Genomic DNA, 67,562 nt, shown 5'->3' on the forward strand with positions numbered 1-67,562 from the left:
CACAGGTACACAACACACACACAGGTACACACAACACACACAGGTACACAACACACAGGTACACAACACACACACATGTACACAACACACACACACACAGGTACACAACACACACACACACACACAGGTACACAACACACACACAGGTACACACATACAGGTACACAACACACACACATCTGCACGGCCTGCTGACTTCATCACCCTCCCCTCGTTGTGTCCCTCAGCAAAGGTCAAAGGTGAGTGACCCTAACCCGACTGTGCGGCGTGGGAGTCGGCCTCGCTGGGACGGGAGAGGACGCGTCGTGCCCCGCCCACCCAGGACAGCCCAAGAAAGAAAAACAAGCGACCCTCTCTGGAAGTGGGAGAATAACAGGGCTGACCTCTGAACTGTACAACAACAACAACAACAACAAATTGAATAAAGAATCAGCAGTAAAATGTAAATATAGAAGGAAACTTGTAACTGTCTTTGTTATGTGGAGGACACACACACACACACACACACACACACACACATCGACATCACACCTAAACACTATGTTGAATTACTTATGAAAGTGAACCATCTGGAGATCCATAACGTGTTGAAGACCATTAAAATCATCTCATACAAATGAATAAAGCTTGAGTGGAAAAGTCCTGTTTGGGTCCAGAGTGACTTCATTAACTTCTGAATATGGAGAACTTCATCAGAACATCTGGGGAATCGATGCCACGACCCAGAGAAACGCTTTCCCAGCTCCGCTGTCACCATGGAAACGCCAAACTCCAAACACAGTTTAGTACATAGAACACCCCCCCCCCCTCCCCTTCCTCCCCCTCCCCCCCCCCCTTCTGCAGTCAGCAGAAACAAATAAACTGGAGACGTGTGTTCAGGTTTGAACTGATAGATGAATCATTTAACAAATAATAAACTGTGGACTCCTTCAGGTGGTCACGATGTCACAATAAAAACAATACTGTTGAAAGTAAGTCAAATTTATACTGAAGAGAGTAAAAAAAGTAAGCGCTCCATTCTTCAAACGGCGCTGCGCAGACGGGCGGTGCTACCCTCGCTTTTAGGCTGCAACGGTGACACAAAAACACATTCCACTCCACCTTTAAACCACGTGACACCTCATGGTGCGATGTGTGTGTGTGTGTGTGTGTCGTCTCTTCATTAACACGTCACCTCCACTCTTGAGGTGACACATTAAAACGTTCTAGAATGTTCTGTCCTGCATGAATTAGCATCTATTTACATGCTAATGAGCAGAGAGGAAGCTGCACTCAGTGCGTTTATCTATATATACACACATGTACAAGTATATATAAACACACACTCTCATTTATATATAATATATATATATATGTAAAAGTATATACACTCACCGGCCACTTTATTAGGTACACCTGTCCAACTGCTCGTTAACACTTAATTTCTAAGCAGCCAATCACATGGCGGCAACTCAGTGCATTTAGGCATGTAGACATTGTCAAGACAATCTCCTGCAGTTCAAACCGAGCATCAGTATGGGGAAGAAAGGTGATTTGAGTGACTTTGAACGTGGCATGATTGTTGGTGCCAGAAGGGCTGGTCTGAGTATTTCAGAAACTGCTAATCTACTGGGATTTTCACGCACAACCATCTCTAGGGTTTACAGAGAATGGTCCGAAAAAGAAAAAACATCCAGTGAGCGGCAGTTCTGTGGGCGGAAATGCCTTGTTGATGCCAGAGGTCAGAGGAGAATGGCCAGACTGGTTCGAGCTGATAGAAGGGCAACAGTGACTCAAATAACCACCCGTTACAACCAAGGTGGGCATAAGAGCATCTCTGAACGCACAGTACGTCCAACTTTGAGGCAGATGGGCTACAGCAGCAGAAGACCACACCGGGTGCCACTCCTTTCAGCTAAGAACAGGAAACTGAGGCTACAATTTGCACAAGCTCATCGAAATTGGACAATAGAAGATTGGAAAAACGTTGCCTGGTCTGATGAGTCTCGATTTCTGCTGCGACATTCGGATGGTAGGGTCAGAATTTGGCGTCTACAACATGAAAGCATGGATCCATCCTGCCTTGTATCAACGGTTCAGGCTGGTGGTGGTGGTGTCATGGTGTGGGGAATATTTTCTTGGCACTCTTTGGGCCCCTTGGTACCAATTGAGCATCGTTGCAACGCCACAGCCTACCTGAGTATTGTTGCTGACCATGTCCATCCCTTTATGACCACAATGTACCCAACTTCTGATGGCTACTTTCAGCAGGATAATGCGCCATGTCATAAAGCTGGAATCATCTCAGACTGGTTTCTTGAACATGACAATGAGTTGGCTGTACTCAAATGGCCTCCACAATCACCAGATCTCAATCCAATAGAGCATCTTTGGGATGTGGTGGAACGGGAGATTCGCATCATGGATGTGCAGCCGACAAATCTGCGGCAACTGTGTGATGCCATCATGTCAATATGGACCAAACTCCCTGAGGAATGCTTCCAGCACCTTGTTGAATCTATGCCACGAAGAATTGAGGCAGTTCTGAAGGCAAAAGGGGGTCCAACCCGTTACTAGCATGGGGTACCTAATAAAGTGGCCGGTGAGTGTATATATATAATATATATAATATATATATATATAACTGTCACGTGATACATTCCTGATATTTGCTTTACACTGAAGATGAAGTAGAGAAGACTGATGAAACGTTAGAGGGGAAGGAAGGAAACTAAAGAAGAAGTGAACCATCAATTCAAGAAAGAAAAAAGGAAATAGAAGAGGAAATAAAATGAAAGAAGGAAGGAAGTAATCAAGCAAACGGTAAAAAGGAAGTGGAATAACAATAAGAATGAAGAAAAAGGTGAGAAGGAAGGACAGGCGGCCTGAAAGGAGGTGGAGAAGGTGTAGTAGAAAAGTGGAGAGATGGGAGGAAGATTGGGGGAATTAATGAAAGGGAGGACAGGAAATATGTAAAAGGAAACAAAAAAAGTATAAAATGGACAAAGTAAAGAAGGAATTTTTTTTTTTTTAAATGAATAAACGAACGAAGAGAATGGAACAACAAACTGTTAGTGAAGAGATGTAGAAATATAAAAAGAGTAAAAGAAGGCAAGAAAATGATATAAATAAAAGGAAGGAAGCAGGAAGGAAAAAAGTAGAAGGGAAGGAAGGAAGGAAGGAAAGACGCTGTCAGCCACAATAAGGATGGAAGGAAGTGGAGAAGATTGAAAGTGTAAGAAAATGGGAGTTTATAAATCTCTATTCTTGCTTTGTTGGAACAAACAGCAGGACACCTGGAACACACACACTCACACACACACACACTCACACACATCTCTAATACAAACATATACGCATACCGTGTTTTTCAACTCTACCCCAGCTGCAGATACACACACAGTTCAACGTGTGTGTGTGTGTGTGTGTGTGTGTCTGCTACTGAGAGGAAGTGAAAGTGAGTCTGAATAGTGTCTGTGTGTCAGGGTGTGTTTGTGTGTTATATGAGCTGTTGTGAGGTTCACTTCTGTTGAGAAGATCTGCCACACACACACCCACACAGTCTCGTTCCCAGAAAGATCAAACAGGAAGTCAACACAAAAGCAGTTTTACATTTTACATTACAGTGAAATCTAACAACTCAACATTAAATGTTGGATCCTCTGCTGAATATTCAAACCTCCTCGTGTTCATTTTTACAACGTTTGTTCTAATCCACCAAGAGCTGATGGAACGAGGTGAAAAAGGAGCCGCGTGTGTGTCTGTGTGTGTCTGTGTGTGTGTGTGTGTGCTGCTCCCCCCGGTGGCCCACTGGTGGAATAGCAGCAGATGTGGCAGGAAGTCGGGCTGTGACTAACACAGAACGATTTATAATGTCTTTTATTTAATGTACAAAAACTAAACATAGAAGCGATGCGTGTAGAAGAGTTCAGTCCTTCAGTCCTTCCTCGCTTTGGGTTTCGGGGCTGAAACAGAAAAGGACGGAAGTGAATGAATATGTGAACAATGTTCCTTGTGTACGAGATGAAGGAGTAGAAAAGAGATTCAAACAATAAAAGAATAAAACGAACGGAAGATGAAAAAGATGAAAAACTAAATAGAAACTAGAAGAAAAGAAGAGTTCTGGTCACCATTTGGATTCTCCTGTTTGTAGAAAGTCTTCAGCATCTCCACAGCTTCTTCTGCCCTGTGACCTGGAACACACTGCACACACACACACACAGACACACACACACACACACACACAGACACACACACACACTTCCAAGTCAACACAAAAGCAGCTTTTAAAAGAACAAAAAAAACAACCTTGAGTGTGAGGGGGGACGAACACCTTGAACGTGGTGCCGGTCTCGGGTAAATGTGCAGACGAGACGTCCAGAACCGAGCCGCAGCCGCCGAACCGCTCGTTCCTGCAGCCGTACGCCACCACCGGAATGTCTGAGGGGGGGTCAAGGAACACACGCACGCACACACATCCATATTCACACACACACGGGGGGGGGGTACCCAGCACGTCCTGGGGGTGGGTGGGGGGGGTTAAGGATACGGAGCAGGCGCAGGGCCGCGGCGCACATGATGCACGGCTCCACCGTGACGTACAGCGCCGTTCGCTCGCACACACCGCTCACTTCCAGGTTGCCGCGGCGACACCAGTCCAGGAGCTGGTCCAGGGCCACCATCTCTGCGTGTCGGGTGGCCTAACACACACACACACACACACACACACACACGATGTGTGAACAAATTGCCTCAGGCACAGAAGCACAGGAGAAGAGTTCTCTTACGTTTTTGGTCTCGTTGACTTCATTGCGGCCTTTTCCCACGACTTGGTCGCCGTAGACCATCAGACACCCGACCGGCACCTCCCTGTTCTGCAGAGCGTCTCTGGCCTGCAGCGTCACACAAGTACAGCAGCTCAACACACATTTACCACATTATAAACCAGCAAATAAGAAAACAGCAAGCTCTTAAAAAGATATTAAATTAAAACATCATCTGGCTTCCTCTGACAGATATTAGAGTTAAACTTAGTTGAAATCTACGTCACATCATTCATCCCTCACCATGTCAAAGGCGCAGGACATCCACTTCTCAATGTCCTCCTCACTCGGATAAAAACTCTCCTCCAAACCCGCTTTACGGTCCTCCTCTGTTCCCATGGCAACTGCTACTTCTTAATCTACCTAACGAAGCTCACACTGTTGGTAAATGGTGACGGAGTTGAGCCTTTTGCTTCACTTTTCACTACAATATATTTCGTTGCAGTTCACCCGCCATGTAACTCAACTCGTTCTCGCGGGGGGGAAGATAATATTGGACGGACCAGTTCCGGACATGACGAAAGATCGACGGCCAATGCATCAAGCTCGCTACTGTTCACCGAGTAGATACCGGAAATGAAAGGAATTCAGACAATAAAACGATGTTGTTCTTTAATCTCTCTCTTCTTTTCGCGATGGTTTGGCTGTTCACATACATTTAGATTTTAGATTGTTCCTTTTATGTTTCTGTGAAAATGTTGCACTAGACAGAGAACTCAGGGTTCAAGGTCCGCACGTCTTCAACTGAAGCTCTTTATTGGTGTTTTATTTTGAAGTGATCAACCGAAAACTCTCCTTTGCACTCTGCCTTACTTTCACCGGCGTACTTTGGCACTTCGTTAGCATGGTAGCAAGAAGTTGCTAACTAGCCGAAGTTAACATGTCCGTCAACTAGTCAGCACAGTTATAGAAACGACGTGTTTTTACCCCGAGTTGTATTTAGTGAAACACTCATTCAGGATGTTTTCATCCGTCTGGAATTTTGTGAAACGTCACAAAAAGAAGTTTATTTTCACGGGAGCTGTAGTTGGAGGTAACTGTTAGCTTCCGACCGAGCTAGTAACTAGCATCATGCCTACAAATATATATTTTATATCTTACTGTTGCAACTCATGCGTTTTTAAATCTATATATTTCAGCAGCTTAGAATATATTGTTAATTCGGCATATATGTAATCCATCAAATGAGAATATTTCAGACCAAAGGGTGCAGACCACCAACAGTGTTCAAGTTAACCATTTTAATGTCAAAGAACTGACTTGACAGCAACAGTTATTTTTATTTTATTTTTCGTGTATTGCTTGTACATCGTACATGTGTGTGTGTGTGTGTGTGTGTGTGTGTGTGTGCCCTAAATAAGACAAGAACATGCAGTTCAGCTACTTGCCAACGCTTTACTCCTCCTTCATAATAAGAGCATGGTGCTTGTTGCTGACCCTCAGGCGTGTACTTCCTGGGTAAATATGCCCAGAAGAGGCTCAGTGAGTTCCAGGAGAAGGAGGCGGCCGAGTACCTCGCTCAGGCCCGGCGCCAGTTCCACTTCGAGAGCAACCAGAGGACCTGCAACATGACCGGTGAAGACGTCCCTCCGAACCCTTCTCACGAGGAACGAGCGGCTGAGCTCCACTCATGACACGTTTGTCCTGTGTGTGTGTGTGTGTGTGTGTGTGTGTGTTGCAGTGCTGTCCATGCTGCCGCCGCTAAAGGAAGCCATCGTCAATCAGCTGAACTCCGAGAGCCTCACCGCGCTGCTCAAGGCCAAGTGAGTAGAGCGCCGTCTTTGGAGCGTCCTCCGGAGGGGGCGAGGACGCTTTCGAGGAAGGTTGAACCCTAATGTGAAGGAAGTGCTTTAACATCGCATTAGGACGAAGGAAGGACCTCTCTCTTTGTTTAGTGGCATTGAAAGTAAAGGAAAGACAGAAATAAAAAGAATCGATGCTCTGAATGAGAGAAACATTTCCACCATTACGACCTGCATGGATACACACACAGCAGCAGGTGTCCTCAGATTTAACAGAGACGCGGAGTGAAATCAGCAGTGTGTTTACAGCTGCTGCTGGTCTTTCCATCGCCATGGAAACAGAGACATATTACAAGGATCGAAGCCTGTGAATGCACCAGTTTGTCGCCATGTTTTTTGTTGTTGTACCAAACATGTTGGTTTACAACATGTCTGCAACAGAAAGTTTACTGTAACGCTGCTTCTTCTTCTTCTTCTTCCTCCCTCACATCGTGTCTCACAGACCAGCCAACAAGCTGGAAATCTGGGAAGATTTAAAGATCATCAGTGAGTCCTGAGCCGTCACACACACACACACACACACACACACACACACACACACACACACTTGCATCTCACTAGTAGTAAATGATCCCACATAAAGAAACCCAGAGGACTTTCTTTGACACGTTTCTCCGCTGCAGGTTTCACCCGCACCATCGTGGCGGTGTACAGCACCTGCCTGCTGGTGGTGCTGCTGAGGGTGCAGTTGAACATCATCGGGGGTTACCTGTACCTGGACAACTCCGTGGGCAAGAACACAGCGGTGAGGAGCGTCCGTTGGAATGTAGAGTGCTGATGTTTTCCTCCACATGAAGCCTTGTGACGTCTGAATCACTTTGTAATTATTGTACATTCATTCATTCATTCATCCGTCAGACTCCTCTGGCTCCTCCGGACGTCCAGCAGCAGTACCTGTCCAGCATCCAACATCTGCTGGGAGACGGTAGGACGCACTCACGTGTCTCGTAATCCTGTTCATATCAGTGTGTATGATCTTCAGCTTCCTATGCCCCCCCCCCCCCCCCTGACAGGTCTGACGGCGCTGATGACCGCGGTGAAGAAAGCGGTGCAGAGCTCTCTGGGAGAGTGAGTCTCTGTTTGTCCGGTCATGATTAGTCCTCTCGATGCATCCTGTAATTGTTGGACCCCCCCTGTTTGTGTCCAGCGTCCCTCTGAAGCAGAGCCTGTCTCTGCTGGAGCTGGAGCAGCAGCTCAGCTGGATCCGGGCGGAGGTGGAGGCCGGCTCCATGTCCCGCTACATGCTGGCCGACGACGAGAACGCACTCGCCGACCAGGTCGCATCCCCCCCCCACACACACACACACACGCACATGCACACATTTTTAATTAAAAAGGTTTAACAGACCTCGTCTCATCTGTCCAGGCGTGCGGTTTGACGGAGGACGACACTGTGACCATCAGACTGCTGAACGAGACCCGAGACATGTTGGACAGGTAGTGTGTGTGTGTGTGTGTGTGTGTGTGTGTGAGGCTGGCTCTAATGTGTGTGTGTGTGTGTGTGTGTGTGTGTGTGTGTGTGTGTGTGGTTCTGAGGCTGGCTCTAATGTGTGTGTGTGTGTGTGTGTGTGTGTGTGTGTGTGTGTGTGTGGTTCTGAGGCTGGCTCTAATGTGTGTGTGTGTGTGTGGTTCTGAGGCTGGCTCTAATGTGTGTGTGTGTGACTTCAGTCCAGACTTCTCCACCGTCCTCAACGTCAGTCTCAACCGGGGCTTCTCGGGTCTCCTCGACAACTTGGCCGAGTTCTTCCGCCCTCCTCCCGGTGACTCCGCCCCCGGCTTTGCACCTGATAGGTCAGCTGATTCAGATTTTACATTTTATCTGATTCTGTTTAACATTTTTGGAATATAGTGTAAACACATTAGTTCTAATATTGTTTCCTGCTTAATTGTCCATCGTCAAACCCTGATGACGGATGCATTGTTGAAATAGTGTTTAAAGTCAGAGCGCCGGCCTCCGTGTTGACCTCTACGCGACCTTGTTTGTTTGCATCCAGTCTGTCTGCCGTCAGCCTGCCGGTGGCCAAGATCATCCCCATTGTCAACGGTCAGATCAACTACATCTGCAGCGAGACTCCCAGCCACTTCGTCCAGGTGAGAAAAACCAAGGAGGACGTGACTTCCATGAGTTCTTGATCTCCAGCATCCCATCGGCGTGATCCCACCTGCTTTGAACTGTTTGAACTCTGAGAGCAGAATGAATCCTGTGACTGTCCCTCTCAGGACCTGCTGACCAACGACCAGGTGAAGGAGTTCGCCGCCAACGTTTACGAGACGTTCAGCACCCCGCAGGACCTGCAGAAGTGATCCACCCAGCGAGAGGAGGAGGAGGAGAACAAGAGGAGGAGGAGGAATGGAAGCAGAAATGATGGAAGCCCTCCTCCCTCTCTGCGAGACACGTTTCTCCTCACTGCCCTGCAGGCGAGCGGCCATCATGGATTATTAACCCGGCGGGGGGAGAGGAGACCTGTGGCTAACCTCTCGAACAACTGCATCATGGGAAGTGGAGTCTTATTTAGGTGCTGCGTCAGATGATCGTGTTGAGGTGACGTGACGGTTTCTCCTGGTTCATCGAAGGCGGTTCGCTCTGCGGCTTCGTTTCCCCTGCGGTGGGTTCCGGGGTTTCGGTGGATGTGTTGAGGAGGTGGTGATTTCTTTGTGTTGTTAAAGTTTAACAGAAAATTTAATTTGACCATTTTTTATAACCACAGCGGCATGACATACTTAAAAACACAATTTAAAGAGAAAGACGCTGATCAGAATGTCGTAGTGGCATCGATTGTTCACCTCAGAGACGCAGTCAGAAACCAGCGTGGTGGAGAACCGGTCAGTTCCTCTTCTTCACCAGAAGGGGTCGCTGCTCTTCTGCTGTCTGACTTCAGGTGAAACGCTTCATTCCAAACAGGTCCTCCTCGGTTTAACTTCTTGACGTCCTCCAGTAACTGACAGTTACTGAAAATAATAAGACTGTTGTCCAAAGCCCAAGACGACTCTATCAAGCATGATTTACGCCATGAAGCCCTTCACCGCTTTACTTCATTCAAACACTGTCTCGCCCTGTATTTAGGTCCATTTTTCCTTCATTCATCTAGAACTGTTTCGACAGTTTTTACTCGTCTCCCTCGATGTGCGCTTTAGTCGATGAGTTCGGCTCTGGTGACACAACGGGAAGTTGATCCGCTCCGTGATGGTGGAGATGCGCTGAGTTTCCCTCTGGAGGACGGACATCAGAATGTAGATCTCTGTATAGTCATCCAGCTGTTTTGAAGCATTGTATCCTGAATGAAAGCTAAAATGTATGTTTTTTGTTTTTTTTAGAAATATAATGAAGATAATAAAGTATGATTTAAATATACTTTTTTGTTAGTTCAATCTGTTTTTTAAATATTTGATGAACTTCGTAGTTTGTTGTGTCAGCAGGAGGTCGGCTGGTGCTGGAAAGTAACCACTGGGCCGGTGAACTGCTGACTCATAACCAGTCAGCAGAGGAAATAAATGAGGCACCACAATACAAAACAAGCATGTTCCTCTCACGCAGCAGGTTGGGTTTTATACTCCTCGGTCGGGTGACCGATCGGGTCGAGCTGTTATCAGGAAGGAGGAGCGAACCGAGCGAACCGCTGACGGAAAAACTACCGGCAGCATGATCAGGACCCATCACAACTCTGTTTAAGTCATTTTAATCCAAACTCATTGTGTGTGTGTGTGTGTGTGTGTGTGTGTGTGTGTGTGTGTGTGTGTGTGTGACCAAGCACATAATGACATTCGCTGTGACTCAAGATGACATCATCGTCTCCACTAACGCGCTCACATGTTTACGGAGGAAAGATGAAGTGTCTTTTGTTGGTTTATCAGATGGTGAAGACAAAGAAAGGAGTCGCTCACGTATGTATTTATTAAAAGGTTTAAGCATCTGCAAATGTTCCATCCAAAGTGGGCCTCCAATGCGATGACAGGTTCTTGAGAGATTTCTTCTGGAAACAAACTATAATTAGATCATTAATAACAATTCATTATGAAACTTGTTGCACTGAACAGTTTATGGTGTAATTGGCCCTGTGAGATTTTTCCTCTTGTCTTAAAACAACAACTAAACAAGTCTGACTCCTGAATGAACATTCCCAGTATACGTTGTGGGGACCAGCATTTTTTTACTCTGAACGTTGGGTCCCCACAACGTCACCTTGAGGACTGACCCCACACACTTTAACCTTAACCTGGACTTCATTAACCTGTGACCCGGAAACACACACACACACACACACACAGCCACATGAGGAAAAAGCTCATGTGATAAGTGATGTATTAGTTTTCCTCAAGAGTTTCAACACGGAGCCACCGGTCAGCTGACCGAAAACGCTGCACACAATACGTGGTGACGTAATTATTTCTGGCGGCCTGGAAGCGTCTCTCGATCCGTCTCTGGTGGCTGAATGTGACCTTTGTGCCGGCTTTATTTGATGAGTCAGCCGCAGAAACTCAGGCTCAAATTAGAGGGAAGTCTTAGTTTGAACCTTTGTTCCTCCTCTGTGTCGTGTGCAGTCGTCTGCGTTGCGTTCCCGTCAGGTGTGCCCGCCTTCTTCATCTTCATTATCATCATCATCAGAGTGACTCGACAAGTTTGAGCTTCATGTTGTTGTTGTTTTTTTCAGGTTCGATCAAGTTCATGAGAAGTTGGTAAAATCCTATTTGTTTCATGTAGAAAGATTTATCACAAAGTTAATGGGACTGCTTGACAGCATTTAAGCTAAAACCCACTTTTAAATGTAAACACTAATCATTAACTCCTTATAATGTTAATTGTTTACTAAACATGCACTTCATAATATTGGTTTTATTAGTCGTCTACCTTTTTCACAAATACTTCTGCCACCTTTGTTTATAAGTAGAAGAACCTGCAGGTAAAAATATGTAATCAGGTAAATATTAAGCTGTGATGGTTGTGCTTGGAGCCGCGCTGGGAGACACAAGGTTGGCGGTTCGACTCCCGGCTGCTCCGTGTTCCATGGCGAGGTGTCCCTGAGCAAGTCACCTGACCCCTTATTGCTCCCCGGGCAAAAATGTAAAATAACAACATGGGTTCAAATGCAATGCAAGTCGCTTTGGATGAAAGCGTCAGCTGAATGACACGTGATCACTTCTTCCTCGTTGATAGCTTAGCATGCTCACTGGAGCTAACTGTAGCTATGTCACCTTTTTAATCAGGAAGCAAAACAAAAGGAGAAGGACCTCGTCGTTAAGGGAGACGACGTCACATCGTACCTTCACATACGTGTCAGCAGACAACAAAACCTGCAAATGTGTCCTCTGGATTGACTGCCTCGTGTCCCCGCTTCGATCGTTCCTCCAACACTTCATCTGTGCCGATCTAATGAATCTGTGCGTGTGAAACAGTGGCTGAAACCCAACCATCGGTGAGAAGTGAGAGTTCAGGTTCCCGGTTGCTGTATCGACAGATTGTCACTACGGTGGTGACTCACCAGTAAATCCTGGCGATGAATCACACACACTGAGATCACATTTTCCCCTTTTATCACTCCCTCCACCATCACTTTCCCTTCTTCCTTTCCCTCCTCACTCGTGTTTCTGAGTCCTTCCGTCTCGATTCTCTCGAAGCCGCTGAGCTTCGTCATCGGCCGTAATGGTAGTACGGGCAACCGTGTGTGTGTGTGTGTGTGTCTGCATTATTGATTCCCCCCTGAGCACCAGCAGGCGGTACTCTGTGCTCTGCAATCCGATTGGCTGAGGCGGCCTCAGGCCTCATTACCCGCCGATCCGGGGGCCTGTGCCGATTGGACGCCGCCGGGTCCCCTCGTTGGGAATTGATGATGATGCAGGATGAGGTCACGCTGCCGATCGGGAGGGCGGTGATGTCATCTCACCTGAGCCCCCCCCCCCCCCCCCCGATGGGTGTAAGTGACCCACAGATGGATGTGGAATAGAAAACGAGATGAGGCCAAATGACAGGATGAGGGATTCAGAGAAATAACCATAAAATGAGATTTCTAAAATTGACTGAAATTTAAGACAAAAATTGAAAATACGTGTTGCAAAAATGACACTTGAATGTAAAATAAGATAAAGTAAAAATAAAATATAAATTCAAGAAAATTCTATATATACAAACATAGGGAAAACGATGTCAGAGTGAGGAGACTGAAGATCTGCTGAACGTGGGCAGAAAGGAGCAAACAAACAAATGCAAATCCGTCGTCACGGTTACGGAGACGAGAGCTGTGGAATCAGGGAGCGGCTCCAGGAGCTTCCAGAGGTTTGAAGTCTGACTTCAACTCAAGGAAGAGGATTTATTGCTCTACGAATGAACGTCGGCCCCCGTATGGCCCATCAGGTGTGACATCATCAAATATAGAAGTGTAAGCACACGTGCTAATGTTAGCCGGCGCATCAGACACGTCATCCGTGACGACGAGTCTATTTACACGGCAACATGTCTGCATGATGTAATGTATTTTAAATGCCACTATGAGACAAATAAAGACCAGTAGTGCTTTAACGTCACAGACACTTAAAATAAGGTGTGTGTGTGTGTGTGTGTGTGTTGCAGCTGCCGAGGCCACACAACCCAGTTTACACACAATCTAAAAATAGCGTCCCAGAGCCTCGGAGGATGTGACGCGGCGCGCAGAGGCCTCTGCAGCCTGGGAACCCTGGGACGCGTCCCATTCCCATCGGCTGTGTTTCCTCTGTGACGGAAGGTAGGAACCGTCACAGAGACGATGAGTCCTGACATCTGAGGGTGAAAAGTGTTATAATGTGATCATGAAGGTCTCATATGGAAAAAGCCTTAAAGATCTTACTCCAGAGCTTTTACTCCTTTAACCATATAAAAATAGAATTCCTACTAAATCCTTAAAAAGCGAATGTTTTTTACACAAATACCTAAACCTTTCAAAGGTTTCATAGTTCTTTGTTTATCGTGTTTATTCTTGTGATATTTCCAATATCAGATCAAAACAAACAAATAATAAAAAGGGAACATTAACACGCCTCAGACGAAAGCCAAGGAGACAAAGGACTTGGACTCTTCAGAATGGAATGCGGCCCAGTGGAGGTTTTCCTCCCTCTCCCCTTCCCCCCCTCCCCCTCGCTCCCCCGCCCGTCTGCCTGTCTGCGTTCCAGGGGTGGAAGTCTGCAGAGTATGAAGGTCATTGTTGCCATGGTGACAGCCGTGTAAACATAAACACAGAGAGAGAGAGAGAGAGAGAGACTCCAGTCATAAAGAACGAGCACAGTCAGCTGGCCGGGGATCCTTGGGAATTAAAATGTTCTGCATATATATATATATACAGCTATATATATGTATATATATATATGTAATTTGTATGTTTGTTTTAATTAATGTGAAGGATTCATTCTGTCACCACTAGATGGGTGACAATCATGTCCTGGTGCGTTTGAAGCCCCCCCGTAGAGCCCCCCTGGTCACAGTCACATTATAGTCATGTGATAATATGAATATATATGTGTATATATATATATATATATATACATATGATAATCTAAATCTTGAGATCTGGTCTTGAAGCAGTAATAATACACTTAAACCACACTGACACAGAGATACAGAATCCTTTATTATTCGTCTGTTTTTATTTGTCTGTTTTGATCTCAGCACGATTCCTCTCGGTTGCTAAAGACATTTCCCAAAACAAACCACCTGATGTCAACATGAGTGGAAACATGAGAGCAATCCAACAGGTTCTCTCATATTCGACACAATGCTGACTCATACGTCAAAGAACCAACAACCACACGAAGCCATTTTGTTGCGTGAAGCTGCCCGGCTTCATTCTTCAAAGCCGCGTCAGAGCCGACTCGCAGGGAACTTCCTGTTTGATCTTCCCACTGAAACCGAGAGTTACCTGACGCCTACGAAGAAGTCCCCCAACTCCAGGAGGAGGAGGTTTTCATCCTCATTGACGATTATTTTCACATCATCGTCACTCGCAGGTCGCAGGTGTCGAGCTGCTGCGTCAGCGGGCTTCGACCCAAACTGCTGCGAGGTGTGAACCGAGCGTCAGTTCAGGCCTCCGGGCAGAAAATGTGGTTTTACAAGAAAGAGAAACAAAGGAATTCATCATAAACACAAAGACACAGGACACAAAGACACAGGACACAAAGACACAGGACACAAAGACTCAGAACTAAAGACTCACCCCAGAGACGCAAATAGATCACAAAGAGACAGTTAGAAGTCACTTCAAATGACGACATTTAAAGCCTTTAGATCTGAAGATGTATCAGATAACCAAGTATAGCCCAAGTCACTCATGTGACGATGCTGACTCATCACTTTGATGTTGTGAGTGATGATGATGATGATGATGATGATGAATCACTGACCTCCCCCCCCCCCCACTGAGATGCTGATCAATATCAACTCGTGATCTCTTCTGAGTGAAGTATTAAAGGACAAAGGTGAGTTCATGTTTGAAACAGAACAAGAAGAAAAATGAGGTACAAAAAGTACAAAACAGGGTGTGACTCATAAGTGAAAGTAAAAGGTACATGTTTGCACATGTATGTAACTGCTAAAAGTCACATGACTTTTTTAACTGACAAAGATGAACAGAAACAACCAAACACAATGAAACTATAAAAGACAAAATAAATCAAATAAAGTACAATAATATCTGACCCAATCAGAAATGGATATTTGTTTCAAATAATGGATTTTCTGAAGCACATCCGTGTAAACAAGGAGTCTCCAGAGGACCAATCACCTCGGATCCAAAGGGTACAACATTTAGAACGTGGTTACAACATTAGTGTGGTCACTAAAAAGACATCGTCCACATCCATCCTCCATCCATCATCCTCCATCCATCATCCTCCATCCATCCATCCATCCCTCCATCCCTCCATCCCTCCATCCATCATCCTCCATCCATCCCTCCATCCCTCATCCTCCATCCATCTTCCATCCTCCATCCATCATCCTCCATCCATCATCCATCCCTCCATCCATCATCCATCATCCATCCTCCATCCATCCCTCCATCCATCCTCCATCCATCCCTCCATCTCTCATCCATCCTACATCCCTCCACCCCTCCATCTCTCATTCATCCCTCCATCCCTCCTTCCTCCATCCATCCCTCCATCCGCCAAGTTTTACACTGCTCGCTTCTCAGCAGTGGCGTGATTCTGGAGGTGGAGGCAAGAGAGTAAAAGGAGGAGGGAGGGAGGGGGAAAGTAGAAAGGAGGAGGGAGGGAGGGGGGGAGTAGAAAGGAGGAGGGAGGGGGAGAGTAGAAAGGAGGAGGGAGGGGGAGAGTAAAAGGAGGGAGGGAGGGGGAAAGTAGAAAGGAGGAGGGAGGGGGAGAGTAGAAAGGAGGAGGGAGGGAGGGGATTTCCCAGATCCCCCGTGATGAAGAAGCTGAGGAGGAGGAAGAGGAAGAGCTTCCCGGAAAAAACGAACAAACCTGTAGGAAGAGAGGAGACAATAATAATAAATATAATAAATATAATGTTATTTCTTTAAAGATACTCAGTAGTACTCAATTACTGCGCAGTACAGTATAATCACTATGGATATGTAAATATAGATATAAGATGTATATTGATAGTAGTAACATTTTGTATTTGATAGTATAGAATCAAAGATATTTATATATTTGATTGAATATTATATTTAATTTATATAATAAATAATAATAATCTGTCTTTTGCAGCTCAATTAGACAAGAATGAGAATAAATTTCTCTCTTATAGCAGCCGGGGGTAAACAATAGCTCCTCTGTCCTCCCCCCCCTTCCTCCCCCCCCCCCCTCCTCCTCCTCCTCCTCTTTTATTCTGATCAGGAGCAGATTACGTCACCCTCTTCCTTTCCGGGAAATAATGCGTCTCATCCTCTTCGCGTCTTTACCGGGCAAACAGCAGGGAGCGGGGAAGAGACGCTGGGGGGGAAGCCTCCTCATCCCCCTCTTCCTCTTCAACACTTACCATCGTCTTCATCAGCACTTCCAGAACAGTTCAAAGACTCATTTGTAAAATGCAAAATATAGCAATAAGAATAACAAATCCTTTGTTTTTAATCCATAAATCTGGGCACCAAGAGGCAGATTATTATTAATCTGTTCCTGACAAAATGAACTAGATCCACAAACATTTAGAGATATTTGCTCTTGCATTTTTTACTCAATAATAAAATCTTTCATTTGGACACAGAGCTTAAATTGCACTCACTTTAAAACGGGAGTAAAATGTTTCCTTTTAAGGGTCAAAAAGTACTTGAATACACAGCGTGACAACGTGGTGACAACGTGGTGACAACGTGGTGACAACGTTGCGTAGCAACCGCCCTTCAGAAAATATTCTCATGTTTTGAGAAATGAACGTGTATGTGTGTGTTTGTGTGTGTGTGTGTGTGTGTGTGTGTGTGTGTGTGTGTGTGTGTGTGTAGGTGTGTGTGTGTGTGTGTAGGTGTATGTGTGTGTGTGTGTGTGTGTGTATATGTGTGTGTGTGTGTGTGTGTGTGTGTATATATGTGTGTGTGTGTGTGTGTATGTGTGTGTGTATATGTGTGTGTGTGTGTGTGTGTGTAGGTGTGTGTGTGTGTGTGTGTGTGTGTAGGTGTGTGTGTGTATATATATGTGTGTGTGTGTGTGTAGGTGTGTGTGTGTGTATGTGTGTGTGTATATGTGTGTGTGTGTAGGTGTGTGTGTGTGTGTGTGTGTGTGTGTGTGTAGATGTGTATATGTGTGTGTGTGTGTGTGTGTGTGTGTGTAGGTGTGTATATGTGTGTGTGTGTGTGTGTGTGTATGTGTGTGTGTATATGTGTGTGTGTGTGTGTGTGTAGGTGTGTGTGTGTGTGTGGGGGGGGGGGCTCTCATATTTTTCACTTTCTCTTCCAATGAGTCGATTCTCTTTATGAGAAACCTTCGATGCCTCAAAGTGAAACTTAGCTCTCGTCGTCCTGTCAGTAAACTGCTTCCATGTCGCCGCCTTTATTTGAGACTGAGGTTCAAAACTGATACGACACGATAAAGAACAATAACTCTAACATTTACATTAGTGTGATTATTAACAGACATTTGCTGTTTCTAGAATTGTGTTAAATATAAAAGAGGAAATACTATATTTAACTTTGTAAAGTTTATTCATCATTTGGTATTTATTTTTTACACTAAATAATAATAAAACAAATATCATATAATCTAGAACCACATCAACTCCCACTTTCATCATTTAATCTCTAATATTTATTTCAACGATTTCTATTTAATAAACGTCATGAATCAAATCTCACATAATAACTTACAAACAGGAGTCACACACACATTCACACAAACAGGAGTCACACACACATTCACACAAACAGACACACACTCAGAGCTCGGTATGAAAAGCCCTCAAACATAAAAATAGAGAACGTGATATTCAGGCGGCGGCTTCACGCTTCAATCATCAGGTATTAATAGTTAACCGGGTCAGCAGTGACGGGAGCATCAATGTGGACACACACTGACCTCTTAAAGGGTTCTGCACCCACCTGTCTGCCACCAGGGGGGGGGGGAGGCAGGGGGGGGGGGTCTATTTTACAGCCTATTAGAGGTGGAAAAGTTGGTGAATCGAAAACAAAACGTTTAAAGCTAATCAGTGACTAAAAGAATCAGCAAATCACATTAGTGCAGTTTCACTCTGAGACTTTGTTGCTCCTTTCAACTGTGACAAGAACCCAGACGGAACCCAAACGGAACCCAGACGGAACCCAGACGGAACCACAGCTGATAAGTTCTTCTCAGGCAGCAGCAGGTGAAGCGTCTTTGAAGGGCTCCACTAGGATGGAGGTGGATCATTTACAGTTTCATGGCTTTCGTGGCCGAGCAGCTCGTCCAATGGGAAGGCTTCCCTGGAAACATGCATGAACACACACACACACACACACACACACACAGGAGAGGTGCAGGTTACAGTCACATCCTGTTGTACAATCCTTTTTGAAGCACTCATGAAACCCACAAACGGACGCCTCATTTTCAGGTTTCACAACTCACAAAATCCTCCTCGAGCTTCTGAAGAAAAACTGGATCTGGTGAAAGCGAAAAGTTTGACTGGAAGTTTTGTAGATTCCAGGAAACGAGTGATGGAGCGAGGTCCTCACAGCTGATCACCTCCCAAAGGTGAGACAGGTGTTTTTGTCCGATGAAAGACTCCTATTGGCTGTTTGTGGGAGGAACCAATGAGGCCGACTTCCTGTTGATAGTTATGAATAAAACACAACAACAAACCAGATAAACGTTTAATTCAGTTACTGTTCATAACAAACCACTAGTACTAGAAGTAGTAGTACTGCTGAATACTGGCTTCCTTTTACAGTACTAGTGGTAATAAAGGTGTATTTTTAAGGTGGAAATCCTCCATCGTCTCAGAGGACGAGTCAATGAGATCAAAGGATTAAACGCTAAGACGCAGACGAGGAGACAAGACATTTGTACCACGACTGTCTGTCTGTCTGTCCCATGTCTGTCTGTCTGCCCCATGTCTCTGTCTGTCTGTCCCATGCCTCTGTCCCATGTCTGTCTGTCTGTCCCATGTCTGTCTGTCTGTCTGTCCCATGTCTCTGTCCCCTCCCTTTGTACCCGACCTGATGATGTGTAACCACACAATAAATAACTCAGCTTGAAGAACATAATTCCCTCGTTAGTGAGCAATGTCTGGAATGTAAATCCATGTCAGTGTCAAAGCAGGGAGGGAGAGAGGGGGGGGGGGTCGAGGGGGGGGTCACAACGAGGTTATATTCTTATTCTAGCAGTTTAATTAGTTTTATTCAGCTTTTTAAACGTGGTTCGTATCTACAAAGAGGACATTTTATTCACCTGAGCTTTGAAAGTGAGGGTTTGTGGGGGGGGGGGGGGGGAGGAAAGAGAGGAGGTGAGGAATAAATCAGATAAAGGGAAAGAAAGATGAAGGGAGGCAGGAAGAGGAGGAACGGGACCAAAAACAAGGAGGGAGAAAAAAGGACAAAAGGAAACAAGTGATCTGCAGAAGAGGGGACAGGAGGAAGAGGAAACGACTGAGGAGATAGGAAGGAAGCTTTCGGAGAGGAGGAGGAAGAGGAAGAGGAGGAGGAAGAGGAGGAAGAGGAGGAGGAGGAGGAAGGGGGGGCTGCCTTGTTAAGGCTGAGCAGCTCGGGGTTGCTCGATTGCATCATCGCAGGATAAGCCTTCTATAAATAGGGTGACGTCAACCCTCTGCTCTCGCTCCACCTCGCCCCCTCCCTCCCCGCTCACCCTGCCCCCCTCCCTCCCCGCGTCGTACAGCATTCCTGATTGCGTCACCACGCCCCGCCCCCCCGCAGCCGCCCCGCCCCCGTCCGGCCGCTTTATAAGCGGAGTGACGCAACGCACCGGACAGAAGCGCAACTTTACGCAGCGAGACTCCAGAGAGGCCGATTCCTCCAGAACCACACCGACTCACACAGGTAGGACGGCCGGGCCCGGGGAGCGGGGGGAGGTGGGGGAGGGAGGGGGCTGGTTGGTCGGTTCCGTCCGGAGGAGCCCCGGGAGGGACAGAGGACACGTCCCGCTGTCCCGGGACACCGCGCGCAAACTTCTGAAGTTGTTCAGCTGTTCAGTAGTTTGTGATCACGAAGCTTTTCTCATTCAGTTAGCTGCTTCTTCATCTTCATCTTCTTCTTCTTCTGCTTCTTCATCTTCATCTTCTTCTTCTTCTGCTTCTTCATCTTCTTCTTCTTCTGCTTCTTCTTCTTCTGCTTCTTCTGTGCGAATTAAAGTATAATAACACACGTTATAATAAGGCTCCTCCGGGTGGTTGTTAAGTTAAAATGAAACCAAATGTAATGACGAAACTTATAAAACTTAGAACTTGAGCCAAATAATGTGAATAAAATAGAAATGTTTATTTATAAATGAATGTTCTCTATGACAGTGTGTTTTGTTCATCTTACACAAACTTTTTATGCCGTTTATGCCCCAAAAAGCCAAATATTCTGGTCGTCGTGGTTCTCCATCAAATGCTTTGAGTTGTTATGTCACATCAGAAGAAAGACTTTTGTTTTCATGATATTCTTGTTGAGCAATATTTAAGAGCTGCATCATTATAACTCGTGTTAATTAAAAGTGTCCTCAACACCTTATTACTGCGTTATATTGTACATTTTATTTCGTTATTTCATCACATATCGAGGTTATTGTGACTCTTCATCACACATCATTGACTCTCCCTCCTGTTCCCTCCCCAGAATGATGCTGCAGCACCCGGGTCCCTCGCTGGCCGACATCAGCTGCTCCGCCCTGGTCCCCTGCCTCTCGCCGCCCGCCACGCTCACCCTGGACGACTTCACCTCCTTCGGCCCCCTGGTGAAGGAGGAGCTGCGTCTGGCCATCCAGACCAAGCGCCTGATCCACGGCCTCCGGGGGGAGACCAGCTCCGACGGGGCCAGCTCCAGCTCCGACCGCGCCTCCGAGGGCCGGGCCGGGGGGGGCGGCGCCAAGAGAGAGGTGAGGAGAGGGGGAGACAGTGGGGGGCGGGGGGAGACGGGGACATGTGGAGGGCTTTGAGACACTGACGTTTTTTTGTCCCCCGGGTTTTTCAGGTCACGCCTCAGGAGCTGGAGAGGAGGAAGAGGCGGAGAGAAAGGAACAAGGTCGCCGCCGCCAAGTGCCGCAACAAGAAGAAGGAGAAGACAGAGACTCTGCAGCAGGTATTCTTCTTCTCCTTCAGCTGGAAAACACATCTAATAGGAGATTAAAACATACCTCAAGTTCAGGGTCAGAGATGCTTCTCCTGCGCTCTTTAAGGACCACCATCATTAATCTCCATCCCTCCTGCAGGAGTCAGAGAAGCTGGAGAGCGTCAACACGGAGCTGAAGGCTCAGATTGAGGAGCTGAAGCAGCAGAAGCAGCAGCTGGTCTACATGCTCAACCTGCACCGGCCGACCTGCATCGTCCGAGCCCAGAACGGCCAGACGCCGGAGGACGAGAGGAACCTCTTCCTCCAGCACATCAAGGAGAGCGCCCTGCAGCTCCACACCATCACCTCCTCCGCCGCCCCCGCCTACTCCTCCTCGTCCACCGCCGCCACCGCCTACTCCTCGTCCACCTCCTCCGTCTCCACGCTGTCGCCTCTCGACGGAGGACTTCTGACCCTCGACCACTTGCACTGCCCCGGCCACCTATGAGCCCGGGCTGGAGGAGCCTCAGCACCGCGAGGAGGACGCCACTCTCCTCGCTCTCAAAGACTGTCCACGAAGCTGCTAGAGAGACGGGGGGGGGGGGGGTAGGAGGGGGGGGGGCTTCCCGCTCCCTGAAGGGCCCGACGGGAAGAGTTTGGTTTGAACATTACGAGGCGTCTTTGCCAAGGACCCGTCGCACTAAAGAAAACATTTACTGCTACTCGGAATCGACGGGAGGACGTTTTGTGCCGTTTTAAAGGGAAAGACGGACGTGTGAGTGTGGACAGACGTCGTCGTCCGTGCTCATTGTTGCTGTATGAAGCTTTGTGTATTTATTTAGTAACTACTGTGCGGCGTGCTGTTGCCGTGTCGACCCCGTCTGCTCGTCCTTTACACGGCGACGAGTGACTCGGGACCTGAGCGTCATGTCCAGGTTTCAGGTGGTTTGCTGTCGGGCAGCAGCAGCATTTACAAAAGGGAAATGTACTTTGCAGGCAGGGTTCATCATCACCATCATTATTATTATTATTATTATTTATATTAAAAAGCACTGTACCAAATTACAATATGATCATTCATGCAGATGATTACTCACTTTTCTTAGTAAATTAAAAATTGTTGAAAAGAAAAATCTAAGAGACTGGACACAAGTCCAACGTGCCACAAAGGACCGCGCTGCTAACTGCTAACGGCTAACTGCTAACGGCTAACTGCTAGCTGTAACTATGTGGTGTAGTTCAGAATGAAGCCTCATCAGGGAAGAAACAGGGTGAGCAAAGCTCAGGTTTACTGCTTGGAGCGTTAGCTCGATAGCGTTAGCTTGATAGCGTTAGCTTGATAGCGTTAGCTTGATAGCGTTAGCTCGATAGCGTTAGCTTGATAGCGTTAGCTCGATAGCGTTAGCTTAATAGCGTTAGCTTGATAGCGTTAGCCTTCATGACGCGAGACGTTAAAAAGGGGAACTCTGCTGATCAGTATTTGTCGGCTTTGGGGGGGAAGAAGAACAATAATTCCTTTCTGTGTGGATTCCAGGTTTCATTTGGTGCGTTTGGTAGAAGAAGGTTCATGTTGTCATAAATATATATAAAGGCCTTCATATACATCTATGCGTTGAGTTGGATTCTACTGCTACTGCCAACATGCACTTCCTGTCAACTGTTGTTTTTGATACTTTGTCCATTAAAAACACGTATTGCAAATGTCACAGCGGCATGGCGTCCTTTTTGGGGGGGAAATGGTTGCTTTTGAAGGTATTCATTGTGGGAATAAGAGACAACACACCAGCTAAACATGTTGCAAAGGGGATTTAAAGAGGATTACGGACTTCATGCGATACTTTAAATCAAGACACTACAGTCCATTGGGCTTCATTAACACGTCTTGTTTCAGACTACATGATTTAAAGCCAGAAAGAGAAGTCCACTTCGTCTCTCAGAACTTCACTAGCAACACGTCCCAAAGTGACTCTTCAGGCTCCCAGAGAGGGACACGAGCTCCTGGAGAACGTCCCGACGCTCGGTGAGAGCTCAGGGCAGATGTTTGTGGCACGGAGACGAGACTGAACATGTGGAGAAGTCATGAGCTCCTCGATGTCATCGGTGCGGCGGAGCTGAGAAACCAGCAGTCTGGAAGGAACAGAAACACGCTTCAGGTTTTGCAGCTGAATGGACTTTGTGATTTGTGGCTAATTCTCAGGTAATCTGCCTAAAGCAATAAACTCCACCCTCCTGCCTGCATATAACAAACAACACCAGTCACATGACCCCGGCCCGCCCGTTTCTGCCTGATGTGACAGCTCCAGTTTCACCCCTCCCGCCTGGGACGAAAAGGTGATGAAAGCAAACGCGTGTTAGAATGACATCTGCTGCTGAACGCTGAGGAGCATCAAAAGGCCTCAAGGACCTTCTTCATGCAGGGAAACGTTTCAACTTGATCCAGAACAGCTTGGAAAACGACCCGGTATCACGCCTCCAGCGCTTCTCCTTGGTGGGAGAGGTTCACTCACATCCTCCTTGAAGACGTCCTCCTCCTCCTCCTTCATGACAACCAGGCTGCTCACTGCATCACATCAGAACCAGCTGCACAACGAAGGCCGACGCTTTCTTTGTTGTTGCTTCATCGCGTCCGAGTTCAAGTCAAAACCACGATGCACCTGATGTGCTCTGATTAAAAGGTCTGATGGGAAGGCTGGAAGCAGGACCAGACATGGAGCAGACATGGACCAGACATGGAGGAGACATGGAGCAGACATGGTCATGACAAGTACATGAGAATGAGTAACTTTGACCTTTGAACCTTTTAACTGTTGTGAAAAGACGTAGAGAAACTCCACTTAATAAATAAACTCCGTCTCTTTCCAGCACCGACGTCATTTCATAGAAGAGTAACTAAAGGCCTGTTTGTCGTCACATTCTGTTCCAAAGCGCTCTTTAGTACAGTTGGTTCTCCCTTCAAGTGGAAGCAGAAGTGGGAAGTTTCAATATGACTCAGTGACACAGTACAGTTTATTCTCTGGGTCAAAGGTCGAGGTCACTGACCTGCTTTCTTTGTTCCAGGAAGCGATCGCGTCGACCACACCAGCTGCACACACACACACACACACACACACACACACACACACACACACACACACACACACACACACACACACACACACACGATGAGAGGGAAGATGCTTTGTCATTGAGGTAGAAACTGATGCAACGGAGTCACAAGAGGAGGCGAAGTGATGCAACAACGGTTTCGTAATCTTTAACCGGCAACGTCCTGTGTGGTGGGGTCAAAGGTCACCGCTAAGCACACTCCAGCACATGTTGCAGGTACTCAATGCGGTTGTGGTGAATTTGCTGCTCGGGGATTTGTGTCTGATGCAATTCTCTCCAGCCTGGTTTCACTCCCACAATGCACCTGTCATTGTAGTAGCGGAGAGGTCCGCTCTCGGGGACCTGCGGTCACGCAGGAAGTGACCAGCGGCTTCTGAAGCGACGCTTTCGTTGTGACGCTGCGTTACGTCCGTCCTCCGGTGACGAGTTTCACAAGGTGAACCACTGGTTACCACGGCGACGGTTTCACAACGTTCAACCGCCGCGCTACAGGCTGCCGTCGCCATGGTGACGCAGGAGGTTTCTCTACACCGGGCAGGAATATCCGATAAAAACGTCCCTTTATGGGCACGTTGATCGTAAAGGGACATTGGAGGGACATTGAGGGATTGATTGCACAGTGACAGAACTGCTCACTCGTCACCTGACTCATTAATGAACAAATGAACAAAGTAGAATCCACCAGAGGAAGCAAACGTCAGCGGGGCAGCAGCAGGACGCCTCCTCACTCACGAACAAACGCATACGTTTAACAGGTGTCATGTGACACCAGCATTCTGAACATTTCACAGGGTACAAGACACCAGGAAGTAAAGGAGCCCTGCAGCATCTCTGGGGAGGGGAATTATAAGAAGGAAGAACTATTGGAAAATAAGTGCAAACAGGGAATTCCAAAAAGGTCGGAGCAGAAAGAACGAGGGGACACGAGGAAGTGAACGTCCTCATTGAAGGTGAAACCCCGCTCACCTGGAGAGAGGAAACACGTCTGCACGTCCTCTGCACACCTTTCAAGACAATGTGCATGATTGACAGTTGAAATGAGTGTAAAGTCCCGAATGTGAAAAAGCTGCCGTGACAACTTGGATTTTTGATTATGAAACTCCTTCACATTAAAAGCACAACAAACCGCTGGTCAACTTTTAAAGTGGAGGAGCAACAGGACATAACGAGATTCACTTTAGATATCACAGGAAAGTTAAAATAATGACAAAAGAATCAAAGCGCTTTCACAATAAAGCACGTTGGGGAGAAATCGGCTACGATTAATCCCACACACTGTGGAGCGTGGCATTAGTACTTAAAGTACCTGGATACCAACAACATCCTCCAGAAGACCAACATGTGAAGACAACGTCTCCAACGCATTGAGATCAAATCTGTGGAAACAAGCATCGGGTTCCTGAGAAAAGTGTTGCTGAAATACAATGAACTTCTTCCACAGAACCGGATCTGCATCCACTGGGAAATTCACTAGAAGTGTGTGTGTGTGTGTATGCATGTGTGTGTGTGTGCAAGCATGTGCTTGCTTGTGCCTGATTAAGTATTGATAAGACTGTGATAAATCATGTTTCAGGACAGCAGCAGAACACCTTTTAGTGGAGAAGGTAAAACACCTGCAGACCCCGTGGCATTTAGCTATCGAGGCCCAGAGGTCACACAGAGGTCACACAGAGGTCAGGGATGTTATCTATAGAAACAAGTGTATTTGGGCTGTACAGTCGGTCCACAGAGATGGAGCCGCTTTAGGAGCCAGGTGAGGATCTCACTGTTTACCTGCACCAAAGGTGGCTTTGTTTAAGCCGGCGTGGAGCACCAGGCGGGTGGAGTTAAGACGCACTAAAGTCATCGGGGCAGTGGGATCATGGACGTGTGTCCACTCTGCAATACTTCATGGCGGTTTGATAAGCCCCGCCCACCTGATGAAACCAACAAAACCAGCATGCTTTGAAGAAATCTGTCCAGTTTCTCCAGAAGTCTGCAGCAGAGAAAAAGGGGCGGAGCTCCGCTCGCTTTGCGTCAACAACTTCCTCAAAACAAAGAATGAACTCGTGGGAGGAAGAACGAAATGGCAAAAAGGAGCTGCTGTGATTGGGGGGGGGGGGCTGGCTCAGCCAGCGTCCTCCAACGCAATCAGACCGCTGAGTGACCCGCAGGTGACCTCACAACGACCCCGAGGGGAGGGGCACGGGGGGGGGGGGGGGTTATGGGAAACATCATGTTAAATTAGAAATGAAGGTTTGAAGGATTAAGAAAACTTCCTTTGTGTTGTGTCATACTTGTTTTCTTTCAGTGCACTAAATTAAAAAACTTTTCTTTGGTTATTACATTAGAGAAACATTTATTAAACTCTGAAGGTCCATCAGACTTATTCATGCTGTGAGCTGCTTTCAAATCCATAAACATGCATCTGACATCTTGAACTTAATTATCAAAGTCGTGTTGCGCCTGCTTTCATAATTTGTGTCAAACGAGGTAACATAAGAGTACACGAGGGGAGCGGCGCCCCCTGCTGCTCCTCTGGAGCACTACAGGCCTCAGAGAGCACGCGCTGCTCCTCCTGCAGAGACACTGGTTAAATAACCCAGGTCACTGTGTCAGGATCTTATTTATAGGACGTCAGAGCAGAAAAGGTCCTGCAAGCGAGAAGTTCATATTGAACAATACGAAGACTTTTTATTATCTCCTCAACACGGAGACATTTTATGGGACGTCACCGTAACGTCTCCATTAATGATATTTATGTCCAAATGTGAGACGGGACGGATCCTTTTCACCGCTGCGTTCTGTTGTGTAAAGAACACAAACACAAGAAAGAAAGTGTCACTCGGGTTTCTTTCGGAGGGGAACGTAGCCCTCCGCGGCGGCTGCCTCCTCCGTGCTTCTCTCGATTGGACGCCCGCGCCGCGCGGCTCCGTCCGATTGGCCGTCGCAGCCAAACACCTCTCGGTGGATCTCCAGGGTGCCGCGACTGGGCTTCATGTTGAGGATCTCACGGAGCCCCTCGGCTTGCTTCTGCAGCGTGGTGATCGCCTACAGGGAGCAAACAAATAAACTCCCATGCGTCGCCTCAGAATACATCACAACATACGTCGTGTTCCATGGCGTGTTCCATGGCGTGTACCTTTATGGCCTGGATGGCCTGTTTCACCACCACAGGAGCTTCAGCTGACAAATCCTTCATGAAGCTCTCTGCAGAGGGAACACAGAGAAGAAGAAGCCGTTAAAAAACCAACAGTTTCTGCATCGTTCTGCAAGTTTAGCGAAATTTGTTTGTATATTTAATAAAATAAACACACATGTGAGTAAGATTTGTTCCTTTATATTTAGGTAATAATAAGAACAACAACCCGGGCTCCACTTTAAGCAGAAGATCAGCTGTTTGATTAATTTGGAGTTTGTCCTTTTATTCTTTGTCACCGTCACACCGATAATGAAGAGAGAAACACAGCAGCGCTGATGTGTGTGTGTGTGTGTGTGTGTGCGTGTGTGTGTGCGTGTGTGTGTGCAGCATTGCAATCGCTCCACGAGTGTGTAAAGACACGTAAAAAGGTAGCGACCTTGACCTGGATCGGTGACGACCTCTTGAGGTTTGACCGCCTGCTCGTACAGACCCTGAGAAGCAAAAGATGAAGATTAGTCAAACACAGGTAAGAACACAGGTAAACCTGTAAGTGTCCACGGTTCCTATGTCCTCGCAGCCAGATGTGTCCCTCTGTCCACACACCCACCATGAGGCTCCGCTCCGCCCTCAGCGAGTGCACCACGTGAGGAAGGATCTTCTTCGGGTAGGCGCGGCGCCGCCTGGCCGCCTCGACTATTGTGTCGTCCAGCAGGCTCTCCAGGTCCATCGCCTCGTCCTCCGCTGAGTGGGGGAGGCAGAGGAGAGACGGGGGGGGGAGGGGGGCTTCAGTTCATTGAATAGGACTTTTATCTTAAGACTTTAATTATGTTCTGTGGATCTGAAGCACCTTCCACATCGGGCGCCTCCTCCCACGGCTGCCCGTTCACCAGCACGTTGTCCTGCACGCCGCCCTCGAAGTTCTGCAAGAAGAGAAGTTCATTACGGACGTCTCAGACAATTTGTGTTTTTTCGTGGAAGCAAAAGGGCAAAATTCAGTTGATTGTCGCCGTCGGGGGAAAGAAACGCTCACGATGGAGGATGAAAAGCTGGAAAATTCTGCTGCTTCACGTAAAAAAGGATATTTTACTACCAAAGACTCTTCATGTGCAACCTTTTTATTTACTGGAATCAACGGATTTTGTCCTGTACTTGAAGTAATTGTACACAACTTGTATATATTGATGGATTTAGAAACATAACTTTATTTCCAGAAAGTTAACTTACTTACTTATTATTTAACAATTAACCGGTCTAAACTGTTATATATTATATTATATCCAAACTAAGAGTTTCTATCTAACACCTTTAGGCCGAAATGCTCTATTCAACTCATAGAAGATTCAGGGAACCTTTAGTTGTGATTTTACTCGGATGTTTGAATGTTGGCGGATTTTAAGTATTAAATTCAGCGGGATTTGGTGAAGAATTTAAACTTAAGTCTTGAATCCGCGGTTTGTTGATAGTTGACAGGAACACATTTATAATCGATCTTCTAAATGTACATTTACTGTTTACGGTTTGACTCACTATCAGCAGCTCCTGCAGTAAAACCCGCTTCGTGTCCTCGGAGACGTCCGGCTGTCCGTCCAGAGCTGTCCTCAGAATGTCCTTGTATTGGTCTATTTGTCCCACGACGTGTCTCTTGGACGTCACCTGGACGCGGGACTCCTCGCTGCTTTCAGCCTCGCGTAACTGTCCGCTCTCCGCAGCCTCCATCTTTACCGCCAACTTGTTTATATGTGAACCGGAAACGGAGCCGCGGCTTCCTGGTGCGACTGACAATGTGTCCCGGAAACAACACGTCTAGCGTCGCAGCGAGGTTCCGCCGGCTGGAACTACGGTTCATATTTTAAAATGTACGAATATTTTAGTTTTTCTGCATAGTTCGTGCAGCTGGCGCTTAATATTTGGATTGTTTCAGTAGAATATCGATACATTGATGATTACTGTCACATATCAACCTGTGAGTTGTTTAAAAAGACCTAAACATGTAGCATAGGTCATAAAAGTATGCGGGCATCCGTCGAATTTTAACTTTGAATCTTAAAACCTGTATGTACACAATAATATGTAAGCTTACACTAGATCAAATAGTCTGTTCAAGTTAACCTCATTGCTGTGAATCTTTTTTTCATTTCTAGGATCTGCAGGATGTGATCCACAGGACCACAGAGGTCAGCTCAGGTCAACGAAGACAATTCAACACGCACACACACGTTTGTGTGCGCGGCATGACCATGTTAACACTAGTTTGTTAATCATTAAACATTATAGTAAAGGTTTTAAACTCGGAGGAGGGAGAAGAGATTTGTGGGGAAGATTAAACGTGGCCTCCTGGTCCGAGGTTCACTGAGATCAGAACCAGATGTACAGAACCAAAGGTTCACGTAGCGCCGTGCAGCTGCTCACCGCTGGATCTGTTTGTTGTTCAGGCCTTTGAGTCCTCCTCTCACAGCTATCCACATCTGGAGGCTCCATGTTTTGTCCTCCATCCCCTTGGGGATGGGGGGGGGGGGGGTGGCGTGAAGCCTCAGGTAGCAAAACAATCCACACCCCACCCCCGCCGGGCTTATTGAGCAGACACATTGTGAGAGTAACCGAATCCAGCCGGCTGAGCGGCGTCCAGGTGAGGAACACCTGAGGGGAGGCCGGGGCGTATTTACCTTTTCTTATTCATTGTTATTCAAAGCAGCACCCGGCTTTCAGGCAGTGGCTCCAATCCTCAACACTGATTTTCATCTTCTCTCACAACTTTGAATCTGAAAATGAAATATTCTACAGGTGAAGTGAAGTCCGCACATCACAAAGGTGCAATGCATGGTCACTTGTGAGCAGACCACCTGTTGTTACAGCTGCATTCCCCTGAATGGCCACTGGGGGCGACGCCAGAAAGAAAATATCTAAAAGGGTGTTTAAATGTCTTGATGAAAGATGTCTTTTCCTCAGGGCTTGAAGCAGCTCTGTCGCAGTGTTAAGAACACAGAGAACACACACTCTCGCTCTATTGGAGAGCGTCTCACACACACACACACACACACAGACACGTTACACTGTTGTGGAATATTTCAATAAAACTAGTTTGGGAGAAGAGAATGATTTGGTTCTGGGTTCATCTAGTAAAACAGAGTCTTGATGAAGGATCAAAGTTCAAGCAGGAGGTCAAATACACGATGCTCTGTGGAGACGGCGTCTCCGAGCAGTCAAAGCGCTGAGCTTTTATACACACACACGAAGGTCATCCTCAGTGGCAGGAGTGAAATGTTGCAAACCAAGTTGAGATAAGAACCAAGGTTAAAGTCGAGGTAACAGAGTTCCTTTGTTCAAGACTGTCCTCCTTTACACAGCTGCAAAAGAATCTCCCTTTTCTTCTCACATTAATACACATTCATACTTCAATACAGACAATAATCACTCTTTGAGCATAAGACTATGTAACATATTTACCATTATACACACACACACACACACACACACACACACACACACACACACACCGCTGCACCCTCTCCGTTCTTACAGAATTAAACAGGCTCATGAAACACAGATCCATACTTTGATATAAAGCAGGTTTAACTGGTTAAACCTCCAAACCACCCCCCCCCCCCCCCCCCACACACACACACACAGACACACACACATACACAGTCACACCCTGTTTATCACTTGGATTTAAAGTGGAAGTAGGAGAGCAATATGTTGTTGTAAGGTGATCTTTAATCTGTTTGTTAATACACTTTGTGACAAAAGACAACCGACACATCTGTGATGTCTCCGCACAGAGAGACCAGCTGGTCCAGCAGCTCCCTCCGGACCACATCTGCGTGGGCTCCGCCAGCCTCGACACAGCTGGATCTCCTCTGCAGATGTTTCCCTTCTCTTTGCTCTCGGGAACGAGCCCCTTAGTCCTGATCCTCTGGTGAACGAGTCTCACATTTGGAAGATAACACACTTGTTTATTTCATTTTATTAGAGGCAGACGGACACATCTACAAATGAGGTGGATACTTGTAGTTCTCCTCTTATGAAGAGATATTATATTGTGATGTATTCTGGCCCGTAATCGTTGGAGTTCCTTCAGGTCCAGATGTTACACCAGATGTGACTGATCTGCAGAAGAATAACCAGGCATTATATACACATAAAGAAATAATAACTTCAAATTTCTGTTCAATGAAGGCTTTAAACACACATGGCTTCACATGATACGAAGCTCCCTGGATTCATTTTAAATGGTGTTTCTAACATCCTCCTTACGGCTCTCTTCGAAGTGCCTTCTCTCCGGGAGGCGGGCGGCGGGCGGCCGCTCCTCGCGGGCCGAACCGCGCTGCGGCCCGCCGGTCAGGGCGGTGAGGAGGACCGGGTTGGTGCGCAGGTGAGCCCGGTAGTGTCTCCTCTCGGTCCTCTCCCAGCAGCGCCGGGGGTTCACCTCCACCTGACACCACGTCTCCCTGCGGAGGTTCAGCTCCAGGAGAGCCGGCTCCTCAGCTGCAGACATGTGGGTCTAATTTGTGGCTGTCTATTGTTTGTTTTTTGTTTTATTGTCCCGCTGTAAATTATCGACGGTGGCGTCGGTTTGTGAGGCTGCCGTTTCCATGACAACTGAGAAACCTGAAGAAGAAGCGCGCCCCAAAGATCTTTTATACTTGAAGCGATGAGTTACTGTGAGAGTTTAGAACATCATTTAAAATCCTGGACAATCTTCTCCGATGTTCCTTTTTCGATACAGACCAGGAGGACGTAGACATGTGATGTATTGTCTCCTGTTGTCTGAAGGACAGCTATCTGCTGATGGTGGTACTCTGAAACAGAGACAGAGTGAGACCTCCTCGCTCAGAGCTCATCTGATGAATTATTCACAGCCTGAATCATAACTCGCTTTGGATATAAACGTTCTCATTCATTTTTATTTGGGACATATTAATAAATATAATAAAGCTGAAACATTTGGGGTTTGCTTTCATTTAAAAATCATTGCTTAAACCATTACAGGGAGTTTCCTGGGATTCCCCTTTGGAGTCACACTGGGTCAAACGCTGATTAGGATTAGAGGTAAAGAGCTGAGCACGTGGTCAGTTAGGCCCGAGCAGCCGGGGGTCATATTCTTTCATTCATTTCTTCTCAAATTTAGATTTAGTTTTCCTATTTCTTTCTTTTGTTGCCTTCATTTGCATATTTGAACACACACAGATTTTATTACATCTATTATCATATTTCACCCTTTTAGAACAGACAGGATCTCGACCTGAGATGAAACATATATTTAATTTGTTTATTAAGGACTAAAATGGCGACATTTTATTATAATCACGTAAATGCTTAGTTGTAACAATGCCTTTCTAATTCCTATTTTCTCATTCTAATTCTTATTTTGTGTGGTAAAAGTGCAACGGCTCTGTAAGAAAGAGAAGGATATAAATTATATATATAAATAAAACCCCCGTGAAGCAACACAAAGCACCAGAGCGAGCTGCTCTTCTATTGGCTCATCCGCAACTCGCGCGACATCCTGGCTACACAAAAGAGAGAGAGACAGAGAGACAGAGAGAGAGAGAGAGAGAGAGAGGGGGAGAGAGAGAGAGAGAGAGAGAGAGAGAGAGAGAGAGGGGGGGGGGGCAGTAAGAGAATGAGACAGAGACACAGCGGATGTCTCCTTTAAAGTCCCCGTGTGTCTTAACGTGTTTCTCTCTGAGTCGTTTCTCTCTGAAGCATCGTCGCTGTGCTTCGTGCTCGCTTCCTGCCTCTCTCGGGAGGGGGGGGGGGAGGAGGCGTGAACACCGGCATCATGGTCCCCGGTTTGCTCGCGCAGGAACATGTGCGCGCGGACACCGGCGGACTCGACGACGTCGCGGGGGGCCGGAAGACCCCGGAGCCGGGGGGAGCGTCCGATCCGACGTACGCGGCGGCGCCGACGGGCGGGGCCGGGGAGGCGGAGGCCGAGCGGGAGAAGGAGCTGCCGCCGGATGAGAGCGAGGCGATGCTGCCCCGCGCGGGAGGAGCGGAGCCGGAGACCGGGCTGTCCCGGCGCCGCTTCGCCGTGCTGGCGGTGTTCAGCCTGTCGTCGCTGGTCAACGCCTTCCAGTGGATCCAGTACGGCATCATCGCCAACGTGTTCGCGCGCTTCTACGGCGTGACCAACGACAAGGTGGACTGGCTGTCCATCGTCTACATGGCGGTCTACGTGCCGCTCATCTTCCCGGCCACCTGGCTGCTGGACCGCAGGGGGCTGCGGCTCACGGCCCTGCTGGGCGCCGGACTCAACTGCGCAGGCGCGTGGCTGAAGTGCGCGAGCGCCGGGCCCGCGCGGTTCGCGGTGACCGTGGGCGCGCAGGTGATCTGCTCCGTGGCGCAGGTGTTCATCCTCGGCCTGCCCTCGCGCATCGCCTCGGTGTGGTTCGGCCCCCGCGAGGTCTCCACCGCGTGCGCCACGGCCGTGCTGGGCAACCAGGTGTGTGTGTGTGTGTGTGTGTGCACGACGTAATTTGTGTGTTTAATATTGTGGTGCTTTGGATTACTTTGATGCGCAACTATGTTTTAAAACGCTTTTGATGGCGGTTATTTCTTTTAACTACGTTTAAAGTACAGCATGACATTTGAGGAAGAGAGATGCAGTGTGTGGAGGAAATAAATAGTTAATGAAATATAATGGAACCGAACAGTAGTTGATACCCCCCCCCCCCTCCCTCCCCCTTCAGTTAGGAACAGCCATTGGCTTCCTGTTGCCCCCGGTGTTGGTTCCCAACACGCCCGACAACATCGAACTCACGGGCCACAACATCAGCGTCATGTTCTACGGCACCGCCGCCGTCTCCACCGCCCTGTTCATCCTCACCGTGATCGGTACACACACACACACGCACACACACACACACACCTACGTAACAATACGTTGCATTACACCTGTACTCTGGTTGGAATGAATGACGTGCACCTGAATGCCTCCTCCCCCTTGTGTCCCACAGTGATCAAGGACCGCCCTCTGCTCCCCCCCAGCCACGCCCAGGCCGTCCTGCCCAGCTCCCCCGCTGAGGATTACTCCTACAAGCGCTCCATCGTCAACCTGATGAGGAACAAGGCGTTCGTGCTGCTGCTAGTGAGCTACGGTCAGTGTGTGTGTGTGTGTGAGTGTGTGTGTGTGTCATGCACTCTCACCCCGTCGCTCAGCAACAGCCAATCAGGGGGGCCGGACACGGGACCAGTGGACATCAAATAATAAACGATGCCAGTGGTATGAGGGGTGACCTCAGTGGGACCTTTGTGCTTGCAGGCATCATGACGGGTTCCTTCTACTCCGTCTCCACCCTCCTCAACCAGATGATCATGGACTGCTACAAGGTACATAAACACCCATAGTCCACCTGCGACGTCACCTTCGGTCCAGAGAGAGGTGTTAGAAGCTGTTTCACGCATGCCTGCTGCCCATCGCTACACACACACACACACAGACACACACACACACACACACACACACACACACACACAGTCAACGACAGAGAAACACGGAGCCTCTTTCTCACGCTGACAGATGGACAGAAAGGCTGATTCAGTTTCTGCTTATCTAAGCAATACCCACAATCCCTGCTACACACACACACACACACACACACACACACACACACACACGCTTAGAGATGTTCACCTTTGCATGAACTTCTAAAACTCTCAGGCGACTTAAGAGCCCTCTCCCAGCAGAAACACTGCAAATCCCTAAACCCCAACTTGTGACTGTCTCATGGTCCACCTGGATCTGTCCTCCACGTGTCCTCTGTCCTCAGGACCAGGACCAGGAGCTGAACGCGGGGAGGATCGGCCTGACGCTGGTGGTGGCCGGAATGGTCGGCTCCATCCTGTGCGGCGTGTGGCTGGACCACACCAAGATGTACAAGTAGGTCACACACACACACACACACACACACAGAGAGACAACACATGGACGAAGCCGTGTCTAGAGAGAGGATGCAGCTTCAGGACTTTTGGCCCAGTTGTGTAGGAGTCGATTAAGATGCTTTTGTGAGATCAATAGAGGTGACGCCCAAGTTGAAGGACTTAAGTACGCCCCCCCCCACCCCCCCCCCCCCCAGACATGGTTGTTTCATTACAGGAATTTTAACTAATCCAGCGCCGTAGTTATTATCAAGAAGATGAAAGAATGAGGGTTTCTTTCATGAGGCAAGGGGGAGGAAAACAAAGCAGAGGAAGCCTCTGATTGGTCCCTGAAATACTGTCAATCAAAGTGACTGAACGACGCTGTGGTGCTTCACAGGATGACGACGCTGATCGTGTACATTCTGTCCTTCCTGGGCATGCTGGTCTTCACCTTCACCTTGAACCTCAACATCCTGCTGGTCTTCTTCACGGCTGGAGCTCTGGGGTACGAGTCTGTGAATCCCGCCTCATTTCCTCCCCCTGCAGCCGGAGGAGAAGGTGGTCCGGGGTTTGACACCTTGTGTTGCAGGTTCTTCATGACGGGCTACCTGCCTCTGGGCTTTGAGTTCGGGGTGGAGATCACCTACCCGGAGTCGGAGGGCACGTCCTCGGGCCTCCTCAATGCCTTCGCTCAGGTACCTCCGCCGTCCCCTAAGAGGTGCTGTTGTCCATCACCCGCTAACCATTGGTGTGTGTGTGTGTGTGTGTGTGTGTGTGTGTAGATCTTTGGGATCATTTTCACTCTGATTCAGGGCAAACTGATAACAAACCACAACCCGAGGGTTGGAAACCTCTTCCTCTGCGCCTGGATCTTCCTGGGAATACTGCTCACGGGTAGGCTGTGTGTGTGTGTGTGTGTGTGTGTTTGAACATGTGTGGGTTCTTTTGTGCCTTTCAAAACAAAATGTCAGGTGTAATCATTTCTTTACTTTGTGTTTCAGCTTTCATTAAGTCAGAACTGAAAAGAAACAACGTCAACATGGAGGTGAATGACAACCACTTGAAAGCAGTGAGTTCACACACAAACATGGAATGATTCTTTTCACAGGTACTGTGTGATGTTCCATGAAGCACGGCCCAAACGCCCCTTTGACTCACACCTTGCTTCAGATTTCCCTCCGACTACATCTTAGATCATTTCTATGTCTCTCTCTGTCCCTCCGGGGGGGCTTCAGAGAGGACAGTGTCCCTTTGTTGAGTATTTGTCCCGTGGTGTGACCTTATGGCGAGACGGATTCCTGACCCCCCCTCTGCCTCCCTGAGAAGAGTCTCTCCACCTTCCACCTCCACCAACAGCTACCACACACTCGCCTTCCTCGTCCCGCCTCTCATGACTAGTGAGGACATCCCATGTGTCTCTGTCTCCCTCCCAGCTTCCCGCTGAGTGTCCCGAGGACGCCGCCCCAGAGAAGCAGACCAACGGCGTCAAACTGGAGCCCTCGATCAGCTTCTCAAGGGAAACCTCGCTGTGACGCCGGGACGTCTCCCCGCCGGGACGTCTCCCCGCCGGGACGTCTCCCCGCCGAGGACGTCTCCCCGCCGGGACTCCTCATTGCGGTTTGTTCGCCAAGTCCACTCAAGCACAGACACCCGCCCCCCCCATAGTGGATTCAAGGCGGGCCCAAACCCCCCCCCCCCAAACACTTGAAAGGAATCAATCAGGCATCCAGAAGAAGCTGCACATGGCCGTCTGCAGTTCAGAGGAAGGACTCCAGGGGGCGCGTTGCCTCATGTGTGGTGTCTCCATAAGGAACCTCCCACAAACCCTGCAGGCTCCTCTGGACTCTACTTGAATTGGACCGAGCGCAGAAAGGTGATCTGAGCCTCCGACTGGACGAGTCCACACAAACTGCTCTTTGTCCGTGTTAATCCTCATGAATGTATGACAGCGAGTCCTCCGGAAGCCTCTGAGGTTCCTTCAGAAAGGTCAGCGTCACCCAGTGGGCAACAAGGAGAAGGACAATAGAGCTCAGCAACAGACGCTTCCTCATTAAACCAGTGCTTGCATGAAGCTTTAACCCTTTAGTACTAAAAGTTTAGTTTTTTTTTCTCCATTTGTTTGAATAAAAGTGAGAAGCTTTATGCAACATTAGTCCACTTCAAAAGGTTTATTTGACATACACAACAGGCTCAAAGTAAAACATAACAGACTAACTTTATTATGTGTTGGTATCTGATAGATATTTTGTTTTAGTTTCAGTGACTTTTATATTTTGAGCTCCATGTTGTGGCTTTTCTTTAATGACGCACAGCAGCAGTTCCCCTTCGTAACGGCACATTGGTTTCTGTTCCATTTCAGGATGAATCATCTAAAGAACTGTATTAAAGGATGTTGTCATACGTTGTGTGAGGATGTGAATTGTTGACATAATGACATCAGAGGAGAAGCACTTCATTCGGTCACTACGTACTTGTAACTTTCTATGAGCCAAGTTAAATCTTCTGTTTCTTTATTTATTTCATGCCTTATAGAACCGTTTCATGTTTGTGTGACGCATTTTTCTAGTGAAGATCTTACATTTCTTGGTCTTTATTTTATTAAACTCATTGAAATCTGTCCTCGCACATGTTCTTCTCATCTGAATAATGGAAACTTAAATTAAAGTAACGTCATGTGACACAACGCCTCCTAAAGCAGCTTCTAACAGGAGGAAAGGGGCCACTTGTTGGGGTTGATGTTGCAGATGATCCACATTTGTTGCTCTAGTTGATTTTTGGGGCAGCAGGAACATACGTGTGTGTGTGTGTGTGTGTGTGTGTGTGTGTTCATGCTAATGAAGGAACATTAAGGCTCATTGATGTGGAGGAATACACACTTTGTGTTTGATAGACATCGTCTGCCTTACTCTTTAATCCTCTTGCACTGTGACCATAAACTGCAGAAGGCATAATCACATTTGAGCAGATTGTTGCACAAAATAATATATATAATATGTTCCAATATGTCCACTGATTTGTGATAGAAGTGTGATTATTGTCTCTATGTGTCACCAATGTAATGTTTGTACAGTTGTATCACATGTCCTCACATGGTCTGGGTCCTGTATTTCACGTATGTTGGTCTTGTTAAGCAGTGAATAAGCGGTGAGGAGGCAGCTGGACTGTGCGCCTCCCTTCCTGCGTCTCACCGCTGGAGGCTGGGTCAGTACCTCCGTCTGCCTGAAGGGGGCGTGTTGAGCACACAGGCTCCTTCTGCTGCTGCTTTTCTTCACGTACCACGGACAGGTAGCATAGTTAGCACGTGCTAGCTAAAACAGTCAAGTAGCGCACGTCAAGTGCACATCATCAGTCCTGAAAACACACAAAACTTGCTTTGCAACAGCCAAGTACACGTTCACGTTTGTTGCCTAGCACCGAAAGTTGTTTGATGATTAGAGATGGACATTAATTTGTGCGTCTCGTTCATCCTCATCGCTCACGACGTCCCCCGGACGATCGCCACCGAGCTACAAACTCCAATGATTCGGTTTGATCACCGTAAACAGGTAAGATTACATTACGGCTCCATTCAGTACACCCCGTGACTCACTCTCAACCAATCAGAGCGCTGGGTTTCCTCTATTATAAAAGTCAGTAGTCACTGTGCACGCAGCCAGTTCAATGCGGAATTCATGCTACTTTGTTGAATTCATATATTTGTGAATCTGACTTTGAAAGAGTCAGTGCCTCTTGTAGAATGTAGTTTTGACTCTGTTTTCAGAAGAGAAGCACAAGAGCGCCCCCTGTGGACATCAGGAGGTGTTGTACCTCAACATCAATGAAAAACATGCAGGTAGATGAGGACCCCCCCCCCCCCCCCTACACTCTCACACTACTGAGACACACACACACGTGTTGTGAGGCTGAACAGACATGTGATGTCATCACTTCAGTCTGACTTCCCTCTTTGAGCCACTTCAGTGTGTGTCCACACCGTCCATCAGTCACAGAGCACTTCACCTTCACCACCTTCACTTTTAATTCAAATTAAATATGAAAACTGTTTCTTACCGCTAAAAGTAACGTTGCAATCTTAAGGCAAAGGATCGATCAATACTGTCAATGAAAAACAACTGGAAACACATTTATTAACTTGTATGCAAGGGCTTTTTATTCTTCCTCAACGATGCTCGTTGGGCGACGACCTTTGACACGAAGCTCAGAGAGGAAACAGCAGAGAGAAAGTTCACATACGAGAATCATGGAGCTTCAGAGCTTCAGGAATCAGATTCATACGATGAAGAATAACAGGGATCCATTTAAAGATGGTTAAGTGAATTTAAAAAAACTATTTTTGGACTTTTTAATGATTTTAATGTTCATTAATGTTGATCAAGTTATTTGTGCTCAGGTTGAAAACAGGTTAAAATGCATTAATATCACAACAATATGTTCACAGAAATGTTCATTAAAAATGGTTTGAAACTGACTCAGAAATGAAACTGAGCTTTAGTCCCCAAAGTTTAAAAAACAAGCAGAAACAGTAAAATCAACTGAAAGACTAAATGAACTTAAGAGTTTAATCTTGTTTCCTGTTACATTAAGTTAAAATCCAGCTGTTGAGTTGTGAGCACAGAAACATTTTTACAAAGACAACAAACTAAAATAATGAGACCCTTTCAAAACAAGCCTAAAAAAATGAGAGAAATGAAGCAAATGTTTTCTTGTGTTTCTGATAAATGCTCGACATGTTTGACCAGTGACGTGAGAACGATTGATCAGTACTGGACCTCAGTAGCCCAATGAAGGAGAACATCTGGCTCCACACCAGCAGCTGGGACACCATGGAGATGGTGATGGAGCTGATCTGCAGACGTGTTGGTCAAACTCCATCAGCAGGTCTCATGTTCTCATAGTTCACTGCGTCATCTTCTGCATCAAAACGCACCTGTGAGAAACAACACAATCAAAGCCACACTTTACAGCCCCACCTCTCTGACGTGGAGGCGTCCACTGCTCCACCCTCCATGTAGCATCCACCCTGCGGTGCCCCCTCACGGGGACACTGTGAGCTCAGTGGCTACGTGCTAGCTCTGCTAGCATTGGTAGGGCTGTTAGCACCGTTAGCTGCTAGCCGCCGGCTCAGCTGTCGGCCTCTTTGAGAGCCGAGTGGAGGCAAAGGAAAAGATCTTCATACGTGTGCAGAAGCTTCAAAGCTGCAGCTAAGAACTTAATGAAGAGTCAAAGTGAACCAACTTGGACAATGAATCAATGATTAGCTTGTTTCTAAAGCTTTTAACGTGTGGAGGTGAACTCTGGGATCTCACAGCATGAAGAACCTCTAAAGCCACTCGTGTTGGAGTGAAGAAGGACTCGATGAGAAGGTCATGAAGTACTGAAGCGTTTCATCATGAAGTTGTTTAAACTCACAGCGTGTTCCTCCGTCTGTGTCCTCCTCTCTGGAGACAAAAGAAAGAGTCGCTTTAGTTTCACCAGCAGAAATCCTCTCTTGTCAGATTCCACATGAGAACGTTCTTCACCTTTGACTCTCGCCCACATGTTGACGGCTACAACTGTGATGATGAGTGCTGCTAATCCAACGCAGAGAAGGACCAACTTCCACCAGACTGCAACCAGGAAGAAATGAAAACATTGTTCCTCAAAGCTTTTAGACTCCAGGAGACGAGAGACAGAAAGATGTTGGATTATAAAGAGCTAATTTATCCTCAATCAATCACAATGTTATCACGTAATGAAGAGAGATTCCACATAAAGACACAACATGTAGAGTCACTTCTTTGTGTAGAAGTTGTCGTGGTGTCTCCTGTTTTTGTGTCCTCTTCAGTTGTTGTTTTTGTGTCTTCACCTGAACAAATGAACACGATTCAACTAAATAAAACTTAAAATCCAGAAAAAAGCTGAAATGATGTGACGTCAGAATCTTCTCACCTGTTTCATCACCTGAGGGAGAATTCCTGAGAGAAAACTTCATCACTTTGTCCCCATCGGTCACTTCACACTTCAATGAAGTGAAGCTCGTTATTAAATGAGAAGTCTTAAAGGACACAGAGGCGAAGCAGGAAGACTGTGATGTCTTAATGTCTTTGTTGTCTTTGTCCACATCTTGACCACCATTCGTCCACTTCACTGTGTTTGGACATCGATCAAATATCCTCACAGAGCATCTTAACGTCACATCGTCTCTGATCTTCTCTTCAGTCACTGGTGGAGACGGAGACATTATGAGAGAAAGAAGAGGAACTTAAACACTAAAATCATTATTATTATAATGTTTCAGCAAATTAATCTGATACGACAGTTTATAAACATTATGATGTAAATACTCACTGGAAACAACAGACAGAAGAACCAGAGCATCTTCATATTGTCCTCCTGGTCTGCAGTAATAAAGACCAGCATCTACATCTGTGACCTTCTTGATGACCAGAGAACAGTTCTGTGAAACACTCAGTCTGTCTGATTTATCTTTGGCTTTTTTAACAATCTGCCCGTTTTTAACCAGATCTACTCCTGATCCACTTATTGAAGGATAGAAGATCCACTCAGTAGAGTCACAGTTGTTCTGGTCCTCAGTCACAGTGTCACAAGGCAAAGTGACTTCATCTCCATCTCTGACAGTGAGACGTTGTCCTGTTGCTGCTTTAAGAAGATGAGAGAGAAGTAAAAGGAACAAGGAGAAATAAAACATGACTTTTAGTGTCAGTGTGAAGATCATTTTAGACACAACAACAGTTTACAAATGTGCCTCATTGTTGGTTTCTAAGAGTTCATTAAAGTCACGATTCACCTGCTGGAAACAAACAGACTACTTGTGTGTCTTCTTTAAATGAAGCTTTGCTTCTAAATAACATTCATCCATTAGTAAATGATCTTTCTAGTGTTTCTGTAGTCATACACACATTCTATGTGTTCTTACCTGCAAACTGAAGCATCACAATCAGGAACAAACAGCTTTCAATCCCTCCCAATTCAGCCATGGTTCCTCTGCGTCTCTCGTCTCTCTGTGTCCTCTACTCGTCTCTCTGTGTCCTCTACTCGTCTCTCTGTGTCCTCTACTCGTCTCTCTGTGTCTTCTACTCGTCTCTCTGTGTCCTCTACTCGTCTCTCTGTGTCCTCTACTCGTCTCTCTGTGTCCTCTACTCGTCTCTCTGTGTCCTCTACTCGTCTCCCTGTGTCTTCTACTCGTCTCTCTGTGTCTTCTACTCGTCTCTCTGTGTCCTCTACTCGTCTCTCTGTGTCCTCTACTCGTCTCTCTGTGTCTTCTACTCGTCTCTCTGTGTCTTCTACTCGTCTCTCTGTGTCCTCTACTCGTCTCTCTGTGTCTTCTACTCGTCTCTCTGTGTCTTCTACTCGTCTCTCTGTGTCTTCTACTCGTCTCTCTGCGTCTTCTACTCGTCTCTCTGTGTCCTCTACTCGTTTCTCTGTGTCCTCTACTTGTCTCTCTGTGTCTTCTACTCGTCTCTCTGCGTCTTCTACTCGTCTCTCTGTGTCCTCTACTCGTTTCTCTGTGTCCTCTACTCGTCTCTCTGTGTCCTCTACTCGTCTCTCTGTGTCTTCTACTCGTCTCTCTGTGTCCTCTACTCGTCTCTCCGTGTCCTCTACTCGTCTCTCTGTGTCCTCTACTCGTCTCTCTGTGTCTTCTACTCGTCTCTCTGTGTCCTCTACTCGTCTCTCTGCGTCTTCGTCTTAAAGACAAATGTTGAATCTACTTCCTCTTGTTGATAAAGAGTCACTTCCTCGTCCCTCTCGTCTCTCATACGTCACTTGATGCTTTTTTTACTCTTAAGGCGGACATGAGCAGGAGTGAAGTTCACACTGACATCAAACATCTGGATTTAACACCAGAGACAATTTAACCCTTTTGGTTCAAACTGTTTCCTCTCATTCAGTTCAGTTTGACTCAACTCTCAGAACTCAAAGTTACACCTTTCTGCTTTTAATGATCTGATGGAGCAACAAACAAACTGCACCAAGACGCTGAGTCTCAAGTTCAAGAGTCCTTTCCCATGATGCATTTGTGACGCCGACATCCAAGCGAACCTTTAAGGACCGTCGTGTTCAGTCTCAGAGTGAAAAAGAAGAAGAAGAAGACTGAGGAAGTCAAAGGTGTGAAGCTGCTTTTTATTGGATGACGACTGAACGCCTTTCAATCAGAATCCGCCTCAACGTAACGATCCCATAGCGCCGTGGATCATATATGAAATACTCATAACATTATAAAATAAGACATTGTGCTGGGGGGCCTTTACTTCATCTTAATAATTGAACAACACGCTGCTCCGAGCACTTCCTCTCTTTCCATCTCCTCCTTCACAATAAAAGCGGCCACACTGGAACACTAGTGCAATAATAGCGTACATTTCCACCCAGTTGTATCACATGTCCTCACATCCCATAGTCTGTATTTCATGTGTGATGTTAATCTGACATACTTTAAGATGAGTGCCAGCGTGCACACTGTGAGGCTCCACTTCCTCTTCTGATTACACCACACACGGAAATTACAAAATAAAAGATGAGGACATTTCCAAAGCAACGCAGCTCTCAGGAATCAAACTCAAGACGGTTTGATTGTAAAAAACTGATCGTGTGTTTAACGTCTTAATCACGTGTGGGACTGACAGAAGGGAGGCAGAATCAAAAGGAGTCAATGTACACACATTGAAACACACACATGTTGCTGTAATGTCTACTTTGACCGGCTTTAACTTACTTTAAATGTACCTCCAGTCATTTAAAACTCGGTATCGCTTTCTGCTGAAGACATTTATGAAATGACTCATCAGGTTGAAGTTTATTTTGTGTGGAAGCCGTCGTGTGCGTTCTGTTCAGGACACGGAAGTGTTTCTCAGGTCCGTTTCTGTCCTCCGTCCACAGAAAGGAACCAGCCGCCTCACAGAGGAGGAGAAACGCCTGAAACGACAGACATGGACCCCGAGGCTCTGCTGCTCTTCATCCTCACGTCACAGCTTCAGATCCAAGGTACAGCATCCTCTCCCTCATGTTAAAAGATGAAGGATATTGTGAAATATCTACAAAAGCAAACCAGGGTTGTGTTATTTTGTAATACGTGTAACTCAGTCGGCTTCCTGATCTGTCTTACATTATCATTTAAAGTACATCATATATGTTCATATATATAGAGTCATATTAGCTGTATAATAATGAACAGTTCTCATGTGTCATTTCTCTCTTTTCCCTCCAGCGGTTACCTGCAGGACATTCACGTCTCTCTACTTCCGGGGTGGACAGGATGTCCTTCTGTCTTGTCTCAACGCATCGCCCAGGGACACAACGTGCTCTTTGGTCTCCTGGATTTACAACATGAATCTGCAAAAGTCTTCATCGGTGGTTAAGAGCGGAGCGGTGGATGGAAGGTCTGCTCAGGCCTCCCGGTTGAACCTGGACTCCAGGTGCTCTTTGGTCATCATGAACGTCACGGCCGAGGACGCCGGCGTCTACACCTGCCGTCAGGGCCGGGGCGATAACCGGGACGAACAGGTGTCCCTCAGCGTCATGACGGGTGAGGCTCATTTCCTTCATCTCCTGTCTCCCCCCCTCACTACTAACCCTCATGTCTCCTCTCAGTCTCTCCCTCTGAGCCCGGGGGGGTCGGCGAGGTCACCCTGCGCTGCACCCTGTGGAGGCGCCATGACCTCGCCTGCCGTCCGGGGAGCCTCCGCTGGCGGGACGAGGCGGGGACGCAGCTGCAGGCCGAGGCCGCCGGCCACACCCTCCTCGGGCAGACGGGTTGCGTCTCCATGGTGACCGTGAGGCGGCAGGCCGGAGCCAACAGGAAGTACACCTGCCAGTTCGTCGACAGCAATAAGGTGGCGATAGAGGCCGATTACACACCTGACTTCTCAGGTACCTCATGAGGAGATACGTTCAGAAGCGTCATGTTTTCAAACCGCTGTCCTTAGACATGAGATACATTTCTGACCACAGATGACCGGCGCTCCATCATCATCCCCGTGGCCGCCGCGGTTGGGGCGGTGGGCGTCCTGGTCGTCATGCTTGCAGTTCTCCTCAAATACAGGAAGAGATCCACACGGACAGAGGGTCAGTAGCTCCTTCTATATATGATGTGATAAGCTGTCAAATGGAACGTTATATGTGACCAGAGGTCGACACAAACCATAAATGGATGGCATAGTCCTACTCCTCCATCCTTCATTCATCAGGACACTGAAGGAAGGCCACTGTCTTTGAAAGAACAGAATAATGCTGTTCTACTGACATAAGCCAAAGCTTCATGCTTTCTCTCTGCTGACCAGCAGGGGGCGACTCCTCTGCTCCCATAGACGTCTATGAGGAAATGACTCTACTTCTGTGTAGTGACCAGCAGGGGGCGACTCCTCTGCTCCCATAGACGTCTATGAGGAAATGACTCTTCTTCTGTGTAGTGACCAGCAGGGGGCGACTCTTCTGCTCCCATTGACGTCTATGAGGAAATGACTCTACTTCTGTGTAGTGACCAGCAGGGGGCGACTCCTCTGCTCCCATAGACATCTATGAGGAAAGGACTCTACTTCTGTGTAGTGACCAGCAGGGGGCGACTCCTCTGCTCCCATAGACGTCTATGAGGAAATGACTCTACTTCTGTGTAGTGACCAGCAGGGGGCGACTCCTCTGCTCCCATAGACGTCTATGAGGAAATGACTCTTCTTCTGTGTAGTGACCAGCAGGGGGCGACTCTTCTGCTCCCATTGACGTCTATGAGGAAATTACTCTACATCTGTGTAGTGACCAGCAGGGGGCGACTCCTCTGCTCCCATAGACGTCTATGAGGAAATGACTCTACTTCTGTGTAGTGACCAGTAGGGGGCGATCCTCTGCTCCCATAGACGTCTATGAGGAAATGACTCTACTTCTGTGTAGTGACCAGCAGGGGGCGACTCCTCTGCTCCCATAGACGTCTATGAGGAAATGACTCTACTTCTGTGTATTGACCAGCAGGGGGCGACTCTTCTGCTCCCATAGACGTCTATGAGGAAATGACTCTACTTCTGTGTATTGACCAGCAGGGGGCGACTCCTCTGCACCCATAGACGTCTATGAGGAAATGACTCTACTTCTGTGTAGTGACCAGCAGGGGGCGACTCCTCTGCACCCATAGACGTCTATGAGGAAATGACTCTACTTCTGTGTAGTGACCAGTAGGGGGCGATCCTCTGCACCCATAGACGTCTATGAGGAAATGACTCTACTCTATTGATTTATTCCCTCAGTAAACATTGTAAACATGAGTTTATGGTCTCAGTTTTAAGGCTTCTTCAATACTGCATGACGTTTATTTAGTGGATTATGGTCCACTTAGGGTAAAACAGACCATGAAGCAGATGATGGGATCAGGTTTTGCGGGGAAGCACCTCGCTGGATTGTATCATGTACAAAATTATACTTGAAGACTTATCTTTTAAAATGTTTTCTTTTGTTCCAGATGTTTTTCGAAACTGAGTCAACCCGCTGTGAGTGAATGTCCCATTGCTGTAGGTGCATGTAGAGTGACTCACTAGATTACTGAGCCTATTAAACCGGTGCTCACTGCTGCCACTGGTGGCCAGAAGCAGTAATGTGACCACACAGATGTAGGAGGTAAATGTCTGTTCTTTATAAACCTCTCAGGATGAGCCTGGGATTGATCTGACCTACCTGACTCTGAGCCATTCTCCTCCACAGGCCCCTCCTTGCACAAAGGTGAGTGACCTCACAGAACTCTGCAGAACCCTGACCCGTCATTTTGGAATGAAACATTAACGTCTGAGTTAAAACCTCCGGTTTGTGTCACCCAGGTCAAAGAGGAGGAGGTGACATATTCTACGGTCAATACTCTGGGGAAGAAAGAAGCCGACGACGTTCCCAGCAGCCTCCGACGTGTCAGAAAACCCAAATAAGTTCATACACCCTGGTGTCAGGGTGCTTTGGCCTCTTAGCGCCTTCAGCTTCCTGATCAAACATTGTCTGCTGGTTCGTGTTGAAGGTTGTTTTATTCCACTGCAACCTGTTGGGCTGTTTATTATGAAGACGTACAAGTACATACAATCTTTAAATGTGAAAGCACTGTTGTTCCTTTACTTATAGACATAAAGAAAAAAATCTGCAGATCATTCTTTCTTTCTTTTTTTGGTTCTATACATACATATGTGCACATTACACATACACATTAACCAGGAGTCAGGAGGCCTGTTTTCTGTTACACATTAGTCATAAACATTGTGAATAAAGTTAATTTGTTGTAGAGTTTCTCCGGTGGATCTACAGCTTACAGTGAGGGAAGCACCTTTAAGTTTATTGAGTTCATCTGACTTATACTTTTCTATATTGCAGTTAAAAGAGAGCCATTTTCCAAATAGTTCTCTGCACATGTGCATCGGAGCTACTTGATGAACAATTCAGACTCGAGCGAACTGGTGTTTCAGCTCTTTGAAACACTTTTTAAACCTTCACGCTCTCCTTCTCCTCGTGTTTTGGGGCCAGAACAAAGTTTTGAGAAGCTGACAGTATTTTTTACTGGTCTTTAAAATAGAAGCTTTTATTTAAAGCTGCATCATTTTTTCAATATTAATCTGCTAATCCAAATGATTTTCATTGCTCAGCATTTTCGCGACATTTAAACGGCCGAGTGGACACACAGAAAACCTTCTACTGGGTCAGATTCACAAGTCTGATGATAAATGTGCTTCTTAAATGATGTAAATCCTCACACATCAAAGGGAACGGCGCACACTTTGTGGGTCGAGGGGTTGAGGGTGAAGCCCACGCGGGGGGTCAGGTCCAGCTCCTCCACGGAGACCCCGGGCGAAGCAGTGAAACGGAAGCGCTGCACCAGGGTGCTGAAGAAGATGAAGAGCTCCATCCTGGCCAGACTCTCCCCGAGACAAACCCTGCGGCCTGCAGGAGACACCACGGGTGAAGGAAGACAGACGAGACCACCGAGAAGAGCCGGGGAGGGGGGGGGATTCACCCACCTGCGGAGAAAGGCATGAAGGCGTCTCGCTTGATGAACTTCCCGTCCTTATCCAGGAAGTGGGCGGGGTGAAAGCTGTGTGGCTCCTCCCACTCGCTCTCGTCGTACAGGACGGACGTCAGGAGAGGAAACACCGTGGTGCCCTGTGACCACCAGACGTTAGTTTAGAACAGTATTCCAAACAATAGCTTTTAAAACGGCATAAAATACGTCACAGAAATGTTTTATTGAATTGGAGCCAATAATTCCCCGTTAATGATTGTTTCTTTTTATGTAGTCGGTTTTATGCTTTTGGACCCTGATGTTTACCCACTGCAAACCACACAGGAACCAGCCTCAGTTGCCATAGATACACCCAAGCAAACCAAATGAAAGTTTACTATTTCATTATTACACTACAAGGTTTTTTTCTCAGTCTGACCTTCTTGATGAAGTGACCCTGGAAGGTCAGGTCCTGGGTGGTTCTGTGAGGAATCGCCATGGGGACGATGTTGGCCAGCCTCTGAGTCTCGTGGATGACGGCGTCGGTGAAGGGCAGCTTCTTCCTGTCCTCCACCTGCACCTGGCGACTCCCCACCACCGCGCTCAGCTCCTCGCGGACCCGGTCTGGGGCCACAAACATGTCATCATTTATTAAAGATGAATTGTGAACTGTTGGTTCGTTGGTGTCTTTATGTCCTTGCCTTGTATATTTGGATTCTTGATCATGAACAGAAGCCCCCATCGCAGGGTGGTTGCAGTTGTGTCGGTGCCGGCAGCAAACAGGTTGAGAACCGTCTGCATGAGGTTCTCATCGTTGAAGTGACTGTTGGTGTTCTCAGATTCCTGCAGGTAATCAATGAGTACACCTATTCAAACAAATCGGACCCAGTTCTTGATACGTTACATTATTCACTGACTGAAGCATTTTTTGTTTTCAATTATAGTTGAGCTTCTTAACCTTGTGCTAACCACCTCAGCTGCAAGGCTAGCAGTACTACAGAGATGAAGAGAGGCCCTATATGAGCTAAGCAGCGTGCTAGCCCTTTAGCTCCACCACGCTTTCATGCAAAAATGATTGCAGAAAATAGAGGCACCACAAAAGTCCAATTGAATTCAAGCACCCTTTGTTAAACCCACATGTTAGCATCAATAGGCATGCTGTGTGATAATATATATTTTCCCAACCTCCAGATTTTGCTTTCGGACTAGAAACGCGTCCACGAAGCCTCTGCACATCAGCGGGTTGAGAGTCTCCTTCAGGCGGCTGAACAGCTGTAAGTTCTGCTTCTTGTTGGCAGAAATCATAGTCTCCACCTCTTTCTTATTGGCAATCCATTTACCGATCCACGGGAACAGGTTATACAACTATGAAAAAATACATAAATATACCATATATACACTGAAATTTAAACAATAAATGTCTATATGTAATATAATTTCTTTCTTCTTATTTAGTTCAGCAGTATTTTTTATTTAAGGTTTGCCGTCATGCAAGTCTAAGCTTTATAAGAGTAAAACCTGTATTGACGGGGAGCCCACGAGTTGAATGGTTCTGTTCGTCCGATCCACCAGCGATGTGAACTGTGGGTCGTCGTATTCAAACCTGCTGCCATACACGATGGAGCAGATGATGTTGGAGACCGCGTAGTTCATCGGCTGGGTTGTATCAAAAGGTTCTCCTGTCCAAAGGGAAAAGGGCAACAAATCAATGTCAAGAGGGTTGACGAAGTGTTGCTTCTCACGCTCTTCTAATAAAAAATGCACCTTTATGTTTCTTAAAGACTTCAATGAGGTGTTCACACTCCTCAATGATTTTGTCCTCGCTCGCCCTCTTGCCCATCCCGAAGTCTCTCAGGTTGGTCAAAGCAAAGCGCCTCATGTCCTTCCACGAGTCCCCGTTGGACCAGATAACCCCTGAGGAAGAAGCAGCGCAGCAACGTGACTTCATTCATGTCTGCCTGTCTGCTGAAATAAACATGAAGGTATCTGGGGACAGCTTTTGGTTACCGTGTCCTTGATTGGATTCATGTATGATCCGCATCGCTTGTCTGTCTCCAAACTCATCGGCACGGTTCACAAGCGCCTCCTTCACCGTCTTGTATCCAGCGAGGACCACCACTTTTTCAGGTCCCATGTAGACGGTGAACACTGATCCATACTTCTTGGAAAGCTGACAAAAGGCGGCATGATGTCATGACAACCAGGAGACAGAAAACCACCAACCAGCCAATGGGAGCCGCTCTTACCTTCAGCAAGGTGTTGTAGGGTCTCTTGAGGTCCAGCTGCAGCAGGTTCCCGATCAGAGGGAGCGGCGTTGGCCCTGGAGGTTCCTTCCTGTCCTTCGGGGAGCCGAGGCTGAAAGAGGAGGCGAGGTAGACGAGGAGGAGGACCAGCAGAACCCCCAACAGGGAGGCAGAGCTGGCAGACTCGAGGACCTGGTCTACAATCCCCATGACTTCCAAAGAAAAGGTACCCCCTGCCTGTGTGCCGATGCTTCGCGCAAACCTTTCGCTCTGTGGAGGTTCGGCTGGTGTTGTCTATCTTCTCGTAGCTGCCAGTGAGGGCAACATCCCACAAGAGAGGCGAGGCTTATATGGAGGGCTTCCCCTCCCCTCTCAGAACAAAGTGCTGGGTCTGTTGTTTGCTCTTGTGTAATCTTAAGGTTGCCAGGTGACCGACTCTGTACAGAGGTTGCAGGGAAAAGTGTGTCTTAGTTCAAGCGCTCATGACTCGGCTTGTTTGAGGTTTTGATTGTTTTGAACGGCTTACCAAGAAATAATGAATCCTCATGTAAACGAGAAGTGGATCTTACTGTTTTTGTTGCTTCAGATCAAACGGTGGTTTTAAAGTCACGTGTTCGCCTCTGTAACCTGAGGTAACTGAACTCTACAATTAAGCGGATTGAGGGACCCATAAATCTTTGGGGCCATCCTTTGTTGATCGGACAGCAGATAAGCCTCTGAGTGCACGGCGTGTCTCCTGGTTTCTGTTGCCTTATTGTGAAGAGTCGCAATCACGACGTAGGATTTAAGACTGAAAAGAGAAACGACGTGTAAGACAGGATCGTTTCACAGGAAGTACCTGCTCAGTCATCAAAACTTTGCACATCACGGCAGCTGAAATCAACGTGAGACGAACCCAGGGCTCGATTATGGATGGTGGGACGTTCTCTGAGGAGTCTGCAGGTTCTTCTCTCCTCACACAGTCCTCCATTACCCTCCACACAATTATGCACCAACGTGCACCCAACGCCTGATGGATGGTGGGAAGAATGAAAATTTTAGTAAAAACTGGAATAAAGCTTTCAGCAGCCCACTAAGATATGACAGGAAGTAGGTGGACGCTCACACTCTCCTCGACTCTGACCTTAGGGATCAAACCTGTTGGGACAGATGCTTTAACTAGAGGTGTGAAACCTCTAAAGGTAAATGATTGTTTGTACCAGAAGATGATTTAATATGCCGCTGGTGGCAAAGATCATGATAATGAAAGTTGTATATGAGGTTGTTCTATGTCACCTTTATTCTTGTATCTTTATCTCTATCGTTGATGCACCTTTCTTCACAAAACAACAGTTTGAGATTTACACATTTTTAAATGTACCGTTTTAATTGTTCAGACTACCAAAGAACAACTTTAAAGAAGTTCAACAAGGAAAAGCTCATCTTTCCTTCTTCTTCCCGTCTAGGATTTGGAAAATAAACACAACGTTGGTTCATTGGTGGAAATGAAAGGAGTTGAGTGTGAACAGCATGATGACGTCTGGTTAACTATAAATATAGTGATGAAAATCATCTGTGTCCAACATTGCATCTTCTTTTTGTTTCAGCGACCTTTGACCTCCTGCAGTCTGGTTCTGAAAAACTCTGACACATAAAGTAAGTTTTATTAGTGGTCATTGAGGTCACATTGAAGATTAAAGTGAGCCTACATCTGCAAAGAGATTCTATACTGGGAAATTGAAATAAAACATATGTCTCTATACACATTTGTTTATTTAGATTTTATTTCATTATTGCTGTATTGTTGTTTTTTGTCCTGTTTAAAACATTGTAATATATTCATAATATTCATATACACACATATTTTCATATGGTCATCCAACACAAATATATTTAATGTAGGTAAAATAAACAAAACTGACATTGGCTTAAAGACTAAATTATTTTAGCTACTTAATTTTTGCTCATTTGTTTTTTTTATTTCCCCTCTTTTAAATCTTTTTCATGAGGTCCGTACAAGCAGCGCGACCCGGGCCTCCTCACACATCAAAGGGAACAGCACACACTGTGAGTCGAAGGGTTGAGAGTGAAGCCCACGCAGGGAGTCAGGTCCAGGTCCTGTTGAAGGGTCTCCTGAGGTTGAGCAGCAGCAGATTCCAGAGGAGGGGAAGTGGTCTCAGTCCTGGAGGTTCCTTCCTCTCGTCCTTGGAGGAGACGAGGTGGACGAGCAGCAGGACCACCAGAGCTCCAACATGGACATGCCTCTTCAAGAACAGGAAACATGATCTTCCAGAGCCTCCTGCTCTGCGACTGGTTGGGCAAAGACCTCTGAGAATAGTCTCCATCTAAAGGGGGGAGGGAAACACCACCAACACCCCCCACAAACTGTCTCCAGGCCCCTTCAGGTCCTCACAGCTCTCAGAATGTGACTTATTGCATAGGTAGTAGTAGTAGTAGTAGTAGTAGTAGTAGTAATAGTAGTAGTAGTATTAGTAGTAGTAGTAGTAGTAGTATTAGTCCAGCAGAGGGCGCTCAGAGTGTTGTGTAGAGTTCATTTTAGTCAAGTTAAATAAGACACAGACACACACAGTGAAACACTCACAGTAAGTATTTGGCATTTTAAGATGATTCAAATCCAATTATTAGAGAATACTTTGTTTACATTTGTTACATCATTAAAAATACTTTCAATACAATGCAATTCTCATTGGTCGATTCTTCTGCCTCCCTTTTGCAAACTAAACACACAAATTAATAAAACCATCAAACCATCAATGAAAGACTTAATAAAACTGAACATATTTATGGTTACCTCGCAAAACCCTTTTGAGGAATTTATTTAGAGTTCAACTTCAACAGAATTCAACTTTTATTCCATGATGAAATTAAACCAGCTGCAGTTTGTTCGTTGCTTCTTCAGGTGCTTTGGAAAAAAGTTGGTTTATGTGTCCGTATTGTGACGTTCTGCTTTCTTCATATTAATGTGCATCTTGTATTTATTTCATTACATTGATGATGTGTCTTTGAGGGAAATGGCCTCATATTTACATGTCATTACGTGCTTGGCCACCAGGTGGCAGCACTCTGCAGGTGTCTGTCTGTCACAAAGAAGAAAACCAGGCGTCCATTAGTCACACTTTCACCCTCAAGTTCATATTCTCATATACTTTGAATCAGGGGTGCCAAACTCGCGGCCCGCGGGCCGAGTCCGGCCCTCGGGACGATATTCTTTGGCCCTCGCCTTAATATAAAGTTTATGTTGGTGCAGACCGTGAGTTTCATATTGTATTGACCCGCTGTTAGCTGCTGTGTGGACATTATGATGTTATGATGTTCTGGTTTCCTACTGTGTGCCTGTACAGTGAATGCGGCATGCATGTGAGTGACATGGGGGCGGGGTCGTGTGTGTGTGTGTGTGTGTGTGTTTGTGTGTGTGTGTGAGTGTGTGAGTGAGAGATGAAAGGCTTTGGATGTAGCAGGAGGGTGAAGTTCATAGTTTCCCGCCTTTTCTCGCGCAGGTCGTGATGGATCCAGAGCCTCATTTATAAATCACAAGGTGATCACGTGACAGCGCAGGTACGACAGGCACAGGTCCCGACGCTTAAAACAGTGCACACATGCACTTATTTGGGCTACACTGCAGTGACGTCATCAGTCTTTGTGTCAGTTATTAATATCTTGAGCAAAGGCGACTTCTGTGTCCAGCGGAGAAAACGAACGGAACACACACACACACACACACACACACACACACACACGGCTCCTTTACGCACACGCTGCGCTGTGAGGTTTTGGAGCTTCTTTACGCAGACGGATTTGTAACGTCATTGAGTAACAACACGCCGGAACAAAGTAAGCACAAAAATGATGACGTGACTGAAGCCCCGACCGTGTCCAGCAGCATCTGAACCCCGTGGTCACACAGTGAGCCTCACAGAGTCCTCTCCTCTCCCTCTTTGGGCTCCACTGCGCACCGGAGCGCGTCAGAGCGCAGATCCACAGCTTCATCGTCTAATTCCAAAACAAACGTCTTAATTCACAGGAAGTCCTTAGTTGGTTGAAATAAAACAACTACTGAAGTACACAACTTTATTTGTATTAGAAATGCAGCTTCTGTAATTTGTTACAATTCATGCATTAATCCGGACTTTTCAAATGTACTTAGTTCGGTTTATGCAACATAAAGTCTTCGTTAGGTTCAGGAAAATACTGAAATACTCAGTTAAAGGTTTAGGAAACGTTTTAGTTAAATAAAGAGTAGTTATTTTGATTAGACTCACTGTGTGAGTGACGTGACTGAAAGAAATGAGCGTTGTCGTTTCACACAGGAATCAAACATGATGGAAGGTCAGAGTTTGTTGGATCTGCCCACTTCCTTTATTTAATAATAAATATCAAACAATATTATTACATTATATATTCTCATAGTTTGTGGGTGGAGGGTGAGACCATAAAGGGATATTTGGTCTAAATAGAAATGCAGAAAACAGCGTGTTTATTTATTTGTTGTTAAATTCGTCTGACGGCTCATCAAAGACACATCTGGGTATTTGGGGCTTCTTTAGTTTACATGATCCTGATGGAGGGAACCAGCCTGCTGAGTTCTCACGTGATCTGGTCTCCACTAAAGGCTCAAACCTGCAGAGCTGCTGCTGTTACACAATCTCACCAAAACACTTCCTCTTCACTTCAGAGGAAACAAGATGCAAAGAGGAACAAACCACTCCTCAGAGCTGTGACACGGCGTCTCTAGCAGCACGATGAGGAAGTGACGCTGGTCCAAGCAGAGGAAGCAGAAGCTGCGTCTGTGAGGGAGAAGCACTCGGTCAGAAGCCCTGAGGAGCAGAGACACCATGGTGGACCTCAGAGGGACTCAAAGGACTTTCTGTGTGATGCTGCTGCTGCTTCAGGCTACAGGTAAGAACAGGAAACACACAGCAACTGTTGCACCAACGTGAGGAGAGTCCAACCCTCCACTGTCATGTCCAGTGTCCCCTGGACGTCTCATGCTGTTATTAATGTCTTCATCGCGTGGCACTGGAGTCTGAAGAGCTGCATTCTTACCTCACTTCTTTCATATGTGTCAGTAGTAAGTGGACGAACCCCCTCTGACCCCCACTTCCTCGTCAGAGCCGGAGATGACGTCACTTTACCTTCTAACCATGTGAATCAGGAAAGATGTGATGGTTCTACTTGGCTTTACAGTCGTACTGGACCAGCTGAGGCGCTGGTTGAACTTGGGAAGATTAAGAATGATTCTGTGATTCTAGAAGCTAAAACCAACAGAATGAGTTTGACAGCAAACTGTTCTCTGGTTATAAGAAAGGTCTCAGGTGAAGATGATGCTGGTCGTTACACCAACAGAGACTTTGATGAAGCAGGAAGACAACAAGGTGCAGATGGTGTGTCTGATCTGAATGTTATTACAAGTGAGTATTTACATGAAATCATTTCAGCTCAAACTGTCCACACACTGAAACATCATTTAAATGATGAAGAAGTTAATTTAACTCTTGTTGTTTTTCTCACATTATGAACATCTTCACCAGTGGAGGAAAATGACTACGAGGGTCTGGTTGTGTTGTCCTGCTTTGTGTTGAGATTCTCTGAGTGTAGACACACATTAAAGTGGCTTCATGACGGTGATACGACTGATGTGATGACATCACACGTTGCTTGTGAAGCCACTGTGACGTTTCCAGCTCCTCTTCATCAGAAGTCAAAGTATTATGAGTCACTGAAATGTGAAGTGAGAGACGATCAAAGTGGAAAAACTGTGCATTTTGAAGCCTGCAGTCAGTTCTCATGTGAACAAACAGGTACGTTTGTTTTAAGATGACATCATTTTATTCCTCATTCAGTCTCCTCAGGTAGTAAACGCTGATTTATTTCATCTCCTTTTCTTGTGTCTGTGTTTCATTTTCAACTAAAGCCAAAGGAGGCCCATCGGGGGGGGGGGGGAACAATACACCACCTGACAAGAGAGGCTCTACAACAGGTAGTGATGTCCTGTCTCTCCTTATGAAGGTTATATCAATTGTTATGAATTATGAATGTCTAAGTGACACATGTTGCTCCTGGTAGTTTTAAATCTCTAATTGCTTAACAGAAAACACACATTTTGAAAGGGTTCCATAGAATTGTGATAAATATTCTGAAAAACCACAATGAAGACCATGTAGCAAACATTGATTTATTTAATTTCAATTTCTTCGATTTTATATTGATTTCTTACGTCGATTTCATATCATTTCAACTATAGCCAAAGGAGGCCCATCGGGGGGGGGGGAACGTCACACCACCTGACCAGAGAGACTCTACATCAGGTAGTGACGTCCTGTCTCTCTGTCACGGTTTGGGTCCTCTTCCTGTCTTATTTTGTAGTTTTCTTGTCTCTCGTGTCTCTGGGTGAGCTTCACTTCCTGTCCTGTCATGTGATTGCCTGAGTGTCTCCACCTGTGTCCAATAATAAATAAATAAATAAATATTAAAAAATAAAGTCCATGTAGCAGACACATTTATTCTGATCTCATTACAAACATCTCATCACATTTTATTGATGGTTCTTATTCGGTTAAAGACACTGATTGACTTATTAAAGTCAGTTTGGTGCCTGGTGAAGTGTTTAAATTAGGGCCGGGACTCGATTAAAAATATTAATCTTAATTAATTAGAGGCTTTGTAATTAATTAAACGAAATTAATCGCATTTTAATTGCATAAATATTTGACCTGAGAACAGTGAGAAGTAATTTTTTTCACATGGATTTTTATTTTTGTTCAACCAATTCCAGCAGACAAGTGTATAAATAGCATATTTAGAAATATAGTACTTTCAGAAATTCAGGTAGCCTATAGGTAAGTAGACCTTCTGTAAACTATGTTTTTTTAAGTAGACCAATACTTTCAAGTACATTCAGAACATTGGTTATGGACTTAGTTACCCTGGTCCTTAAACCAGTCATCTGGTGCAGTGTGGGTTGGGTGTGGGTCCTTGTACGTCCACGCTAGCTGCTAATTGTGTTGCGTTGAGGTGATACTTGAGGCTCGATGTGAATTCCTTGTTGCACAGCTTGCACACAACCACGCTCTTATCGACGCTTCCATCCGTGTGTTTATTATAAGAAGATTTCCCATTCACGGGGCCACCCGACACGGTCTCGTCAGCTTCTTCGTTCATGTTCACTGTGGTTTGTTGTTGTCTGAAGTCATGAACGCTAGTTGGTGCTCCAGTATAATCGGTCCTCCGAAACTCATCCAGTGAGAAACGTTCCGCGGTGCAAAAAATAAGTGTAAAAATGCGTAAAAAATGTTTAATGTGTTATTTTTTGTGTAATTAATTAATCTTAATTCACATTGTAATTAATTAATCGTAATTAACGCGCTAAGGTCCCGGCCCTGGTTTAAATGTTCTTATCCTCCCTCAGCCTGGTGGAAGTGGCTCATCATCACGCTGGTGGGTTTATTCGTCCTCTTCATCATCCTCGTGGTCCTCATCAGACGGAGAGCTGAAGGTGAAAAGTTACACATCCTCATCAAAGGATTTTATTGCTGAAGCTAAAATTGACTTTATTTTATCTTTTCAGGGAAAAAAACACAGACGGACGAAAGCATCGTGAGTTTTAAATCCACATGAAGTTAAATCTTTGTTTTTGTTGATACTCGATTGAACAAAAAACACTTGAACTAATGTGCAGACTCCCAGGGACACATTTTAAACTCACCTGTGACTAAACATGAACCCTGAAAGAAGGAATGATTTCCTCTTTGAGTATTTCACGATGCAGTTTGCAGGGGAATCCTTTAGGAGACCTGGTCAAACATCAATAAGAACCTCCTTTAAATCCAGAGTGGAGCTGAACAGAAGAAGAGGAAGTAGAAACGTGTGCAGTTGGCACTAATAATAAGAATGTGGATGCTTTCCTGCAGGGAATGAGCTCTCAGCATGCTGGGATCCAGCCCGGTCCAGAACCCCGTCAGGACGCGGTGAGTCCACACCAGCTGCAGCCAACAGCTACACCCACTCACCCATCGGTCTGCAGCAGCACCACCCACACGGCTACACCAGTCTGACTCGGACTCAGAGAAAAGGGGAAGTTACGACACTCTGCTGCAGCGTCTCTGAGCGGCCTGTTGTTGTCTTCTGTGTGCAGGCCGACCCCGAGGAAGGCGTAGCCTACGCCTCCGTCAGCTACACCCAGACGGCCGGAGGAGCAGCGCGGGTGAGCTCTCTGATTGGCTGCACCCATGAGGAAGGGTTTGAGCTGATTGCATCACCATGCTAACCACAAGCATGATGCTAACACACTCCCAATGCTACATGCTGAGCAAGTGTAGTCACACACACACACACACACACACACATCGTTCTCCTGGTAGAGAGTTTAAGCATTGGGCACAAATTAGAGCTGAGGCTGATGGAAAGTATTTAATTTTTGCTTTTATTCTGTCTTTACGTTGTTGTCTTTGCGTTGTTGTCTTTGCGTTGTTGTCTTTGCTTTGTTGTCTCTGCCTCGTGGTCTTTGTGTGCGTTTGATGTCGTGTTGAATCAAGTCGTCATCATGTGATCTTTCCCTCTCGTTTCCAGGCTCGGGTCATTGATGGTGACGATGGTGATGATGCGGTGACTTACTGCACTGTGAAAGCTCCTCTTCCTCCTTCTTCTTCTTCTTCTTCTGGAGCCTCTGCTGATCCCAGCGAGCTCTACGCGGTCATTAACAAACCCAGACACTGATGAGTTTCGCAACACTTTACAAGGTGAAAGGATTGTTCCAAAGATGCTGGTTTTGGTCCTGAAAGACTCTTGTTTGAGCAGTGAGGAGGATTCTGTTCACGATGACCTTTGACCCAGTGAACACACCTCAGACTGAGACGCAGTGGACCAGTCAGACTGCATACTTTGATGGTGACATGAGGACACACCCCCTCTGATGAAGGACAACAAGCTGCAACAAGCTGCATCACTTCACTCCGTCTGATGGAAGCTGAAGTGAAGCACGGAGATCCTTTTCTACAGACCTGCTGAGGACAGAAGAGAGCTGCACACTGAGGAAGATCATGTCTACAAGATCAGTAAGTGCAGCTGTGATTGGTGGAATGACATCATTGATGCTTGTGAACGTGTGATTGTTTAAAGCTGGTAAACAAGATGGCTCCTGTGTGAGCAGGCAGAGAGAAGCTGCTGTTAGTCTGAATGATGACACTGTGATGAAGAAGAGGAGCTCAGTCTGATCTGGGGTCTGTGAGGACTGTTACTGATGAGGAGGGGAAGGGAGCAGACGGAGGGGCACTAGGACCCAGCAGGGACCACAGAGCTCACCTGGGCCTTTGTTCCTGCACTGAAACCCACCTGAGAGACGCTCTGTTTGCTCTCACCTGCTGCTTCAGTCCTTTAAGTCCACAAAGCTTCATGTTCATTTCTTCATCTGCTTCAAACACATTGAATCACTTTGTAGTGTTTGAATGTGTTTGTGTTTCCTTTAGTCTTCAGCTTTTCTCTTTGATCACCAGGTTGTAGTCGACCAGCTGCTACAACTCAGTTGAGGAGAAACAGCTTGTAGATTCGTCACTGCATGTGCAATAATATAATAATAAGAGATTTAATGTGTAGTAAAGCTGAATAGAACCGTGGATAACATCCACAGAGAATGAGTACTCCACATTCATATATATTTTTCAGTTGAAGATTTTATATTTTTATATTAAAATCTTCATCAGCGAGACGTTGTTAAAACACGAAGGACACCTCTATGTGACCGTAGTGACGTCAACAACCAGCTGCTTGGGCATATCTTAAGTCATTATTTCTAACCCTTCTTTTTTGTGGTGGAAATGGGTTTCTATAGTTATTAGAGACACAAACCAATTAAAATAAAATAGAGCCAAGGGTTAAAAAAACAACCTTTGAAGTTGTACAAAGCTTGTTTTGGACCGAGCTGGTTTTTAATCCACGATACATTTTACAGTGTGCAAGCAGGCATCTTTTCCGGCTACTCTTACCCACAATGCTTTGCACAGCAGATATATGAGCCAGTGGGTTCAACATGTCATGTGATGAGGAAGTAGAATCCTGCATGTAACAACATGTACTTTGTGAGAAGCTGCAGTTTGTCCTGAAGGCAAATAGTTTAACACCTTCAGACCGATACGTGAGACACTGATGAGTTTCGCCCCAACAGGTTCAACCAGATCCTCAAAGTGAAGAATAAAAACACTCTCACATCAGACTCTGTTCTCTCAGTGAATGTTTTATTCAATTTAAACATGTGTTACAAAGGTTTCTGCTTCTTCACGTGGTGCCTACTAGTCTACATGTAGAAGAAGACCAGGTGACAAAGAGGGGCTTTGGATATTGGAGGAGAGAGAAGTTCACTGTTTCTAACCTGAATTACATGGAGCTTTACAATTATAATCTCATTTAATGGAGCCAGTCTTTGTGCACAGGGATGACGTCTCAAACCGCTCATGTGTCCGGGTAGAATAAACATCTAAACTTAGTGGAGTACTGAAGGGCTGGGATGTAGCGCACGATTCTGAGGACGAGCACAGAGCGTCTTACCCGCTGAACTGTCTCTACTCAGGAGACGTGATCTCACGAGACACTGTCTCTTTGTCTCGTGTTTCACTCCCTGATGTTTGACTGTGAGGAAAGTTGCTGTGAAGCCAACACACACAGCTACAGGCTGCCACCTCTCAGTTTCCCCGTGTCACACACACGCTTTTGCATGTTTTCACACTCACGCCTCACATCTAATGTGTCACGCTACAAACACACAATCATCACCTTCAACCTCACTGATGTCACTAAGTTTAGCCGCTAGCCAGACACCTCGTTAGCGATGTTAGCAGCTGGTTGTTACACAGACATTGATGCTGGTATTAAGTGTTCTAGCGTCGGCTTCTTTGTAACGTTGTTGTGATGCTACACAGCTGCCGACTTTCACTAAACCTTGGAATGAGATTTTGGAGGTTGGAGGTGATGCCAGGTGATTGGTTGGTTGAATGCAGCTTGGTTACCTGAGCAGATGTCAGAATGAGCTTCAGTTTGGGGCCACGCTCCTCCACATGATACCAGCAGGAGGCCTGGTCTCACAGTGACAAGGTTTCATCACTGAATGAAGCCTGACACATTTGGGACAAGAATCACAACCTTAAATCACTTGCACAAAACTCTTGATCAGCACTCAGCTTTTGTTTATTGATGTCTTCATTTAAAGCGCTCTGCAGAGAGAGAGAGATTTGATTTTTAAAAAACCTTTATTTTACCTAAAGCAATATCAATTTGTGGACAATCTAACAAAAATATAATATAAATGTATTTAATATAATCAATTAGGACGATCTGGACTCTTTGTCAGGATCCTCCTCAGCCGGACTGACACCTCACTCGGTCCCGGTTGTGCTCCCCCCTTCTCTGTTGAGCTTGAGAAGGAGCTTCCTCGGCCTGAAGACCTCCTGTTGGGTGAAGTCTCCAAGTGCTGTATGGTGCTGTGCCGTGTTGTGCCTGAACGCCTTCATTGAACGATAGTTCATGAACTCGTTCATATTTTGGGCGAACGTGAACTGAACGTACTGTATTAATGCCCGATGAACGTTACTGTGAACTCGTTCATTCTGGTGTCTATGAACGGCGCGTTCTTTCAGGTTAACATCGTTCGATGGGTAGCGTGTAGCAAAGAGACGGCGTATAATAATTTAAATGAGTTTTATGAAGTTACTGACAAGGACGGTGTGGATGGGAGGAATCTGACCTTTCTTTGCAAACATTTGCACCTTAATGATAACTGTCGTGTTTTTGTTCCTCGTTTAAAAAAGACCATTGAAGCAGCATGTGTTTGAGGATGTACTGTAGGGGTGAACGCTGCAGCTGCTGCTAGTGTGGAGTGAATGGACAGCAACATTAAAGCAACAATCCCCTCAATGCTAATGTAAACCCTGGTTGGATAAGGATTCAAAATTAGATATGAAGATTAAATCTGATGCATAGCTTCAGTGTTAAAACTGATCAAATAAGTGCTGTCTGTGGTTCTGGGCTGTGGCAATAATTTTGAAAAATAATAGCTTGCAGCAACGTATGGAAAAAAAGTTCATTTTTTGGAACTGTGAACTTATTTCAAAAATTTTGAAGTTTGAACTATGAACTGAACTAGTTAATTTTTAAAATTTGTGAACTAAACTTTGAACTAATTCATGTAGAAAGTAAACTTTCCCAACACTGGCTATAGGACCCCGGAAGATGGTGAACTATGCCTGGGAAGGGCGAAGCCATGCCGGTACGAGCATGATGTGCAAATTAGTCGTCAGATCGAAGTATAGTAAAGACCATTTGACAAGTGGCCCGATAGGGGCCCCCGGACCGTACACTGCTGGGCATTTACACACTATAACTGTCATATTTATGAAAGCAAAAGGTTTATCTTGAAATGTATTGTTGTCATGATACAAGGGAACATAGGTGAGTGTGTTTGGATGTGAAAATCAGTATATATATTTTGATATTTGTATGGGACACACAAAAAAAGAAGAAACTCAGATTTGCTTGGGAAAAAACTACTTACAGAGGCTTTATCCCGATAAAACATAAAGGACGAAGCCTGGAAGTGTCCGTTATGTTAGCCTAGTGTGTGGACAGTATATCTGTAAAGGTTTTACTTTGATTGTGTAAAGCAGAACAAATAAAGAGAGACTTAAGTGGAGGCCTCACGGCCACTTCACGCACAGGGCAAGCAATGCAGCTCATACCTCACCGTTTGCCGGGAAAATTATAAGTCCCGCCCCTCTATGGAATCGTCAGAGCCAATGGAATCGAGCCAGACCCACGTGGGATAGATCGCCCGCTTTCCTGGCCAGTAAAAGGAGGAGACGTGTGGAGCGAGAAATGACGCTCCGCTCTGAGGGTGAAGCCCCACCCCCCTTTTCCATGTAAACGAGACGTAATGTTTTGAAAGAGACACACACATGCGCTAAGCGTTTAGCATTCGAGCCCCCGGATAGGGTTGCCAACTCTCCCAACCCCAAATCAGGGACACTTTCGCGGGCTGACAGGGGGCGGGGGGGGTTCTAGCGGTTGATGGGGGGGTGGACTTTGCACTCGCACAACTTCACAACAACCGGGAGTTTTTCTCATTGATTTATGAGGCTGGATTGGAAGTCGGGACTGGAGCTGTCCAAAAGCTGGAGAAATCAAAATGCCCATAATTCGGGATGTCGCGGGTATGTCACGGGACGGCTGGCAGCCCTACCCCCGGAAATGATGCATTCTTTCATTGAAAACTCATAAAAAATAAGGCAATTTATGTTTAAAAAGTCATAATGTGATTCGAGTGCTTTGTGTTTGTTTTGTTTGGCGATTAGTGGCTTTAAGGCTGAACGCTTCTTTACGGTAACGCCCCCACTGGAAGTGCATTTTTTAAATAATGCGCCGTTAAAGCCGTTGCGTGGCCACGCTTTCCCAAAGAGACACTCAACTCTTCGCAGAAACGAATAAACGGAAGGTCTTCTACAGTCTCTGATAGAAGATTATGAAAGAATAACGCATACTTCTCTCTGGAAATGCCATCGAAATGCAAAATATTGTGTTTCTCACAAATAATATGCTGACCGTCCGCCATGATTTTCTTTTCGCTAACGGGAAACTTGATAGTCACGTGACCTATTTGCAAAGCAATGTAAATGAATGGGCCAAAAGAAGCGTAACATAGTAACGTTATTTTGGGGGAAAACGTAACATGACTACGCTTATTTCGGTGGACCAACGTACCGTATTTTCGCAACTATAAGGCGCACTGGATTATAAGGCGCACCTTCAATGAATCACCGATTTTAGAACTATTTTCATATATAGGGCGCACCGGATTATAAGGCGCATAGAATAGAAGACACTGCAGTAAAACGTTTGACTGGGGCTGCGTTATGCATCCACTAGATCGGGCTGTGCTAAATCAAACGTTATTAATCTTCACTCCCATGGTAACGTTGTTCAAACGTTAATGTGGATATTAACAATATGTCTGAACCTCCAACTTTCGTTCTTGATTAGAAAACATTCTCGGCAAATGCTTTCGTGCATCTTGCACCGAGAGGCAGCGCTGGAACAGACGGTGGCGCCTCGGACCGTCAGCGCGATCCTGACATCCAACTACGAGCTTTAATATACGCTGTTGGAGCTGGAATTAGCGGCTGCTGTCTTACTCACGTATACCAAACCTATTTCTCCCAAAATTGTTCTACCACATCCTTCATTCCTCCACATTTAGTTACAGTTCTTAGTAATAACGTATTGTTGACCTCATATAGTTAAATCAAAATATGGGTAATAACTTGGAGTCCTAGAAACTCATTCACATAGAAGTCATTCATGCTTCATTATAACAAAAAACAAGATAACTCCCCTAACTGCACTGACAGCTTTTCTGTGTGTGCGTGTCTCACCCATATGGGTTGTTAACAAATTAATTTGTTTTGATTCGTCAAACTAACTGATTTGTGTGAACCCCAAACGACACAAAATCATTAAACCATTAAAATCAGTTTTTATTTTATATCTTTTACTTTTGCTACGTCCACTTAATTCACTTCTCGCACTGAACTTTTCTAACTGTCTGTGTGTAACTCTGTCGGCATCAATAATCGCACAACTTTATAAGAATTTATTTTCTTTCCACATTATCACCCTTTAGCTGCTAGCACTGCATGTGCTTGTGTGTGTGCTTGTGTGTGTGCTTGTGTGTGTGTGTGTGTGTGTGTGCTACTCTTGTCTCATCATGATAAGGGGCTCCGCAGCTGCAGGCTTGTTGGTTGAGAATCTGTCTCCCATCCAAAAATTCCTCTTTCCTGCATCTCTACGTCCCACTTCACATATTTTCTGTTACATGTTTCCTTTTTTAATTTGAATTTTTTCTTTTCATAAATCTCTCATAGATCTTAAATAGACCCAGAGTGCCTACTTTGCATCCATCCCATATCATTATGGTTTCCTCTGTTTTCCTCACAGTTTCACAGATTATTTTATTTGTTCACACATGGCTTTAGAACACAAGAGAAAGGACACAATGCCCAATACTGTGAACCCAATCAAGAAGCTTCTACTGTATTAGAGGAATACAGCGCTCGATTGTTGAGGCTTATAACACCAGTTCACTTATATATATTTCTATTTTATTTCTCTTGTGTGTATCACCACTATTGACTATGATTTTCCCTTTTACCCTTTAATACATATCCCCACAGATGTGTAATCCGGTCAAACTCTTTTCACTGTCAGATTCTCAGTCCTTTTTCAAGTCCTGATCCACAGCTTCCAGGTTTGGTAAAACACCAGAAGTTTACACCAACCACATTTCCCAGTATGAAAAACAAGACATCTTTCCCTGTGTCCTTATTTCTTCGTCTAATATTCTAACCTGCCAGTCCTCAAATCACACTAGTGGGGCTGCAGGACCAGAGGTACCCAAACTTCAACTTGAATTTTCTACTGACTAATGATTAGCATAAATTTAAACCCTGCTCTATTCTGAACTGCCAGTCCACGACATACATACGTGGAGCTGCAGTTACCAGAGGTACACAGACTTCAACTGGATTCCTAAAGACTGAGGGTGGACCTCAGGTAGCTCAATTGAGCACCATCGTTCCTTTTTAAACCCTTTATATATTTACCTAAATTTCCTACCCTGGGTCCCCACACTTTCTCTAAACCGCCAATCCTACTGCATGCATATGTAGGGCTGCGGTTACTAGAGGTACACAGACTCCAACTCTGGATTTCTACCGACTGAGAGTCGACTTCAGGTCCTTTTTAAACTCTTTATATATTTACCTAAATTCCCTACCCTGTGGACACTTATTCACTTTCCCTAATGTTGAATTCAGTGTGAGTATGTGCTTATACTTTACATGTGATCAACAGAAAATTTTGAAATTTAGTGGTCTTATAGGACAGAGACGTATTCTGCAGTTGACAACAATTATTTTAGATTTTTCCAATCGACATTTAATTCCTTTAGAACAAAAGGGGTCGTCTGCTCACCAATTCTGTAGCGCGCTCCTTTGTTGTCAACGCTGAACCACGCCGCCGGCCTTCTGCCTGGTCCGGAAACAGACGGCCCCTCGATCTTCATCCAGGTCAGCCAATCACTTTGGGACGTCACCAAAATTGTTAGATAATTTAAAATGAAAAGGAATAAATGAACGCATCAGAGGCACGTGTTCAAAAATTGGAAGCCTGGATGGGGACGTCTGGAAGAATTCAGCCAAACAACTTCTCTCGTTCTGGTAGATTTATTCGTCAGATCACAGGTCAAGTATAAGCGCTGCATTTGCAAAGGCAGGAGCAATCCTACCGGCCCGCAGGCCGGAAGAAAACACTAACTAACATCAGCAAGAACATCATGTTTTATAACCCGAAAGACAAAGAAAAGATTTCTACTGGCCCTAAGCTGGCGTAGGGGAGGATCTTCCTCCCCCCGCATCTAAAGATCCGGTCACATTCAATGTCCAGACCACCTAGCCTAACGTAAACAATGAACATAGTGTGGATGTTGGATCGTGTGGTGTGAACCCCCCCTTATCTTACACATCTGCTGTTTGACCCGCTGACCTTGCTTCCTCAGTCAGGACAGAAACTGATCTTCTTATCAATACACACAGAGAAACTTCTGTTTGTCCGTGTTGGTTCCAACTCTTTAACTCAAGTCCAGAAAGCGAACCCCCATCTTGACTTTGAAATCTTCAGCAGAACAGGGCAACAATTTTCTAACTCAGCACTAACAAAAAGCTTTTGATTATCAGGAGCGAGCAAACTTCTCCACATCAGAGAAGTGGTCCTCCAGCTTCACTCCCCTCTCGTTCTTGGTGAGCAGCAGGAACTCCTTCCCCTGCCCCACCCCGTACCTGCTGGAGACCGTCCCACCTGAGGAGACGTTGATGGCAGAGCCCCAGCCTGAAGAGGAGTCTGACTCCCCACCCCCCGCCACGCTTCTGCTCGACGCCCCCCCACTCCTTGCCTGAGAGCCTCCTCTATTGCCCCTCGTCTTTCTCTTCAG

General features: G+C 46.1%; 10 protein-coding genes and 1 long non-coding RNA gene across 14 annotated transcripts in view; 7 read left to right on the plus strand and 4 right to left on the minus strand.

The window, feature by feature from the left end:
- The window catches only part of aig1 (androgen-induced 1 (H. sapiens)), a 7,774-nt gene extending 7,132 nt beyond the window's left edge, over window positions 1–642 (plus strand). Inside the window, exon 6 of the mRNA XM_037450090.2 lies at window positions 228–642. Within this exon, the coding sequence (XP_037305987.2) occupies window positions 228–247 (20 nt within the window). The 3' untranslated portion in view covers window positions 248–642. The remainder of the gene's footprint in view (window positions 1–227) is intronic.
- A 2,366-nt stretch (window positions 643–3,008) lies between these two features.
- Window positions 3,009–5,302, minus strand: adat2 (adenosine deaminase tRNA specific 2). Its single transcript, XM_037448663.2, has 6 exons — window positions 5,046–5,302; window positions 4,767–4,871; window positions 4,529–4,679; window positions 4,313–4,419; window positions 4,110–4,182; window positions 3,009–3,944 (listed from the first exon to the last, which is right to left on the minus strand). The coding sequence occupies exons 1-6, from the start codon at window positions 5,139–5,141 to the stop codon at window positions 3,916–3,918; spliced, it is 561 nt and encodes a 186-aa protein (XP_037304560.1). The 5' UTR covers window positions 5,142–5,302; the 3' UTR covers window positions 3,009–3,915.
- Window positions 5,303–5,465: 163 nt separating this feature from the next.
- On the plus strand, window positions 5,466–9,950 carry pex3 (peroxisomal biogenesis factor 3). Its single transcript, XM_037449988.2, has 12 exons — window positions 5,466–5,835; window positions 6,246–6,377; window positions 6,484–6,565; window positions 7,047–7,090; window positions 7,228–7,349; window positions 7,463–7,529; window positions 7,618–7,672; window positions 7,752–7,881; window positions 7,971–8,041; window positions 8,273–8,395; window positions 8,599–8,695; window positions 8,825–9,950. The coding sequence occupies exons 1-12, from the start codon at window positions 5,763–5,765 to the stop codon at window positions 8,906–8,908; spliced, it is 1,080 nt and encodes a 359-aa protein (XP_037305885.2). The 5' UTR covers window positions 5,466–5,762; the 3' UTR covers window positions 8,909–9,950.
- Window positions 9,951–19,962: 10,012 nt separating this feature from the next.
- Window positions 19,963–21,849, plus strand: atf3 (activating transcription factor 3). The gene is made up of 4 exons (XM_037450229.2): window positions 19,963–20,046; window positions 20,827–21,085; window positions 21,181–21,288; window positions 21,419–21,849. The coding sequence occupies exons 2-4, from the start codon at window positions 20,828–20,830 to the stop codon at window positions 21,764–21,766; spliced, it is 714 nt and encodes a 237-aa protein (XP_037306126.2). The 5' UTR covers window positions 19,963–20,046; window position 20,827; the 3' UTR covers window positions 21,767–21,849.
- A 4,686-nt stretch (window positions 21,850–26,535) lies between these two features.
- Window positions 26,536–29,282, minus strand: nsl1 (NSL1 component of MIS12 kinetochore complex). Its single transcript, XM_037449518.2, has 6 exons — window positions 29,012–29,282; window positions 28,332–28,404; window positions 28,092–28,225; window positions 27,921–27,975; window positions 27,485–27,552; window positions 26,536–27,393 (listed from the first exon to the last, which is right to left on the minus strand). The coding sequence occupies exons 1-6, from the start codon at window positions 29,198–29,200 to the stop codon at window positions 27,184–27,186; spliced, it is 729 nt and encodes a 242-aa protein (XP_037305415.2). The 5' UTR covers window positions 29,201–29,282; the 3' UTR covers window positions 26,536–27,183.
- Window positions 29,283–31,178: 1,896 nt separating this feature from the next.
- Window positions 31,179–33,237, minus strand: LOC119195210 (spermatogenesis-associated protein 45-like). The gene is made up of 2 exons (XM_037449964.2): window positions 31,739–33,237; window positions 31,179–31,591 (listed from the first exon to the last, which is right to left on the minus strand). Exons 1-2 carry the CDS (start codon window positions 31,977–31,979, stop codon window positions 31,572–31,574), a joined length of 261 nt encoding a protein of 86 aa, XP_037305861.2. The 5' UTR covers window positions 31,980–33,237; the 3' UTR covers window positions 31,179–31,571.
- A 2-nt stretch (window positions 33,238–33,239) lies between these two features.
- Window positions 33,240–37,964, plus strand: flvcr1 (FLVCR choline and heme transporter 1). 3 transcript variants are annotated; one of them, XM_062559696.1, is made up of 11 exons: window positions 33,240–33,929; window positions 34,177–34,321; window positions 34,444–34,584; window positions 34,749–34,816; window positions 35,257–35,366; window positions 35,745–35,852; window positions 35,937–36,042; window positions 36,130–36,241; window positions 36,349–36,416; window positions 36,781–36,884; window positions 36,934–37,964. In XM_062559696.1, exons 1-10 carry the CDS (start codon window positions 33,267–33,269, stop codon window positions 36,877–36,879), a joined length of 1,620 nt encoding a protein of 539 aa, XP_062415680.1. In that variant the 5' UTR covers window positions 33,240–33,266; the 3' UTR covers window positions 36,880–36,884; window positions 36,934–37,964. The 3 variants fall into 3 exon arrangements, with proteins under 3 accessions (XP_062415680.1, XP_037305860.2, XP_037305859.2); XM_037449963.2 differs by having other exon boundaries at window positions 36,781–36,877; window positions 36,935–37,964; XM_037449962.2 differs by lacking the exons at window positions 36,781–36,884; window positions 36,934–37,964 and adding an exon at window positions 36,456–36,769.
- A 6,171-nt stretch (window positions 37,965–44,135) lies between these two features.
- On the plus strand, window positions 44,136–45,417 carry LOC119194721 (uncharacterized). The gene is made up of 4 exons (XM_037449038.2): window positions 44,136–44,329; window positions 44,553–44,870; window positions 44,936–45,214; window positions 45,296–45,417. The coding sequence occupies exons 1-4, from the start codon at window positions 44,275–44,277 to the stop codon at window positions 45,415–45,417; spliced, it is 774 nt and encodes a 257-aa protein (XP_037304935.2). The 5' UTR covers window positions 44,136–44,274.
- A 1,337-nt stretch (window positions 45,418–46,754) lies between these two features.
- On the plus strand, window positions 46,755–47,315 carry LOC134107818 (uncharacterized). Its single transcript, XR_009942811.1, has 3 exons — window positions 46,755–46,839; window positions 46,976–47,047; window positions 47,143–47,315. It is a non-coding gene; the product is annotated as an uncharacterized LOC134107818 (long non-coding RNA).
- Window positions 47,316–47,360: 45 nt separating this feature from the next.
- Window positions 47,361–50,877, minus strand: LOC119194719 (cytochrome P450 2K1-like). The gene is made up of 9 exons (XM_037449035.2): window positions 50,546–50,877; window positions 50,307–50,469; window positions 50,064–50,213; window positions 49,818–49,978; window positions 49,485–49,664; window positions 49,001–49,142; window positions 48,739–48,923; window positions 48,319–48,460; window positions 47,361–48,241 (listed from the first exon to the last, which is right to left on the minus strand). Exons 1-9 carry the CDS (start codon window positions 50,750–50,752, stop codon window positions 48,051–48,053), a joined length of 1,521 nt encoding a protein of 506 aa, XP_037304932.2. The 5' UTR covers window positions 50,753–50,877; the 3' UTR covers window positions 47,361–48,050.
- Window positions 50,878–57,935: 7,058 nt separating this feature from the next.
- The window catches only part of LOC134107809 (NACHT, LRR and PYD domains-containing protein 3-like), a 54,802-nt gene continuing 45,175 nt past the window's right edge, over window positions 57,936–67,562 (plus strand). For both annotated transcript variants that reach the window (XR_009942796.1, XM_062559399.1), the window contains exons 1-5: window positions 57,936–58,034; window positions 58,107–58,135; window positions 58,450–58,506; window positions 58,674–58,742; window positions 59,108–59,592. The gene's annotated coding sequence lies outside the window, so the exon portion shown is untranslated. The remainder of the gene's footprint in view (window positions 58,035–58,106; window positions 58,136–58,449; window positions 58,507–58,673; window positions 58,743–59,107; window positions 59,593–67,562) is intronic.

This window comes from Pungitius pungitius, chromosome 20 (genome assembly GCF_949316345.1).
Source record: "Pungitius pungitius chromosome 20, fPunPun2.1, whole genome shotgun sequence".
NCBI lineage: Eukaryota > Metazoa > Chordata > Actinopteri > Perciformes > Gasterosteidae > Pungitius > Pungitius pungitius.

Excerpts from the sequence above, each read along its gene's own strand:
- nsl1 (XM_037449518.2), bottom strand. The coding sequence starts at position 29,200 with ATGGAGGCTGCGGAGAGCGGACAGTTACGCGAGGCTGAAAGCAGCGAG. Across the intron at positions 28,405-29,011 it reads TACTGCAGGAGCTGCTGATA|AACTTCGAGGGCGGCGTGCA; the intron begins GTGAGTCAAACC and ends CTCTTCTTGCAG. Across the intron at positions 27,394-27,484 it reads AGGCCATCCAGGCCATAAAG|GCGATCACCACGCTGCAGAA; the intron begins GTACACGCCATG and ends TGCTCCCTGTAG.
- adat2 (XM_037448663.2), bottom strand. The coding sequence starts at position 5,141 with ATGGGAACAGAGGAGGACCGTAAAGCGGGTTTGGAGGAGAGTTTTTAT. Across the intron at positions 4,872-5,045 it reads TGTCCTGCGCCTTTGACATG|GCCAGAGACGCTCTGCAGAA; the intron begins GTGAGGGATGAA and ends GTGACGCTGCAG. Across the intron at positions 4,420-4,528 it reads CGCGGCCCTGCGCCTGCTCC|ACATTCCGGTGGTGGCGTAC; the intron begins GTATCCTTAACC and ends ACCCCCCCTCAG.
- LOC119194719 (XM_037449035.2), bottom strand. The coding sequence starts at position 50,752 with ATGGGGATTGTAGACCAGGTCCTCGAGTCTGCCAGCTCTGCCTCCCTG. Across the intron at positions 50,214-50,306 it reads TGAATCCAATCAAGGACACG|GGGTTATCTGGTCCAACGGG; the intron begins GTAACCAAAAGC and ends CTTCTTCCTCAG. Across the intron at positions 48,461-48,738 it reads AGGGTCACTTCATCAAGAAG|GGCACCACGGTGTTTCCTCT; the intron begins GTCAGACTGAGA and ends TGGTGGTCACAG.
- pex3 (XM_037449988.2), top strand. The coding sequence starts at position 5,763 with ATGTTTTCATCCGTCTGGAATTTTGTGAAACGTCACAAAAAGAAGTTT. Across the intron at positions 5,836-6,245 it reads CACGGGAGCTGTAGTTGGAG|GCGTGTACTTCCTGGGTAAA; the intron begins GTAACTGTTAGC and ends GCTGACCCTCAG. Across the intron at positions 6,566-7,046 it reads ACCGCGCTGCTCAAGGCCAA|ACCAGCCAACAAGCTGGAAA; the intron begins GTGAGTAGAGCG and ends CGTGTCTCACAG.
- LOC119194721 (XM_037449038.2), top strand. The coding sequence starts at position 44,275 with ATGGACCCCGAGGCTCTGCTGCTCTTCATCCTCACGTCACAGCTTCAG. Across the intron at positions 44,871-44,935 it reads GTCCCTCAGCGTCATGACGG|TCTCTCCCTCTGAGCCCGGG; the intron begins GTGAGGCTCATT and ends GTCTCCTCTCAG. Across the intron at positions 45,215-45,295 it reads TTACACACCTGACTTCTCAG|ATGACCGGCGCTCCATCATC; the intron begins GTACCTCATGAG and ends TTCTGACCACAG.
- LOC119195210 (XM_037449964.2), bottom strand. The coding sequence starts at position 31,979 with ATGTCTGCAGCTGAGGAGCCGGCTCTCCTGGAGCTGAACCTCCGCAGG. Across the intron at positions 31,592-31,738 it reads AAGGCACTTCGAAGAGAGCC|ATCAGTCACATCTGGTGTAA; the intron begins GTAAGGAGGATG and ends ATTCTTCTGCAG.
- flvcr1 (XM_062559696.1), top strand. The coding sequence starts at position 33,267 with ATGGTCCCCGGTTTGCTCGCGCAGGAACATGTGCGCGCGGACACCGGC. Across the intron at positions 34,322-34,443 it reads GTTCATCCTCACCGTGATCG|TGATCAAGGACCGCCCTCTG; the intron begins GTACACACACAC and ends TGTGTCCCACAG. Across the intron at positions 36,242-36,348 it reads CCTGGGAATACTGCTCACGG|CTTTCATTAAGTCAGAACTG; the intron begins GTAGGCTGTGTG and ends TTTGTGTTTCAG.
- atf3 (XM_037450229.2), top strand. The coding sequence starts at position 20,828 with ATGATGCTGCAGCACCCGGGTCCCTCGCTGGCCGACATCAGCTGCTCC. Across the intron at positions 21,086-21,180 it reads GGGGCGGCGCCAAGAGAGAG|GTCACGCCTCAGGAGCTGGA; the intron begins GTGAGGAGAGGG and ends CGGGTTTTTCAG. Across the intron at positions 21,289-21,418 it reads AGACAGAGACTCTGCAGCAG|GAGTCAGAGAAGCTGGAGAG; the intron begins GTATTCTTCTTC and ends TCCCTCCTGCAG.